General features: G+C 40.9%; 1 protein-coding gene across 2 annotated transcripts; it reads left to right on the top strand.

Moving 5' to 3' along the window:
- Positions 1–33488: 33488 nt before the first annotated feature.
- Positions 33489–69434, top strand: vsnl1a (visinin-like 1a; the record flags this gene model as incomplete). Of its 2 annotated transcripts, XM_079255329.1 has the most annotated exons (3): positions 33489–33650; positions 63262–63477; positions 69237–69434. In XM_079255329.1, the coding sequence occupies 3 exons, from the start codon at positions 33489–33491 to the stop codon at positions 69432–69434; spliced, it is 576 nt and encodes a 191-aa protein (XP_079111455.1). The 2 variants fall into 2 exon arrangements, with proteins under 2 accessions (XP_079111455.1, XP_079111456.1); XM_079255330.1 differs by lacking the exon at positions 63262–63477.
- Positions 69435–72089: the final 2655 nt, after the last annotated feature.

Genomic DNA, 72089 nt, shown 5'->3' with positions numbered 1-72089 from the left:
CAGAGCGGTCATGGCCTATTTATAACGTTCCAGAGTTAGGGTCACTTTGGTCCAACCTATATGCCCAATCCCACCACATCACTGATCCAGAGATAATCGGTTAAACAGCTTCACTCTACAGTTCAGCTCAAAACACATTTCTCAGCCCCGTAACATGTTTTCAAACGTTTCTTAACATCTTGTACTTACACAGATAACTTGTTTCCATGAAAATCTCTGGATTTATTTTATCCTGACTCATTTTAAAATGTTTTAATCATGTAATACGGCACAGATGAAGCTCCTCAAACTTTACCGCTGCCGTCTTTGTGTGTAATCAGTGAGAAATAATAACCTCTCCAAGAAGTGGAGATGGAAATGCGGTCTCATTAAAGACAATGAGTGGAACATGAACTTTTTCAAGACATAGTTATTAATATTTGCGTGGGAAATAAGATGTTAGCAGATGAAGAAAAGTCATTTCCAACGTGGGGAGAGATGTCATATACATTTAGAGCATGAGGCTGGCAACATACCAGCAAACAAAGTGGCCAAATACGGCTCAGACAAGCCCACCACTGACAGCAGATGTAAAAAAAAAATCTAATTCAGCTCCCCAGCCTTCACCGACTGTACCTGATTAAGAGGCAGATTGAATGTGCAGCGTCAGAATCCAATTATTTCTGGAAAGCCATGCCGTAGCATTGTTTCTTTTTGATTTGCACTTGCCTGTCTGCCAGCTGAGGCACCTTGCTCGACAAACAAAATGCTCCTAAAAACCAGTCTTTACTGGCAGAACCATCCTCCCATGTTCACGCCGAGTTGGGGCCAGCGTATGAATTCAGAAGTATCGTAGTAAGGATCACATTACCATGATGAAAAGCAAAAAAAATGACCCCGTTAATGTATAGGAAGATTTGATCTTAATTAAAACAAAAAAACAAAACAGAAACTGACTAATTTAAAGGTTTTCCTCATAAAGGAAAACAACGTCACACATTGTATTTTATGACAGCGATGATATAAAAAAAAGTGCTCTACTTGACTTAATAGGACAGTTTTGTCCTCAAGTGGTTTGAAATCAGATACCACACAAAGACTAATAATGTAAAAAAAACTAATGAGTTGTTTTAATCAAGACAAAGACTAATTTAAAAGTACCTCCTTTTTTAAATAATTTTTCTTTTTTTTATTAAAAAAAACTTGAATAATGTAATCAAACTGGCATTTAAATACTTAAAATGAAGATAATTACTTCACAGTGATAATTTTTTATCTGAAAATGATTTTTTTTATTGTTGTTTTAGAAAACAGAGATTTTTTGTCTCAAATGGCTTCAGATGGAAGTAAAGTTTAAACCTGATAAACAAAAACTAAGCCCAAGCCCCCGCCCCCACCCCCTCTCCTCACACGCACACGCACACACCCCATCCCAATTCAAAAAGTACACTTGGGTTAAAATGAGAGATAGGCTGATACCGATAATAGTGCTGGAAATACTTTTGGGATCGGGATCGGGAAGTGTTTGTGTGTAAACACTAAGAAAATGGCATAACCCACTGACACAAAGTTATGCAATCTTGCATGGCGATTGTTTTGAGTTGGTAGACAAAGAAGCATCAACTCATGAGTCACTGTTATGCTCACATTTAGCATTAGCGCTATGTTAGCAATCCGGCATAATTCCTCATTAGAAAATCCCATCAGCCAACAGTGACACACCTCATATGCAGTGCTGAAGTTTCCAGAAGCGACGCAAATGCGGCCAGATTTATCTCCTGCAAAGTTGCATTTGGATTGTTGTCAGAGTACAAGAAGTTTGTTGTCTTAAAAGGAAAAGTGCAACAAACTCCGACATGTATCGTTTTTTTGTTTTTTGTTTTTTTATTTACAAATATGAGGAATTTGTTAAATAAAGCCAGAAAGCTACCGTAATAAAAGACAAAGTTTTAGAAATGATTGTTCTGGATGATCAACTCCTGTCTGTTGTGGAAAACTTTCACTGCAAGTCCAATTTCAAGATTTATTTCTAATATAAATTCTTTAATTTGAGTGTATTCACTGAATAATCAGTTAACGTTTTCATCTGTTAAACGTGAATTACATATTTCTATATTTTATTTTTAAAGGGTTGTGAAGCTGTAAAATACCTAAACCCCATGAAGTGGAATTGGTATCAGATGGAATAAAATGCCAACAGATCCCTTTATAAAATCCTTTCTTTCTATGTTCAGTACAAACAGTTATTATTCTGCAAAACTTTCCACAGGATTTTTTTACTCAATGACTTAAAAAGCTAAGAAATTATGCTTTAAGAATATGAAAGTAAGCAGCGATAAAAGGGACAGAATAAACACCAATAATTCTACCATCCCTCCATGTTCCAGAGATGCAGTCGGACTCTAGTAAAAACAAACTAACCTGCTTCCCGGTAATGGGTTAGTGAACGCAGGTTAACAAACCTCAACAACACTCTTCATGCTTACATTAAAACCAATACATCAATGCTGTTTCCTACAGCAAACACTGTAAAGGCTAAACCTGATGCATCATGAAACAGTGAAAGATGTGGGATAATGACACATGAAATCAGCTTTTGTGCTCCAGTCACAACAGGAAGTGATTTAACCTTTATCCTGAGTGGAAAACAGGTTTCTGGAAGAACTTCTCCGTCCTCAGACCACATGCCAGAGTCTCCTCTACATGAATCCAAACTGCCTTCCTCACACAGCACAGCTGGATTATCTAAAAAAGGTCATTTTCAGTGACATAAAAGATGGAAAGCACAAATGCAATGTTTCATGAGTACATGTGGACACGACCTAAGAAATGGCGCATGTTGGGTGAACGTGGCGTGTGGTCGACAAGACGAGAACAGTCTATCATAAAAAGAACAGAAACTTTATTAGAAAACAGCTTATGGAGATCAGGATAACATCACTAACAACACTGCAGATCAGTTTTGCAACTAGAAACTTTTATGGCAAAAGAAACTCCAGCAAACCTCCCACTGAACTGTTCAAAGATGAGTCGAATCCACCTGAACCCATTTCCTGCTACAAACTACAGGAAACACAAATAACACTCAACTCATCCATCCTGATGGATAACAGGAACAGCGTACGGCATCGCATCAAGGCAAAACATATGCAGTCATTTTGTCTGCAACAAGCCTAAATTAAATGTTTATTTATCCTTTAATGCAGATTAATGGTAAAAATATAATATAGATAAATATAAATAAGATTTTTTACAGAACAAACTATTCAAAGCACAATTACAGGTCAAATTAAAGTGAATAAATACATGTAAATAAACATATAAATACGTTTAAATATGGGTTAAAATGGTGAAAAATTGAGCATTTTCTCAACTAAAAAGGAAAAAAATGACCACACTGGCAGCAAACTGATGTTATGAGACCTTCAGATGAGGAAATGTTTGATGAAAGTTTACTGAGACCAGCACCGCCTAAAATATTTCTGTCCAAACGCATCAGAACCGCACCAGAACTTTACAACCAGAAACCTCCTGAGAACGCCACTCACTCACACACTCGTCATCACCTGAGGTTTATTTGTAGGGGTGAGAGTGGTGCAGGTGTTTGGTTTTGGCTCTTCTTGAAAGTCCAACCCGGATTGGACGCGTGCATGTCTTCAGAGGCTCCAGTCTCCTGAGCTGTTCCGGTGGTCCTGCACACACAGCACACACTCATTTTTTTTATTTATTTAGTTGAAAATTCTTGGTATTGAACATTTTAAAGAAAATTTAAGCTACAGCTTCCCCGCATCCCTTAATCTGAACAAGCAGTTAAGAAAATGGATGAATGGATGTTGTAAATCCAGAAGACATTCACAGCAGTGATCTGAAAAGTCCTCGTTCAGTCCTTCACTTCAGACAGTCCCAGTCTGCGTTCCCAGTCCGTCCAGCGCGTTGCCAAACTCTGCTGTAAACAGGTCACTCTTAGCACACATTAATCTAATGTTGTATGAGATGATCCGGCTGTTCGTGCAGCTTTTCTTGTGATGTGTTTGAGCCTTAAGCGTAGCATGACATTAACATGTTATTTCTTAATGTGTAAACACAGTAGCTACATGCTGAGACTGTACATAAAGAGATGGACGTGACGTCACCCGTAGGTTTCTGAAGAGCTGAAGTGAAGCTCGGTGGGCGATTCCTACCATCGCCATCTTGGCAGGGGCATGAGTGTCGTTTCCCAAGAAAATACAGATATAGGCAAAGAGGTGGAGCTGAGAGGGGGGCTGTGAGCGTCATGGAGGATGATTGACATCTAGCGAACTCTGAGCTTTCTCTAGCTAAAAGCTAACCGAGCTTTTTTTATTTTATTTCAAACAGATTTCAGATGCTTTAGCAAGAAAGAAAAGCATTTAAAGCAACCACTTTTATTGCAACGTTTCACAAAAGCTACTAAATAATCTGACATTTTAGGCTGTAATAAAATAAAATAAAATAAAATCTGGATGGATTTGCATTCAGTCCATCATAAATATTTTAAGAGTAAAAATCCAATTAAATATTATTGTATTTGTGGGTCCAGTTATTTGTGTGAGAAAACACAAGAGACATGTACCACTTTTATATCATTTCATTTAATCAAGGTACAAGAATAAAACAAACTAATATTGAATAAGTAAAAAATAAACTTAATTATATTATAGATAAAATGGTATATAAGAGTATCAAATATATTATTATTATTATGATTTATTATTATTATTATTATTATTGATAATAATAATAATAATAATAATAATAATAATAATAATAATGCATTAAAGTTCAGTTAAAAGTTATATTTAAACTATTAAATATAATTAATTCTAACCTTAGTTATAATGTTTAAGTCTTGAAGACACACTACAGCTTTTGCCATTTTCCCCGACACGCGCCCAATATCAACTATTTCAGCATCCATCTTGCATCCTACCTGACTTTGCTACAGCCAGCAAAATCTTATGATGACTCTTGTTTTGTCCCTTTTTCTCTTTTAATCATCTTGCGTTCAGCCAGTTCCTTATTATACCGTGAAGCGACATGTCACGCCGCGTCCCGGATGTAGAAGTTGTGAAGTGTCGGTTTGTCAGCCTCAGGACGCTGCTGGGTAGCAGGTACTCTAGAAATGCATGTTATAGATATCATTTTATAATTGAGCAATTCCAGGACGCAGAGTTTTAAGATCAGAAAGTTACGTAATGCGTCTTTAAGACGTTTAATAACAACTAGTCACTAAAACATTTGGAGTTTTTGTTCATTATTAACATGACTACTGTAATTTATTTTACTCTGACATCAGTCAGGACTACTTCGTCACCTCTAAATAATTAAAAATGCTGCAGAGAAACTCATTACTGGGGCAAAAAACTACATCATCTCTCTGCTTTCCTCCCGACACTGGCTTCCTGTTAGATTTTGAAACAAAATGTAATATTTTACTGCTCAGCTCCAAAGCCTTAATTGACCCCAACGTGCATCTTAAATGTATGAACCTGAGACAGATATTGATCTTCTAACCATCCCCAGGTCACAGCTTGGGACAGAGGGAGATCAGGAGTTTTCCATCAGACACACATCTCCTGATTCCTTTAAGTTCTTCTAAAACTTCCTGCTTCCAGAAGCTCTTTCAATGAATATTTTACATGTTCTGTTGCTGCTAATCTGGTGCTTGTCCACACAATACCTTTTTTTTATTGGAAATTTCATTTACTTATTGAAAGGAATTGGAAGGTAGTTTTACTTATACAGCACTTTGTTTCAGCTGTGGTTGTTTTGAAAGCTTATAAATAAAGCTGAGTTGTTTTTGACTCTGCTGCTATGCAAAGTACTCTATTTTAAAAAAATAAACTTTATAAATTACGTTTTATTTTCATTTATAGTCATTAAAAGATCTCTTAGATGAGACCTGCTGGGTCATGAGGGCTCTTAGGATAAAAACAAATCTGAAGAACAGGAAGGACGGAGGCCATTAGGAGTTTTAAAAACTAATAATAAAACTTTGATGTCAATTGTAAATCTTTCAGGCGGCCAGACTGGTTGCTGTTAAAAATATTCCAGCCACTTTCAGCAGACACAAGGTTCATCGTGAAAAGGGAGAGCAAGAGAAAAAGGAATGAAGTTGTAAGACTGGATGAAGGACAGGGTGTCAAATACTTTTAATCTCTGATATTTTAGTTAATGTTGAACAGAAACAAGCAAAGGCTGCTTCTCGACAAAGTCATAACTGTCTGATCTGCCTCGATTCACAGCATAAACACATAAAAGAATTTCACTTTCTCAGATGTATTTATTTATAAAGCAACACTGGGACTCCCACTGCAGGAGAATTAGCATTTTATCAATAACATGCTGAAGGGGGTTTCAAGTCATTTGTCTGTCATTATAAAATTAAACTCACTGTGGCTCAGTTGTTCCAAGAGAGGCAGACACATGAAGGACGGAGACCAAGTTTTCCCTTTCTGCTCCATCTCCCGCGGCTCTGAAAGCAACACATCGACAATCAGGACGGGTTCATTCTGCCTCATTTCTTCTGTTTAGCCTTAAACTGGTTATCGCTTTCATTAAGGTGTTTTACTTCCAGCACACCTTTACATAGCAACATTTGTCAAAGAGAGCTGTGTCAACTAGATCATGGTTTCCCAAATGGGGGTACGCGTATCACTGGGGGTACTTAAAGGCATTCCAGGGGGTACGTGAAAGTTTTTCAAAAAAAATTTTTTTTTAAATGTTTTCTTTAAAACATCCTTAAATAAAATAATGTAAATGTAATATCATATAAATATTTAATATATTCCAATAAATGTAAGTGTACATTCATAAACTGAATTTACATTTAGATTTACACCATTTCTTTCCTCCCAAAAATCCCACATTTTGACGTGAATTGAACCCCACTGTCGCCTTGGCAACAAAAACAATGGAGTCCTGGTTGAAGCAGTAGAGACACAAGTAGAGACACAATTAAAGGCCAAATGCAAATGATAAAATGTTGTATTTCATGTTTTTTCTGAACAAAAAGTACTTTGCACTGGTTAGGGGGTAGTGTGTTGCAAACAGGTTGAGAACCGCTGAACTAGAGCATATGAATCAATAAAATTAATCGTATTTCCTCGCTGAAATAACCAAGCTGACCTTTTCAAGTCTATCACTCGCTACTCTGAGGATACAGTGTTAGCCATACAACACTGAAATCAGCAGGAAAGTCTAATTAAACTGGAAGCTTGTGTTCTTTGGAAAAGTGGAAAAAAACATGGATGAAGAAGTGAACCTTTGTGCCTTCCTGCAGCATCCTTAGACGTCTCCCAGCAGAGGTGTCTGTTAAGGGGCACTTCCTGTTCCCCATCGCCGCTGACGGCGGTAAGAGAGAGTTCACCTCCACATATTTCCATGCGGAGGTCTTCATCAGCTTCATCTACAAATAAGCAGGAAACAATCTGTTCTTACACACTGCAAAAAGATCAACGTTTGGATTTGCTGAGTTAGGAGTCCACGCTGGAGTTTATTAAAGATTTGCTCCGTGGATGATAAAAGATGACTCAGCAATCTTAAATAGCTTTTAAGTAGCCGTGAAAAGCTGCAGATTTCCACAGCTGAGATGGTTGAAGCAGTGACTTACTGTTGACAAATGTTTTGTGCTTATTTACTTGCTGTTGCCATGGAGATGAGTTCCATTATACTCTCCCAACTTTTCACACTGGGGTGTGTTTCACCCATAGGCCGTGTATGAAAGATGGACAGAGCCTCCGGCGGTTAAAAGTGAAGCCTATGTGGAAGTGCATAAAAACCGCAGTTCCCCCTTCATCCACTAGGGGCTCTAAACCAGAGCAAATCCCCATAGACTCCCATGTTAAAAAGACCAACTTCACAGCAGAAATAAACATGTTTACAGCCTGGTTCAAAAATCCATTGTAGGTTTAATAGGTCAGGTTTACCTTCATGACAACTGTGGGGGGAGTGAATTTTTTTCTAACTCGCCCATTTAAAAGTAATTTAATCTCACAGTTCGGCAAATTTAGGGACATGTCCTTTTGATTGACAGGTACCCAATCTCCCGCTTCAAGTAAGAAGAACGTAGAACAACCGCGGTTTTTAGCTGGTTAACAACGTGACTTAGCTTTAGCCTGTTTACCTCCGTTAGCTGGTTAGCGCCTGTTATCTCCAGTTTAGCTTGGTTAGCTTTTAGCTACAGAAAGCTCAGAGTTCGCTCGATGTCAATCATCTACCGTGACGCTCACAGCCCCCCTCTCAGCTCCACCTCTTCGCCCATATTTCTAGTTTCCGGGTGAGACGACACGCATGTCCCTGCCAACATGGCGATGGTAGGAACCGCCCACCGAGCTTCAATTCAGCTCCTCAGAAACTTGCGGGTGACGTCATGGAGGCTCCGCCCATCTCTTTATATACAGTCTATGGTTTCACTACACACAGCAGTTAGCATGTGTTAGCAGTAGCGCCTTGGTCTGAATGTAGACATCAGATCCTCCTGCTAACACCTCGATGATTCAGATAACACACTCATTCATTCATTCATCCTTTCATTCTCCATCTCTTACCCATCCATCCCTTCCCCCACTCCTTTGTTCATTCGTCCATCTCCTTCATCTATTTGTTGATCCAAGCAGTCCTCCCATGCTCCCTAACGCTGCAGTATTCATTCATTCATTCATCCTCTTTTCTTCCTCATCCATCCATACCATCATCCTCCTCCCATTCACCGATTCTTCCGTCCTTTCTAACATCCATATTTCTCTCCATCATCCGTCTCTCTCTTTACCATCCGTCATCCCTCCGTCTCCTCATTCCTTCATTCATTTATCCATCCTTTCCTCCCAACTTCATTCATCCTTTCATCCTTGCTCCCTTTTATACAATCATCCATTCTCCTCTCTCCGTTTCCCATCCTTCCCTTCTTTCATCCATCATCCCTCTCCTTCATTAATTCATCCATCCTCCCACTCTCACACATCCATCCTTTCTTGCTCCATAATTCATTTACTAATTCATTCATCCTCATCCCTTCATCATCCATCGATCATCCACCCTAACCCATTCATCCTTCTCTCCCTTATTGATCCATCCATCCTCCCTCCACCTTCTCATGCATTAATTCATGGATCCATCCTCATCTTCTTCATATATCCATCCATCCTTTCCTCCCTAATTCATTCATACCTTCATCCTTCCTCCCTCTTCTTCTTTCATTTTACTATCCTCCTCTCCCTTACGCATCCTTTCCTCTCTTCTATCCACCCCCCTCACCCAAACTCAGCCTTCTATAACTCACCCTCACTTATTTATCCTTTCAATCGTCTTCTCTTCCTCATCAATCTGCCCATCCTCCCTCCCTCCCTCCAACTCACTCATTCATTTACTCAACATTCAATCCTCCTTTCTCGTCCATCATCATTCCATTCCTTAACCCATTCCGCTCTCACCTTTTAACCATCTTTATTCCTTTAATTAGCCTTCAATCCTCCCTTTGTTTTTCACCCATCCATCCTCCTCATCCATTAATCCCTCCATCCTCCTTTTCCCCTCACTCACTCATCCATCCTTTCTTCCAACTCCATTAACTTATTCATTCATACACCTTCCTCTCTCTATCTGATCATCCATCCTCATCAACCCTCTTTCATCCCTCTCTTTACCATACATCCTTCCCTTTCCTCATCCATTCATCCTCCTTCCCTCTCACCCATCCATCCTTTGTCTTACCCTGTCTCTCCCTTTATTCATCCATCCATTCATCCCTTTTTCTTGACTCATCCATCTACCCATCATCCTGTTTTAACTTGTCATATCCTCTCATCCTTTCACTGAAAGACAGCCAATCAGAGAACTTCCGCCTACACCACCAGTCAAAAGTTTGGACACACTTTCCCACTGAATCTAATGGGAAAGTGTGTCCAAACTTTTGACTGTTAGTGTGTGACTTTCATTAAACCAGTAAACCTAGATAGTGGTGGTGTGTTTTGATGTGTGTTTGATTTAAGTTGTCACAACAACTGGCTGAATTCATGTCAAACGCTGTCAACAGCATTAAGTCGTCCTGATGAGTCATGTGACACAAACATACCTGCTGATGTGTTCCCATGACGTCCCAGTTCGGGGCTCCTCAGTTCATCTGGGCATTTTGATGGGATCCTTTCACAGCTTGGAGGTGTATCACGCCGCTGCTCGGGTGAAAAGCTACAGTCATCTGCAAAATCATTCCTACTGATCTCAAAAAACAAGTTGAGCTCTTTTAAGACCCTGTCAAACTTTTCTTTCATTTCAAACTCAGAGCAGCTCTTTGGATCGGAGGAAGAGTCTTCACTGGGAACAGCAGGAGGCACCAACTGGGGTTTTAAGTCATTGTGTGTGTGTTCAGAGGAATCACAGGCTGATCTACGGTCGGGCTGTGGATCCAGCCAGTCTGCTGCCGGGGTAAAGTTTGGGACTTCATTACAAGTTAAATCGTTGCTGACAAATATATTTGACGTGTTTTCAGTGAGACACTCGAATCTTTCCACATCCTCCTCCTCGCCTGCTTCATCTCCTTCCCCTCCTGGTATCTCCATGTGATCGTCACTCTTTGCCATGGGCGTGTGAAGTTGTTGCTGGGGTGTTTTCAGCAGCTGTCTGTGCAAGCTGGTGGGGGCGGGCATATTGCCCAGGCCAGAGGCTTCATCATCCTCATCCTCTGGTAATAGCTGGATCTTTTCGAAAGTGTCAAACCCCTCCAGCAAACGGCTGCAAAACGTGAAGGCATATGGGGGGAATTTGTCACTAGATTTCGACGCTGTGGGGCTGTGGGGAGCATTTTGGATGAAATCTTGCTGACATGGAACAACTGCATCCCTGATCGAAGGGAAAGCGAAAGCCGAAAGCTGATCTTTGTTTTCAGCCGCGGACGTGTCCGCTTTGTTTTGGTGATCAGAGAAACAGCTGAGACTTTGTTCCTGGTTATCTCCTCTACAGGAGGCCAGTCTACTCTCCTCCGTCCAGTCACCGGGTGACTCCCGACTCGCATCCTCTTTGTGTTTGCTTTCTTTCTGAATATCCTCCTTAGATTTTCCTTCAGCTTTCATTTCCTCTGCAACATTTATGTTCTCTTTTCTTTCCTCCCTCTCAGTTGTGACACACATCTGATCACACAAGCATTCCAGTTTATCTCCTCGCTTAGTAGATTTTTGTGTTTCTTCCTCGCTCTGGTCAACAGCACATGCATCTTCCTCATCTCTTTCATTCTGCGGCTCAGGCTTCTGCTCGTTACTTTCTGTTTTTTCCATAAAAATGAAACCTTTCTCCTTTATCTCAGCTGTCATTTCCACTTTGTCAGTTTCCCTCTGGGAGGATCCAACCACCTGCGTCTTCATGTGGTCAGCACCGTCAGGAAAGCAGCTTGACTGACTCTGCCCTTTCAGCAGGTCTTCCTTAGTACCATGGCTTTCTTGTGTTCCTCCGTCCCCAGCAGGAAGGGGCTTTAAGACACTGGATTTCCACTGACAGCTGCCTTTGTCTCGAGTTATGTCGCAGGTTTCCTCGTTATTTACAGAGTAAGCCTGTAATTCTGCGTATGACTGAGAATGAACCTCATTTTTAGCTCTGCAGGGCTGTGCAAACTGCTTGGTGTGCTCTGGAGAGGAAACCTGTATCATTCCCACATCAGAGCAAAGCGGAAGGCATGTTTCCACCTCGCAGACTTTTTCTTTACCTGCAGCGCCGTCGGAGTTAAAGTTCATCCCCTGAACCTCCTCGTCAGCTTCGCTCCTGATTGCAGGGTCAATTACACCGACTGGGTCTTCATCATTATCTCCTCCTGCAGACTCTTCGTCATCAGCCCCGCTGTGCTTATTAACTTCAAGACCCACTTTTTCAGCTGCAATATTTCCCACTAAAACCATCTCATAAGGAAGAACTGATCCCTCATCACATTCTGCAGCAGAGGGGATGAAGGTTTTGCTCTCATTAACTTGGCCTTTTGTTTCTCCGTCAAAAATAGAGATATTTTCATTCTCACAAATCTGTAGCTCCAATTTATTCGTTTCATTTTTTTCACCTTCTCCCAAGTTCCCAGAGGGGTCCTCTTCAGACTTCGAGTGGAGTGGTTTAAATTCAGCATAATCCCTGGAAGATATGGGACTCTCAGCCTCTGCCTTGCTAAAATCAGGCTCCTCTCTCCTCTGATTAGTCTCCAGAACTTCAGCAAATTGGCTCCGTGTATTACAGAGACCTGTGCCATGCACTGCGTCTTTAGAAGTGCAATCAGACTGACATCTGACCTCCTCATCTTCCTCGTTTCCAGCAGAAAGACTGCAGCTATCAGCAGGCTTGTCCTTGGGAGATTTCCCCAGCTGCTTGCAGTCAGGAAGACCGGGTGTGTTAGCGCTGGCTGGAGGGGGAAACCCACCTGTACCATCTGTCAGATAAAGACTGAGCTGGTCTGCTTTGGTAACTGGGGGCTGCTCATTTCTAATCAGAAGTTCAAGGTGTCTCTCAGTACTGATGAAGCACACCTCAGATGACTCTACAGGTTCTCTGTTACTGTTTGAAGTCGCCATATAAGTAAGAGGAGTGAACTGTGATTGATCAGGAGGCTTTCCATCTTGAAATTTCCCACATCCTGCTGTGGAAGTCAGGCCCTCAATCCCTGGCAAGGTACTTGATAAAGGAAAACTTATTGTTTTCCGAGGTGTCGGAGGCTCTATAGACTCAAAATGGTTGTTTCCGGTGAAGTCATCGGTCACAGCACGATCTGTCCTGGCTCGCTTTGGGGAGAGCGGTGAAGTGAGGTCCCCATTTGTTTGTGGACTTCCATCATCAGGTGGGATTTCATCCATTTTCTTACAGCGACCAAATCTAAAAAAGAAGAAGATTAAAAGTGTAAACACTTTGGAAACATCTGAAAAATGGCTGACAGGAATGTGGTAATAAATAAGGGAGTTACCTGTATCAGAAAAGACTACAGTAGCTCTAATTTCACCGTGCAGAATATCATTATGAGACTGACAAGCACTAACATTTTAACAATGCAAGCTTTGTTTATTGTTCTCACAAGGGACTTTTGTGTCCTCAAACATTTTGACTTGCCACGGCAGGACACCAACTAACACTAATCACATAAAGATAATTTATATAAAATGGTTACATTGTCATCCAGCAGCAACAACAGGACTGTAAAAACAGAGGAATGTATGTACTCTGAGGTACCGGAGGGTCCTGCTGAGCAAAACATCCCTTGGAAGCAGGGTATGGAAACAACCCAGGAAAGAAAACTTCGTAAGTACTCTGAGCAGGCAATGGAGTGCCATAAGGCTGGCTGGAAAGCCAGGGTTTACCCATGGAGGTTAGTTGATATAAGTGGGGGTCAACACCACACTGAAGGCAACTGCAGGGGTTGGCAGGTAGGCATAGCCGGTGTGCCACTGGTCCCCCTAGATGTACTGGTTTATGGGGTGAAATGTCCACAGGGTTGATGTACCTGCGTTTAAAGGAGTGTTTTTTTAACCACTGTGCCGTGAGGGATTATCAGGTGTGCCCTGAGAAATTACCCAATTTAACCTAATTGTTCTAAAAAGCAGCTCTGTCTTAATCCAAACAGGTTCCAGTGAAACACAATAATATTCCTTCTTGTGTTTATCTGATTTCTATTCCAGAGGCTTTGACAAGATAGACTTTATATTATTTATATGGACTTTAATAGAAAAAAAACATTTTGGTTTGTGGTGTGCCTTGTGATTTTTCAGTGAAAGAAAAGTGGCCTTGGATCAAAAAATGTTGAAAAACACTGGTTTAAAAACACTGACGGAGGAGTGGCAGATACCGAGTCTTTTAATTCATGATTTTTTGTTGTTGTTGTTGTTGTTGTTTTTATCTCAAATTAAAAAAGAAAAACAGGATATGTACATTTTTTTCTAAAAAAAAAAAAAAATCTTGGTAATTCAGACAAATACATTTTTCCGTCATAATGACATCAATTCAGAAAGAAGATAAAGATTTTTTGGGTGGGTGGGTGGGGGGTGGCTGTTGTTTCAGAAAAATTGAAAATTTTTAGGGGAAATTACGGAAAAAGAAAATTAGTTGGTTTTGTATCTTTTAAATTTATCATCTTTCAATTTCATGAAAATAGATATTTAAAAAAAGTCATAATTATGTAAAAATAATGGGGAGGAGTATTTGGGGGGAGGGGGCTTTTTAGGTACTACATAATTTTTTTAAAAAAACGAAAAGAATTATTTACTTTTCTGAACTTGTTAATTCAGAAAATCCCTCTTTTAACAAATGATCTTTTCTACCCATTAATTCTACTAGGTATAAAAACTTTAATAAAAAATATCCTTATTAAAGTGAGTTGCATGTAATCATATCCTGATAGCTAGCAAAACAAGTACAAACAATAAAAATGTTGAAAAATGTGCTCATTTATAATGTGAATTGTCTTAGAATTCAGGATATACCAAAGGAGCGACTTAATTTATCTGATAAAAGGTCAATGCTAACATTACCTACAGAAAGCTGGCTAGCTAGCTAGTTTAGCATTCCACCAAACTCTATTAAATTAGTCTTGTTCTAAACCAGACTTTAACATGAGCTTAACTTATTTAACTTCTCTAACTTGCATTTCGTCATTTGTAATGAACGCAATACCCATTTTACTAACCTTATAAATAACCTCCTTTAGCTGACTCGCTAGCCTTCCGCCGTTAGCCGGCTAGCTAATGTCCGTCGCTACTTCCTGCTTGACGATAAATGGCGCGAAAATTCTGTGACGTGAAAAGGCAGCGTGGCGGGAAAATAGCTTGATGTTAAATAAAATAATAATTTAAAAAAAGCATGTAAATTAATGTGCAATCTTATCCTGCTATTAGCCAATTCTTTTTTATATCCATAAATGCAAAGCTACTAAGACTATACCCCATTCACCAGCTTCATCCAAGAAGTAAAACTATATATTGGCACTCTATCTTCGTCCTCCAATAGTAAAGCCCTGAAAACCATGTCACTTTGCTCTAAATTCAATATTTTCTTGTAAATTATGTGCTTCCAAATATTTGTAATTTTCCTGTTGTACTACAAACAACCCCTGGCATCAGCTAAATGTTTCTATTGTATCTCATAAAGCTGTTTATTTGTTATACCATTGCAATGACAAGAATAAAGATTTGTTTAAAAAAAAAAAAAAAAAAAAGCTTTTTTAATGGGGACTTTGACTGAAAAATCGATAACTGCTTTATCTGTTCAATCATAGGGAATGCAAGGTTAACGTAATTTAACACGTGTTAGAAAAGTTCGTATTTTTATTTTATTTCTGTTAATACAGGAATACAGTATTTATCTATTTATTGTCATTTCTTTTTTCTTTTTTCTTTTTTTTTTTTACTCTTTTTTTTTTTTTTTTTTATACCAGTGCTTTTGTTTTCATGGTCACAGTGTACACAGTCACACAAACTGGGAGCGAGTGAGGCTGGAGATGCTCACTGCGCTCCCTCCCAGCGTTTGTCTCCTCCTCCCAGTACATCAGCTGCACTTTGTGTTCAGCAGCATCATCCTACGGACCTGCATCGCTTTACTTTCTGACTTTTCTCCCGCAAACCAAACAAAAACAACATCAGAAATAAAAGCAAGACGCGACGCAAACCCTGACTTTTCCTCGTGGGTTTGACTGAAAGGCATTTCAGACATTTTTCAAGCGCGTGTTTCTTTCCCGTCCTCGCAGGGGTTCGCGTGGCCACTCCAGACACCAGAACCGCCGGACTTCTCTTGTTGACTCCACGCTCCACGCAAGGTAAGGTGGACGCTTTGTGATAACATTGACAGACTCGTCTGAAATGTGTGTTTTTTTCCCTCTGACTGTTGCATGTTTACCTGCATGATGCAACCTGGTGCGTCATCCTTTCCATTTCCAGGGACTGATTCATTGATTTATTGAGCTATTAATTCCGTATTAATGAGGCGCAAATAAATTCCCACACATGCAGTTTTATCAGCTTGCTGATAAAAGGCGGAGATGTTTGCGCTGTTTGCGCGAATCCTGGTGACATTTTGGCGCTTTCGCACGCGCATACACGCCAGTTTGCGCCTCAGCATCTGAAGTGAAGATGTAAGAAGCATAAAGTGACGGCTGGCTGGTGTGATCTCCCCCCCCCCCATCTGTGCAGCAGCGTGGATTTTCTCGGTTATAATTACCACTTGCGTGGGGCGGCTTGGTGATGGCACGACGTGGTGTAGTTAGTTTGTCACTGGTGCTGATGTTGCAATGGTGTGTGTCTGTGTGTGTGTGTGTGTGTGTGTGTGTGTGTGTGTGTGTGTGTGTGTGTGTGTGTTGCAGGAGGTCTGGAGTTGGGGCGACTGTGGTGTGTGCCTCCAACCCATTCTCAGTGAAAAGATACTTTTTTTGCAAATCAATGCAGACATGAGTGAGCACATCTCATCCACCAGCCCCTCCATGACTGATGCACCCCCACCTCTTCTATACACACACACACACACACATACACACACACCTTCTGAGACAACAAGGGCTGCAGGATTAGGGTGAGACCCGTCAGATTTTCCTAAATGAAAACCAGGCACTGCTTTGTTTCATCTGATGTTTTCCTGCTTCGACCAGGACTCTGCCTCCCTCTCAAGGTCAGCCCCTGTTGGCAAACATGGTAAAGGGATGGTGTTATGTAACAACCGATTGCATGCCTCTGGGGCAGCTCTGTTGGCTGTAAAATCCCTCTTCTGACAGTATATCTTCATGTCCGTCTGCACCTGCCGGCCGACGAGTCTGATTCTTTTCTGTCTCTCTCTCTCTCTGACAAGGCTCCAGCGGACCCTGAGATACAGGGCTATGACTCAGTTTTAGAGTCAGCATGGTGCTCTGCTCCGCACCGCACTGCAAAGTGACCCAGTGTGTCTTATCCCAGACTTGCACCCTCCCACCCGTTCATATCTTCCTTGGTACAACAAAACACCGACATCTGCAGATGATGCATTGGCAGTGTGTGTTTTTATCTATTTATTTATTTATTCGTTTGGGTGGATGTGAGGAAGCAGTAGCAGAACATCACAATGCATTAAAACTGAGAGTGAACATGCAGGCTGGGGTGTGTTCACGGTGCATTTGGTCTCACATCGTCGTCAGATCGAACCCAAAACCTGTTTGGTGATCGTTGCGTTTGTGCACAAAGTGGAGAATTCCTCCATAGGAATACAACATATAAAGGCATTTTTCGTTCCAGTCTGCATTTATCGCAGCACAAGGTTTAAAAAAGATAGGGAATGATGAGGCTCGTAGGCAACTTGGAAGAGTGACTCTTAGTGGAGATGCTGATTGAAAACTACTGATGGGAAGCAGATATTTTGGCTGTGATGATCCACTATTTAGTGGGATGTTTTAAAGTCGCTCCATCTTGTACAGATTTTAGAGAAACTGAATGATCCACGGCGGTTGTAACGTTGGGCCAGCAGCTGCATGCCGACAGCACAGACGCAGATTCGGCTGCTTGTTGCTGAATGAATGACAGGAGGCAGCATGGTGAGTAGCGCTGGCATTATGATTCAGTGTGAGCTTCTGATGAGCTTGCTGTGAAAGTGACAAGGGAGGGGGGGTTAGAATGACCACTCGGTGCCTCATTGGAAGTCTTTTATTCCACAGGGGGTTTTGTGATGTTGTGTTGTAATTGTAGGCCTGTGTTTTGCTTGGAGGGCTTTAAAAAATGACACACTTGAGCTAAATCCTGCATGCTGCTTGTTGTCCCAGAATGCAAAGTGCACTTAGACTGGCAATCTCAGTGACGTGGTCTGGTTTTGTTCTGCACAGGAATACGAACCCATGCAACGTATTGTGCAAAAGTCTTAAACGGCTTTCATGTGAAATAAGTGCAGAAATGTATTAAAACGTGTATGATCCAAATGGAAATACAGGATAGACGGTAAAAACAGGGTTTGTACAATTTAATCATTATTAAGTGAATGTTTTTTACAGCAACAAGCTTTGTTAGTTCTTTAAGTCATCTTCATGAACATCTCTTCGGATGTTTCTTCCTTTTTTTTTCGTTCTCCATCCAGATGATCCAACACTTCATCAGTTATGTGGAGGTTTGGGCTCTGGGGAGCAGGGCCAGATTAAAAGTGCACAGGCCCCTGGGCTCAGAGTGTCCCAGGGACCCCCTTCCCCACCGTAACATTGTAAAAAATTGGGAATGATACACTGTGAAATGACATTTCTAACATCTCTCAGCCAATAGTACCAATAGGAATACACCAGACACTGTGGTGTAACTACACTCAAAAATAGAGGTACAAGATAGGGACATTTCTGTACCTATAGGTACATTTTAAAGAAATGTTCTCTCAAAAGTACAATACTGGTCTTTAAGAGACCAGAAGCAAACCTTCAGAGTACGAAAAAAGGGTTCAAAGTGACATAAAGTACAAATTTGTACCATTTTAACCATAAGGCATTGAAAAATGTTTGTCGTGACAAAAACTATTGTTAGCAGCAGTGCTTTAAGTGTGCCGGTATGCAGCGGTACGCAGTACCGACACTTTTAAATTCTATTCTTTTGCGTACCGGGACTATTTTTTACAGTGTATAGTGCATACTGGGACTTTTACCAGCCTTTCTTCAGCAATCAGTATACCCTCCTACGACTTCACCACATATTACAACTGATATTTGATGATTTTATTTAAAAAAAAATTTAAAAAGTCGCTTCAAAAGAAATGTATTGTTAAGACCGGTTTAGACGCACAACACTTGCTGTAGCCCACAATGTCAGTGTTTTGAGTTTTTGAAGATTTTTTTCTAGATTAAAGATAAGACAATATTGCTAAGTGGCATGGACCAGGCCTAATGCTGTGAAAAACATAAAAAACATAACTTGATAAGGTACAAAAATAGACCAGAACTGAAGGGTACAGAAATGTCTCTCAAAAGACTACACCCCCAGCGACAAGCATTTGTACCTTGTTAGGTACAAGCTGGTACCTCTATTTTTGAGTGTGTAGCTGACGTTTATGTACATTTTGTTTTATGTCCAAACTGCTGGTGTTTTCCCTACGTGGACCTCACATGGGCCCCAAGTAGACGCGGGCCCTTTGGCCTGTGCCCGTAATGTCCATTGGATATTCCAGCCTTGCTGGGAAGGATTAATTATTCCATAAAACTCAGTCTTTTCTTGCTGTTTCCCGTCCCTAAGCCTAGAAAGCCCAACATGACTTATTTGATCACTGGATGGTAAAAACTTTGTTCAAAATCCTGCTGAACACACTGATACTTGTCCTCTGCCTCCTAATCAGGAAGCAGAAAACGACACTAAAAGAATTCTGTCATATCACATAGTAATAAATGTTAATACCATTCACCCATTGTTTTTTTTAAATAGATAGAAAATGAGCTTCTTTTTCTAAAGAAGACTTTACTTACCTTTTTTCATGGTTAAATAGGGTTTTAAAGGGTTAAAGAGACACAAAGCAAAATCGTTTCACCACAATATTTGCTGCTGAGCACCGTTGTAAACTACAAATCTGCCTCTTACGCCACTCTCCTCGTCTGCAAACGAACGTGCAAAGTTAAAAAACAATATCAGTACAACGTGGAACATGTGGAGGAGAAGAAGAGCTAGCTCCGAGTCGAACTGCAGCCCCTTCAGCTCCGGCGGTGCTCTCCACTGGAACACAACGCCGATGCTGGTCCCGTTCTGGCCCTTTCTTTATCTGACAACTTCTTCTCCAACAACCGTTGTCTCTTTAGAGGTAATGTCCAGTCCTGGTTGTCTTCTGATGAACATTTTGTTCCGTTCGTTTGCTGTTTTCAGAGGGAGGGAGGGCGGAGGGCTCGGCGAGGAGAGAGGAGGCAGCGTTGACTGGCTGGAGGTCAACACACAGAGACGCTGTGACGTCATGTTGTACTCCAGATTTAGACATTTTTTAATTCCTTCAATCCCAAATTTGGCTTATTGCCCCTTTAAGCATGGCATCTGGACAACCACCTTTCCATGGAGAACATCTCTGATGAGGCTTTAGTGAACAGGAGATGGACAAAGTGAAGGTCTACATGCATCTCTCAGCTCTTTTCGCTAGATTCATTCCTGTTTCTTCAGGTTCAGTATGCAGATTTTTTCTTTTGTTGTGGCCTGAAACATCTTCTTTTGTCCTCAACTTGTTCTGTTTATATGTATTTTTTATTGAGACCATGCTAGAATACGGCACGTTTACAGCTAACTAGGTTATTTTGTGCATTTTTTTCAATGCAGCTGAAGAAATGGGAACAAATTATGCAACTGTGACAGAATACAAGTAACAAAGCGCCTAAACGGAAACGGGTGTCATGTGGAGGTGCAACAATGGTTGATTCTTTGAGTTTGTTCCTGTTTTATTCTTGACTTATTCAGAGGTCACACGTTGTGAATTTACCTTAAAGGTGGAGTATGTAAGATTTTCAGTATTTTCAAAATAAATTAACTAATAAAATAACTACAATCATAATTAGTTTTTTAAACATGTAGGTTCCAGTCTGTCCATATTTGATGTGTTATTAAATTACAAGTTTAATTAATGACAAAGACCCTTCTTAAATGTTTGCCTGCCAGTAAAAAACAAAATGTGCTTTTTGTCATTTGTCATTAATTTAACTTGTAATTTAATAATGCATCAAATATGGACAGACTGGAACCTACATGTTAAAAAAACTGTCTAATTATGATTGTAGTTATTTTATTAGTTAATTTATTTTGAAAATATTGAAAATCTTACATACTCCACCTTTAAACAAACAAAGAGAAAACGTTCCTCTGGAAATGGTCAGGATTGAGATCTGGGCTGAAAATGAGGGAAAAATCAGCCAAGATATGAAGAAAAACCTCCAGAAACCTGGAAAACGACTGATCAAGACCACTTTGGAAGATTATAAGAAAGTTTGGCTTGTTGGACCTAGGATATAAAGATGCAGTACATGCTTACTCACACACACTTGCCCTGCACACACACACACACACACACACACACACGCACGCACACACACACACATGACATAATGGCGACGCTGCAACGCGGCTTCTGTTCACATCTCTCCCAGGACATGTGTCTCTGTCTGCAGCTGCTGTCTTCAGCCTCGGCCCGTCTCGTAAAGGAGAAGTGTTAGCGACTTAATGTCAGGGTGCACTGCATTGTCACTTACCCTGTAGCGCCCGGAGATGTGTTTGTCCGGTGGTACGGATCGTCACACACAACAGAGGGAGGCTAATTTTCACTTTGCGTCAGCGTGGTTTGGCCGACATCCCCGCTGTGATTGCCTTTGTCTTTAGAAAAAAAAGCTGAAACTGTTTTAGCTTTTACTGTTTTATCCCAGTATTTATGATCTACCGGCGATACAACTAGAGATATGATTACATAAATAATGTTTACCTGGCTGCCTGATTGCAGCTTAAGAGTGGAGAGGAATATGTTTGTACTTTTGAGCACAAACAGAAGGAGAAATCATCATTATGTAGACAACACAACACACAAGACGTTTTACCCAGTTTGTGAGAGGGTGAGACAGATATTTTGGGGCAAAAGAAAAAAAAAGTGCAGCGAAATGACCAAATTCACTGCTAAAACCCACGCATCGGTTGAGTTTCCACATCCAAACTGCAGCTGATGGGTTGCAGGGTCACTTATGAGTGAGGAAATTGTACTTCCTTTCCTTTTCATAAGCAACTGAATGCACTTAAGATGCCCAAGGGGTCACATTAACACAAAGACCGTCTTCCTGCTGCTAAAAAGCTCCTATTCAGATGCTTTTTTTTTCTTTTTGTGTATCGTAACACTTTTGTCTGCTTATATTACGTAATTCTGTGCTGTTACTGCGTGATCGAGCGCCTTGTCCTTCCACACAGATGCTAGAGATGATGGTCTTGCTCAAGGACACTTCAGCATATGGTACGGGGCTGCAGTACACCTTTATCCAGCAAACGACCCTCAATTCATAAAATGGCTCACTGTGATTTCTATGATGTAAAAGTCTTAAACTTACGAGTCACTTTATCAGATCCACCTTGTTAGTACCAGGCTGGACCCTCTTTTGCCGCTAGAACTGCCTTAATTCTTGGTGTGATAAATCCAACTTAGAGTTGGAAACATTCCTCAAAGATTTCCTCCATGTTGACATGAAGCATCACACAGTTGCTGCACATCATGATGAGAATCTCCCGTTCCACCACATCCCAAAGCTGCTCTGCTGGACTGAGATCTGGTGACTGTGGAGGCCGTTGGAGGACGGTGAACTCATCGTCATGGTGGAGATGATGTGAGCTTTGTGACATGGTGCGTCATCCTGCTGGAAGTTTCCATCAGAAGATGCTACACTGTGCTCAGAAAGGGATGGACATGGTCAGCAGCAGGACTCAGGTAGGCTGTGCTGGTTAAACCATGACATGTTGGGACTAATGGGACCAAAGTGGGACGAGAAACTATCCCTCACACCATCACCCCGTCACCAACCTGAAACGTTGATCCTGACGGCAGGATGGATCCATGTTGTCATGATGTTTCCAGCAGATTCTGATCCTACCATGTGAATGTGGAGCTGAACTGGAGACTCATCAGACCAGCAACGTTTCTCCATCTTCTATTGTCCAGTTCTGGTGAGTCTGTGTGAATTGTAGCCTCAGTTTCCTGTTCTTACTGACAGGAGGGAACCCGCTGTGGTCTTCTGCTGCTGGAGACCATCTGCTTCCAGGCTGGACGGGTTGTGTGTTCAGAGATGATGTTCTGCATATACTGGTGGGAACCAGTGCTGACTGGCCTTCCTGTTGTCTTTCTATCATCTCCAACCAGTCTATTCATTCTCCTCTGACATCAACACGATGCTGGTCCAGACAACTGCTGCTCGCTGGATATTTTCTCGACTTCAGATCTTCTCTGTAAAGCCTACAGATGGGTGTGTGTGAAAATCCCAGTAAATGCTCAGAGCAACAACCATGCCACGTTCAAAGTCTCTTAAATCTCATTTCTTCCTCGTTCTGATGCTCAAAGTTCTTATGCATGTATAAGAAACTTCTCTCAGCTTATTGCAAAGTCATCTTTCCGTCATACGCATATGTGGATCAGTTTCTGTCCGATTACCCTTCCCTTAAACAGGAGGCTTTTTTTGTTCATAATAATGTATCTTTATTGAATTTAGTTTTTTATAATCTAAAAAACAGCTGTTTTCACTTCAACCTGCAGTAAATTATTTTCTGGTGAATCAGTTTAATTTTTTACTTTGCTCGTTGGAATTACAAGCACAGTGGATGCATAATTAAACTCAAGTTTCAGTTTAAGACATTATCCAACATTCATCTGTGAACTTGGGTCACGTTTAGCTCAGTGGAAAACTCTTAAATTGGATTTCAGGGCAAAGTATATTTATCTTTTGCAGACAAATGGCTGCCAATTTGTGGTTCAAAGAGTCTCTGTGATGCCTGAAAAGGTGCTTGGCAAGGTCTTCTTAACATGATGGATTCTTTCATTTAGTTGTTTTTTCCTCTTTTGCTATAAATAGCCTTTCAGGTCTGATGGGACTCTACATTCTCTTCTTTATCAACAATGGAGAAAACCAGATTGAATTGCACAGCTGAAACACACACAAGCACACACACTTCTGGTTGTATTGCTATGGAGACTGTCGACTGGCATAACTTTAACCACCCTGACTGGATTTCTAACCATAAAACAGGGTCTTGACCTTCACAGATCAGTTTGTACCTATGCAGACAAAATGACTTTCCCTGCATTTCCAGGTAGTCCTCACAAGCTGTTACAGTCAGTGTTTTGGCCCTCATCGTGTAATAATTACACACACAGGCAGTATTCTTTAATTCAATGTTACGCTGATTCCATTCATTTATGGTATCAGGAATCCTATGTGTGTCCGTTAGAGTGACGGATTTAGGTTGTTCAGCCAATACTGCATTTTGCATCAATAAACAAACACGCTTATTTGTATAGCACATTTCATGTTCAAGGTAATTCAAGGTGTTTTACATGTAAGGATGAAACAACAAGGAGCCGTACATTAGACAGTTATAATGCACGACGCAGAGTCTAGAACACCACGACGAGCAACATGGATCCGAGTTGTTTAATCCGCTTATATCATGGTCATTTAAAAATTAGCATTTCTTTTTTACAACACTTGCTAAATATGCTAAAGTATAGGAACTATGTCATGTTGGCCTCGGTGTACTTTTTATGCCAAATAATCGCTGTCAAGCTGCAGCGCGTTTCTCTCATTCACCTGTTAAAAGACAGCTGATCTGAATCAGTAAATTAACATGTTGCTGCAGTGATACCCCGTAATTACAGATAATTACAGTGATTTAACTTGCAGAACTATGTGTGTGTATAAACAAATACAATGCACACCAGTTGTCATTACAATTCTCACTGACCATGGTATAAAAACATGAAATGCATTACAATGGGGTGCAGAAGCGTTACAAAGTATATTGAGAACACACTTTAGAAAGAATTTTTTTGGAACAGAATAAGATTAAACACACTTAATAAAAGTTACAGTGTGAGGAATTAACAGCTGCATTGATAAAAGGCAAAAAAAAGGTTTTTAACCATGATTTAAAACAGCTGACAGTTTAATCAGACCTAAAGTTTTCTGAGAGTTTGTTACATATGAGGAGCATAAAAACTGAAAGTTTTCTCCAAAAACTATTATTTCAGTTGTATCTTCATGTAACAGAAGACAGATTCGGCACATCCAATGTTTGACTTGATCAGTTGGATCAGACAATCAAGTCGTCAAGAGATGGTCATGTAAATTTGTATGTCATCAGCATATTTATTCGGGAAGGTAAAATAAATAGAAAATTGGGATTTTTTTGCTTCACAATTTAAAACAGTTTTTTTTTTTGTTAAAAAAGCTAATGTTTTTCAACTAATATAAATAATCCAGTATTGAATTTTAGTCATTTTTATTGTTTTTATTGATCTTTTTACTTGTCTTCTAGGGCATTATAGAAGCAGAATGATAGTCTGCCTATTGTGTTGTTTTTCCTCATTGAAATCAAGAAAAATTACGAGCAAAAAAAAGTTTTATACATTTTTTTTGTTGTTTTTAATCTACAAAAATCAGCAATATTGAAGAATTGTGAGAATTGCCATTTAAATTGAATTGGCACCCCAAAAAATTGGAATCAAATTGAATCGGGACAAAAGCATATTGTCACAGTCCTAATATTTATGGTAACATTTAGATGTTTTTTCAACATTTGAACGAGTGGGAGCATGTAGATGATGAACAGCAGCGACCCCGATAAGGACCCTTGGGGAAGTCTGCAGCTTAATTGTGTTCATTCAGATTTACCTCTTGACACAAAGTAGTTCCTGTCTCTTAGATAGGACTCAAACCAGTTTTTCAGCTGGTTTGGTAAAATGTCAAATGCAGCTGTAAAGTTCAGCATTGTTGCCCCCATATTTGCTCAAATAGATTCCACTGAAAATCTATAAGAGCAATCTCAGTGCTGCGATATTGCCAAAAACCTGACTGGTTACCACTAAAACAGTTATGTTGTGTCAGGAAATTTTGGAACAACACGGACAACAACAATAATTCATTTGAATTAATATAAAGCTTGCAATGTATTACCATCAGAGATGACTTCATCAGGACAAAGCAATAAAGCAAAGAAAGGTAAAAAACATAAACAATAGCTCAATTGGAAAGTCCTTAAATTTGAACATTTGCACTCCACCACAAAGGTGTTCACAATAAATTCCTGACTTCAATATTACCCAAAGCAAAGCTAAAGGATCGAGCACACCAACACAACCATGAGTTATCAGCATCTCATCCTTCATTCCAGTGTTCCTCATTGCGTGGCTCGTGAGCCGCATGCAGCTCACTGACTCTTGACTTGCGGCTCGTGAAGCAGCCACTGGCTTTCTGAAAATGCGATCTAAACAAGTCATAATGATCCTCAACGGTGCAGTTCTCTCCACAAACAAGAGCTGAAGGCTGCTTGCAGAAACTCAGCTGTCGTAACGGCCCTAACTGGCCCTGTCAGAGTTGCCAGTTTTGGCTGATTTCAGCTGCACCGAACTCCATCAAAGAGCTGCTCTGTCGGTAGCTCTGTATATATATTGAAAAAGAAACACCCACAGTCTCGTAGCATTATTGTACTTTCACCATATAGTGTTGCATAAGAATGCCGTTACTCCGTGCAATATTTAGGATAACGGTTCCTTGCTAAAAAGCTGAATGTTACTGATTAGGGCAATGTAGCAGGATACGTAGCATGAGAACGCTTTTTGGTGGGGGGGTGGCGGCTCTCCTCTTGTCTTAGTGTATTGAGTTCGGCTCTTGTTGAATAAACAGTGAGGATCGCTGTTTTATTCGAATATTTCTCAGACTGCCCCCAAGTGGCAACAACATGCCATTACATGTGGACATGCGTTTATTTGAAAGCACCGATACAGATATCTTGCAGAATTATGGTCAGGCCCTATTCTTAAGTCACACCTCAGCACATCTCAGTCCTAATGCAAGGCAGAACATTTTACCTCATAAGGACCAGGCTTTAGTCCCCGTAAGAACAACGGTCCTTTCAGTTATGTTTTTCAAAGGTCTCACAAATAGCACACACACAGACATAAACAGACCTTATCTTCCATTTCACAACTTTCTAAAATTATTTCAGAGGCTGTATTGTGCCACTCTTTTGGATTCATTTTGCTACAGTGCAGGAACTGCAGCAACTGTCGACTTTGCCTCTGCTGAAGGGTTTTGCTTCAACTTGTGATGTACTGTAGAGCAGGGATCATTCTGGAAGCTTGCCTGGATGTTGTCACTGTGATGTTTATGATAAGCTGACATCCAGGGTGTAATATGTAGCTAAAAAGCATTTCTTAGCTGTCTTGCAACAAAAGCAACTTCCAAAAATGATCAATAAGCTGGTGTAGATACCTAGAAAGCGTGTGTGTGAAGTGATATATACCTCATAGTAACAGATTTGTAGTTGGGCAGCCAGCTTATGAGTTGGAAAGTGCTGTAGATATGGCCGCTGCTCACAATGCCTTGACCTCAAAACAGTTTTATTTAGTGTCATTACTTGTACTATCAAACTACAAAATGATGCGCTGCTCATTTCCCTAATGGATTTTTCCAAGAATGTTTATTATACACCAATAATCAATCATAATGCTTCTGCTTCATCAAACAAGCTTAAGATGAGGCAGTCTTACAGTGCATCACTGCAGCACCTGGTCACTGCTATGTTAGCACCACACCACACACTGCTGGTGTTTTCAAGCTGAAGAGCTCCAAAAAACATCTCGGCAAAGAGTAAGAGTAGCAGCATTTCAAAACTGCAGCCATATTTTTTTTTAAATTATGATAATTAGGGGCTGGTTAATGAGCTAACAAAGGCCATGAAGTGGAAGCATAAGCACCATGCTGAGAGGAATAAAAGCAGCTGTGTGGATACAGCTGCAGTGGGGAAATTAATGGACATTAAACCAAGCATCCTTCAGTTTTTCTGAAAAGTCACAGTGGGCCAACTATTTAAGGATGCAATTAGTACCATTTCTCAAAACCAAAGATGATCATTTTTAGTCTGACAGTCATTGGTTGGAAAGTAAAAAGCTAAGCTAAGCTAATAATTCATTTAATTCAGATGTGTTGGAGAAGGGTTGCGTGTAAAAGCTGCAGGATGGTAGATATCAAGGGCCAGACGTAGGCACCACTGCATTCGCTCATTTTGAATTTGATGGTAGCAACACATCTGTCAAGGATTGGATGCAGGAGACATGGTGGACAAACCCACAGAGATGGATGCGGGTACTGCCAGAATCACTTTATTCACCATGTTCGTACAAACAAACAAGGAATTTGACTCCATTGGCAAGTTGATCTTCTTGTTCTTACAATGAAAAAATAAGCAAAGAAAAATAAAAAATAAAAAAAAGAGAAAAAGTTTCAAATAAATAACTATAAATGCAAAGTAAAATGAAAATAATAAAGGAAAAGTAAAATAATAAGATAAAAATTAAATGAAATTAAAATAAAAGGGAAATAAATTAGTAATATAAGTAAAGAACAACAATACACATAGTTTTCCCTGATTGTTTGGAATAAAGGTTTATCCATCCATCCATCTTCTGCCGCTTATCCGGGGTCGGGTCGCGGGGGCAGCAGCCTAAGCAGGGAAGCCCAGACTTCCCTCTCCCCAGCCACATTTGCCAACTCTGCGGGGGGGATCCCGAGGCGTTCCCAGGCCAGCCGAGAGATGTAATCCCTCCAGCGTGTCCTGGGTCTTCCCCGGGGTCTCCTTCCAGAGGGACGTGCCTGGAACACCTCACCAGGGAGGCGTCCAGGAGGCATCCTGACCAGATGCCCGAGCCACCTCAACTGGTTCCTCTCGATGCGAAGGAGCAGCGGCTCTACTCTGAGCCCCTCCCGGATGACCGAGCTCCTCACCCTATCTCTAAGGGAGAGCCCGGCCACCCTGCGGACGAAACTCATTTCAGCCGCCTGTATACGAGATCTCGTTCTTTCGGTCACGACCCACAGCTCATGACCATAGGTGAGGGTAGGAACGTAGATCGACTGGTAAATCGAGAGCTTCACCTTCTGGCTCAGCTCCTTCTTCACCACGACAGACCGGCGCAGAGTCCGCATTACTGCAGACGCCGCACCGATCCGTCTGTCGATCTCGCGCTCCATCCTTCCCTCACTCGTGAACAAGACCCCGAGATATTTAAACTCCTCCACTTGAGGCAGGACCTGACCCCGTACCCGGAGAGGGCAATCCACCCTATTCCGGCTGAGGACCATGGTCTCAGATTTGGAGGTGCTGATTCTCATCCCAGCCGCTTCACACTCGGCCGCGAATCGCTCAAGCGAGAGCTGGAGATCACGACCAGATGAAGCCAACAGGACCACGTCATCCGCAAAAAGCAGGGACCCAATCCTGAGGCCACCAAGTCGGATCCCCTCAACACCTCGGCTGCGCCTAGAAATTCTGTCCATATAAGTTATGAACAGAATCGGTGATAAAGGGCAGCCTTGGCGGAGTCCAACCCTCACCGGAAACGGATCCGACTTACTACCGGCAATGCGGACCAAGCTCTAACACCTGTCGTACAGGGACCGGACAGCTCGTACAAGGGGGTCCGGTACCCCATACTCCCGGAGTACCCCCCACAGGAGCCCCCGGGGGACACGGTCGAATGCCTTCTCCAGGTCCACAAAGCACATGTAGACTGGTTGGGCAAACTCCCATGCCCCCCCCAGGACCCCAGAGAGGGTATAGAGCTGGTCCACTGTTCCGCGACCAGGACGAAAACCACACTGCTCCTCCTCAATGCGGGATTCGACTATCCGGCGGACCCTCCTCTCCAGGACCCCTGAATAGACCTTACCAGGGAGGCTGAGGAGTGTGATTCCCCTGTAATTGGAACACACCCTCCGGTCCCCCTTCTTAAAAAGGGGGACCACCACCCCAGTCTGCCAATCCAGCGGTACTGCCCCCGATGTCCACGCGATGCTGCAGAGGCGTGTTAGCCAGGACAGCCCCACAGCATCCAGAGCCTTAAGGAACTCCGGGCGGATCTCATCCACCCCCGGGGCCTTGCCGCCAAGGAGCTTTTTGACCACCTCAGCGACTTCAGCCCCAGAGATAGGAGAGTCCACCCCTGAGTCCACCAGCTCTGCTCCCTCATGGTAAGACGTGTTGGTAGGATTGAGGAGGTCTTCGAAGTATTCCCTCCACCGACCCACAACGTCCCGAGTTGAGGTCAGCAGCTCCCCACCTCCACTGTACACAGTATTGATGGAGCACTGCTTCCCCCTCCTGAGCCGCCGGATGGTGGACCAGAATCTCCTCGAAGCCGTCCGGAAGTCTTTCTCCATGGCCTCGCCGAACTCCTCCCATGCCCGAATTTTTGCCTCGGCAACAGCCGAAGCCGCATGCCGCTTAGCCCGCCGGTACCCATCAGCTGCCTCCAGAGTCCCACAGGCCAAGAAGGCCCGATAGGACTCCTTCTTCAGCTTGACGGCATCCCTCACTGCTGGTGTCCACCAACGAGTCCTGGGATTACCGCCACGACAGGCACCAACTACCTTACAGCCACAGCTCCGGCCGGCCACCTCAGCAATAGAAGCACGGAACACAGCCCATTCGGACTCAATGTCCCCCGCCTCTCTCGGGACATGTTCGAAGCTCTGCTGAAGGTGGGAGTTGAAGCTCGCTCTGACAGGGGACTCAGCCAGACGTTCCCAGCAGACCCTCACAACACGTTTGGGCCTGCCAGCTCTGACCGGCTTCCTCCCCCACCATCTGAGCCAACTCACCACCAGGTGGTGATCAGTTGACAGCTCCGCCCCCCTCTTCACCCGAGTGTCCAAGGCATGTGGCCGCAGGTCCGACGATACGACTACAAAGTCGATCATTGAACTGCGGCCCAGGGAATCCTGATGCCAGGTGTACATATGGACACTCTTATGCTGGAAAATGGTGTTCGTTATAGACAATCCATGACGAGCACAGAAGTCCAATAACAAAACACCATTTGGGTTCAGAGGGGGGGGACCATGCCTCCCAATCACTCCCCTCCAGGTCTCACTGTCATTGCCCACGTGAGCATTGAAGTCCCCCAGCAGAACAATGGAGTCCCCAGAAGGAGCACCCTCCAGCACTCCCCCCAAGGACTCCAGAAAGGGTGGGTACTCTGAACTGCTGTTCGGTGCATAAGCACAGACAACAGTCAGGACCCGTCCCCCCACCCGGAGGCGGAGGGAAACTACCCTTTCATCCACCGGGGTAATCCCCAACGTGCAGGCACCAAGCTGGGGGCTGATGAGAATGCCCACACCTGCTCGGCGCCTCTCACCATGAGCAACTCCAGAGTGGAAGAAGGTCCAGCCCCTCTCGAGGGTACTGGTTCCAGAGCCCAAGCCATGCATCGAGGTGAGTCCAACTATATCTAGTCGGAACCGCTCAACCTCGCGCGCAAGCTCAGGCTCCTTCCCCACCAGAGAGGTGACGTTCCACGTCCCTAGAGCCAGCTTCTGCAGCCGGGGATCGGACCGCCAGGGTCCCCGCCCCTTGCTGCCGCCCAGCTCACATTGCACCCGACCCCTATGGCTCCTCCCGCAGATGGTGAGCCCACGGGAGGTGGGGCCCATGTAACCCTTTCGGGCTGAGCCCGACCGGGCCCCATGGGCGAAGGCCCGGCCACCAGACGCTCGCTCTCGTACCCCGCCTCCAGGCCTGGCTCCAGAGGGGGGTCCCGGTAACCCGCGTCCGGGCAAGGGAACATTCATGCCCAGGTTAGTCGTCATCATAGGGGTCTATGAGCCGTGCTTGGTCTGGTCCCTCCCCTAGACACCTGTTTGCCATGGGTGACCCTACCAGGGGCATAAAGCCCCCGACAACATAGCTGCTAGGATCTTCGGGACGCACAAACCCCTCCACCACGATAAGGTGACGGCTCTCCCTGAGCCGTCACCTTATCAGATTTTCTGTTTAATTAAACAGAAAACACTGCAGGAGTTGGAACACTGTGAAAAGACCAAACTGTGAAAACTGGAACGCTGGGACTGGAAGAACAAAGACTACAGAACAGACTGGACTAACACACACTCTGAACCAGCAATGAATAAAGGAAAACCTGGAGCATATAAACAGAGAGGCTGGTTGCAGATGTGACAACTAAAAACCAAAAGCTGGGAATAGGAAGTAAAGCTGGCAGAATACGCAAGCGGAAACAGTTCTACAAAATAAAAATGGAAACAAACAAAAACTCAAAAATGACAAAAGATTATAAAACTAAACAGATGGCAACATAATAACAACAGCAACAACCCACAGACCATCCCACCCACATGACAACATCTAAAATAGTTAGAAAAAAGGCAACAAAAGGCAGGAAAGAGAGGCTGAAATCGCAAACAACTGGAGAAGCATTCGACCACTGATTAGGTTAACTAGCAACAGGTCAGAAACAAAACTGAGTTTAAAATGAATTATTCTTGATAGAAATTAGGAATAAATAAGCAAATTCCGACCGATGATGATTATTTTCAGAAGCGCAATAATTAGTAGGGGTGAGAAAATCGAATCAAAACATTGAAAATCTGGATTTTTTGCTTCACCACTTTAAATTTATTTATTTTTTTGTAAAAAATCTTTTTTTTTTTTTTTTTTTCAAATAAATAAAAATAATCCACGATAAAACTGTTGTCATTTTTTTATTGTTTTTATTAATCTTTTTGCTTGTCTTCTTGGGCATTATAGCAGCAGAATGATGGTCTGACTACTGCTGTTTTTTCCTTGTTGAAATCAAGAAAAATGACGAACAAAAAAAAACGTTTTATACATTTTTTTTTGCTTGTTTTTAATCTACATAAATCAGCAATATGGAAGAATTGTGAGAATCACAATTTAAATTGAATCTGCACCCAAAAAATCGGAATCAAATCGAATCGGGACGAAAGCATATCATCACAGCTCTAATAATTAGCTAGTTTATTCAACCAGCCGATAAATGGTTCGGGTCCGATTAGCTAGCATGCTACATCAAAATACAGTGAACCTTTGGGAACCAGCCTTGCACATTTCTGCACTGTGAAGGTGAAACTCCGGTGGGAGAAAAAAGCAGCTTTGGACTTTTGAATTGTATATTTTCAAAATGTATCTTCTTTTGAGCATTTTTGCAGGATTTCCTTCCCTGACTTGAAATATGCAATGGACAAACAGCTGTGTTAGCCGTCCATTATTTTTCCTACAGCGTTTACATTTATCTATTTTAAAGATCAAGAAATCAAGGATCTTATTATATTTCCTCACCACTATTGCATTTACAAATAAAAAATTACAATAGGCCTTTGCACCGCCAAGGTGCTCGGGCCTAATAATGTAAAGTATAAACTATTGCTTTTAAGTTGGAATTGAATCACCCTGTTGCTGAATTGAGCAATACATATAAACTTGCGTTGCCCAAAGTAAATACAAGTAAAATGATTGAAGGATTTTACTTTGAGTACAGACTTTATGTGAAAATGTTCTTTATTTACATTTTACACAACATCTCAACCTTTTTGGGATGGACTTGTAAAAAAAAAAAGCATTTTTACATAATTTCATCTGATTATAAAGTTATTTACATTGCACACAATTAAGCTCATGTTTCATTAATACATGAAATTCCGAAGTTTGCATGAGAAGGAATTCAACAAAATGAAGATACATAGCTGCTCAAAGACAGAAAAAGAAAGTAATGTGTCTAAAACAGACTGAATCTTATTAGACATAATGGACCAATATACAATATGTGACACCGTGCCAATGATGCCTCACTTTACAGCTGATCTGTTAAAGCTTAGTTTTATAGTTATGTGGAAATCCAACTTTAAGTACCAATGAATCACTCCCCAAAGACGACGCCCAACACGTTTCCTGCTGCTCTTTGTCTTCTGCCAGATTGGAAAGATGTCTAGCGTCATTAATGTGAGTGTGCTTGGCATGTCATTTCTTCTGGCAGGAAAAATGGGGAAACAGAACAGCAAGCTGACCCCTGAAGTGATGGAGGATCTGGTGAAGAACACAGAGTTTAACGAGCATGAGCTGAAGCAGTGGTACAAGGGATTCCTGAAGGACTGCCCCACCGGCCGGCTCAACCTGGAAGAGTTCCAGCAGCTCTATGTCAAGGTACCGCTCTGCTGACTCACTTTCACTCGATGGATTACACGCATGTTGTGCACTGCAATACTACACTGATGCTCATTTTTATGTGCTTAGCTTAACACGGTGCACTAACTCGGCTTGTAGAGGATCCAGAACCCAGTTCGACAAAGCAGGAACTGTACGGTTTGGTAGGAGGTGTAAAAATAGTCAAACAAGAGAAGAACAAAAGTCGAGAATTCAATAGAGCAAAGTAAAGGTTGCTAAAGAATAAAGTGACAGCGCTGTGCTGAGCACACTGTGGCTGTTATTAATATGTCTGTAATTGATATTGTGTAGGTTGATCATAATTTTATTTGATATGCATGTAAGAAAATGGTTTATTCATTAAGTAATACAACTGTATGATAAAGGAAAAAAACTGGAAAATATACATGTTATGGGATAGCAGGAGATTGCTATAAAACATCTTGGACTTGGATACTCCAAGTGGTCACTCGTGAGCTAGCATCCTGTAGGTTTCAGTGTTTCCCTGCTGCAACACACCTAAACCAAATCAATCACTCATTACCAGGCAGGTGTAGAAAATAACAAGTTGTTGGAAAACCTTTTCATTTGAATATATTAATTATTCTATTTGTAAGTGACTGAGAAAAGTTATTCTCATCTCATGTTATTCTGCTCCTCACTCTGCAAACTTTGGTTGAGTAGTCAGCTGCCAAAACTTGGTCATATTAGTTAAATCTGGAGGATGATCACCATAAAGCACTGCAGACCAAGGCAGGAGAGACTGGCTTAAACAGAAAGTCACTCAAATTTATTCAAAAGGTTGCTTCATGTTTCTGTCTGGATGTTTAAAAGGAAAGTATTAAGAAGGTTTGAAAAGGTTGCTAAATCTTCTAGGTGAGCCGTAAACGCACTGCTTCCATGCCTAATAGTGTATTTGTTGGTGTAATACATGTGTGTAGAGGTTTTTTCAGGGTAACCTGCCCAGGTATTTGACTAGAAGTACCAGAGTTCTGATGAAGCCACTGGCATAATGACAATAGCATGCACACAGTGTATTGTAAAGCAGAAGTCAGGATGGTCAGAGGGCTTTCTATCCGGGTTCGGGGAGATGTGGGGACCCAAATTCAGGATGGAGAGGCAGAAGGCAGATGGAATAGGACAAATATTGGTTTAATCCAACAGAACGAACTGGAACACAAGGCTGGAAAAACATGATAATGATCTGACAAAAGAAACTGAGAACCCAGGACATATATATTTATGATATATAAATACACTGAGGGACTAACAGGCAAAGTAAATGATATATATTTATGATATATAAATACACTGAGGGACTAACAGGTGTAGTAAATGATATATATTTATGATATATAAATACACTGAGGGACTAACAGGTGTAGTAAATGATATGTATTTATGATATATAAATACACTGAGGGACTAACAGGTGTAGTAAATGATATATATTTATGATATATAAATACACTGAGGGACTAACAAGTGTAGTAAATGATATATATTTATGATATATAAATACACTGAGGGACTAACAAGTGTAGTAAATGATATATATTTATAATATATAAATACACTGAGGGACTAAGGCAAAGTAAATGATATATATTTATGATATATAAATACACTGAGGGACTAACAAGTGTAGTAAATGATATATATTTATAATATATAAATACACTGAGGGACTAACAGGCAAAGTAAATGATATATATGTATGAAATATAAATACACTGAGGGACTAACAGGTGAAGAAAATGAGGAAATCAAACCAGGTGAGCTCATAGACATGAAGCAAAACAGGAAAAACTACCAAATAAAACAGAAAATAAGAACTAAAGACTCCATGAAAAACCCACACCATGACGATTTCTTAGCTGTGATTGGTCAGCTCAAGCGGCCTGATCAGGCTCCTCCCTCTTTCTGCATCCACTCTGCTTAAATTCAAAATTTAAAAGAAGTATCTCAGCTAAAGATGGGTGATACCACCACTTTGCTTGATGATACAATACCATGACTTTATGGTACTTTTCCCATCAATATTCAATACTGATATCTATATTCCTGCCCCTTAAAGGAAAATCATAATTATATGGTGTGCTTTAATTACACACTGTTTAATCGATTTATTGTGAGAGCAATATGGACTATAAATAAAATTAAAAAGCATTAAAAATGAATAGAAATCCTTTAAAAATAATAGATTATACAGATCAGTAAATCAAATGAAAATAAGATTAAATAAATCTCTTTAAAATGATCAAATAATGAAACTACAGATGAATGTCAAATTATTTGCATTTATGAAATAGAAAATTACAAATATATGAAAAAATGATATGATAAATATGATAATTTGCAATAACCTCCATGAAACCAGTAAAATATATTGGAAAAAAAACTCATCACCAACACTAGTAGCATCATGATGTCATGACATCATGATGTCATGATGTCATGACATCATGACGTCATTAAATCATGATGTCATGACATCATGACATCTGATAGGCCGTCACAGCTATGTGGCACAGAAGGAATACACTGTGACGGGGCTTAATTTCAGTTTTATTTTCTTAAACTAACATAAATGAAAACAAATTATTTTGTATCAGCACAGTGGTTTCTCAATACTCAAAAAAAGTATTGAATCTGATATTTTTACTGGCAGATATCTACATATCGACTCCAGAGTATCGTTACGTCCATCCCTTATGGGATCAAAAACCTCCAAATCTAAAATTAATCAATGTTTTTACATTATTTTTACTTGAAAAGTCAAAGTACGAAATAAAATAAGGTAAATTGGTTTTTTAATAAGGTTTTTAAATACTTACAAACTTTTTTTCTCAATATTAGGTCAAATCCTGAAACTAAACATTTTACTTCATGAAGGCTTTAAAGACATCCAGAGAAAGCTTTAGTAATTATTTGTGCAGCTTTAAAAGTATACATATTTTAACATAGAGATATTTAATATTATCAGCATGCCAATATTATCAGTCGATATCGACATTAAAACACAATATCAAAAATTATTGGTATCGGTTTTTACGCTTTAAACTTTTACACAACATGCACGTATTATATATTAAACTTTTCAGCCAAGTGTCCTTTAACTCAAAATGACAAAATATAGGAGATTTCATGTATAGTTTTACTTATATTTTTGTTTGTTTGGCACAATTTGCTCTGGTCGATATCAGTATCGGACAAAATCTGTATATATGATAATGATGAAAGGGCCAATATCCAACCAGATAAACCAGTTAAAAAAAAAAATCAGCCTATAAGACTGCTTCAGACTGAAAATGTCAATTATGAGTTCCTATAACATCACAATCAGGTCTATTGATAATGCAAATGCTATAAGTATAAACAGTGTTGAAGTGGAACCACTGCTATGCGAGTCATAGTGTTGCTTCACAATCAATTATTAGCTATTTGCTTATTTAAATAAAACTAACCGGATACAGTTTGTATTGGAAGTTTTTGTCTGGGTGACATGAATACTACGATTTACCACAAGAACCTCTGAAATCACATTGCCCTCATGCTGGCTGTCAGTTGGCGCGCAGCCATGCTCACCATCTCCTGTATCTGGGCAGAAAATGAACCGAGAACCTGAAATCAGAGGAAGATTATCTTCTCATGCTAATGTGCATCCTACCGTATCTTATTACCTCTGATGGAGCAGTGTGAATTTATTCCATGATTTATTCATTTATCCTCATCAAAGAGAGACGAACGCATTCGCAGAAACGGCGCTGATCTAAGAATGAAACTAATATTGTGACAAGACAGCGCATGTCCAAATATAGACTTGAACTGGGGTTTGTTGTTACTATATTTGCTCCTGCTGTGTTTTGCTGCTGATTATGAAACTTTTATTTATTTATTTTTTTTATCTATTTGGTTAAAAATGATGTTGCATCTGTGACCTGGTGAGCAATAATCATTTGCAGGACTTGTGCGCTTAAAGGAAGCTTAAAGAGATGGTAAATGGGAATCCAATATTGTCGCAAGTGTGGTTTCTGAGCGATTTTATGCACACAAAATTCTCACACGACACAGCGTGTGGTATAAATGGAGACAGAGATAGTTTTCCTCCAGTCATGCTCCTACGTCAGGCTTATCTCAGCCTCTTGTGCTGCACGTTTTCACTTCCTGAAGAGGCCTCATTGAAGAAAGCACTCTGAGTGGTGTAAGAATGCACGTTAATCTTTTATCGGCAGTGCCGGGAAATGCTTTATGACCAGAGGGGGCAGTCATTACATAAGACATGTTTAGGCATTTAGGTCATGGGTGCGCTTCCTCTAAATGCCATCGGAGCTCACGCGTCCGCTGAGACCAGTTTAGAAGAAAAGAAAATACTAAAAAATCTTGACTTTCATAAATAAGCAGAAGTATTTTGGACATAAGGGAAAAAAATCATATGTAGCATCATTGATTTTTTATTTTTTTTTATTTTAACCAATTATGATATTAAAAACACAAAAATCTTATCAGCCAATCACATGGCAGCAACTCAATGCATTTAGTCACGTAGACATGGTGAAGACGACTTGCTGAAGTTCAGACTGAGCATCAGAATGAGGAAGAAAGGAGATTTAAGTGACTGAACGTAGTGTGGTTGTTGGTCGAAACTGATGATCACACAACCATCTCTGGGCTTTAGATAAAAAATCTGAAAAAGAGAAAATATTCAGCAGTTGTCTGGACTAAAAGGTCTTGTTGACGTCAGAGGAGACTGGTCAGACTAGTTGGAGATGATAGAAAGACAACAGGAAGTCAAACAAGCACTGGTTCCAACCAAGATATGCAGAACATCATCTCTAAACACAACCTGTCCAGCCTGGAAGCAGATGGTCTCCAGCAGCAGAAGACCACAGCGGGTTCCCTCCTGTCAGTAAGAACAGGAAACTGAGGCTACAATTCACACAGACTCACCAGAACTGGACAATAGAGGATAGAGAAACGTTGCTGGTCTGATGAGTCTCCAGTTCAGCTCCACATTCACATGGTAGGATCAGAATCTGCTGGAAACATCATGACAACATGAATCCATCCTGCCGTCAGGATCAACGATTCATGCTGTTGGTGGTGTAATGGTGTGGGGGATAGTTTCTCGTCCCACTTTGGTCCCATTAGTCCCAACATGACCTGGTTTAACCTCCACAGCCTACCTGAGTCCTGCTGCTGACCATGTCCATCCCTTTCTGAGCACAGTGTAGCATCTTCTGATGGAAACTTCCAGCAGGATGATGCACCATGTCACAAAGCTCACATCATCTCCACCATGACGATGAGTTCACTGTCCTCTAACGGCCTCCACAGTCACCAGATCTCAGTCCAGCAGAGCAGCGTTGGGATGTGGTGGAACGGGAGATTCTCATCATGATGTGCAGCAACTGTGTGATGCTTCATGTGGAGAAAATCTCTGAGTGTGTTCCCAACACCTAGATGAATCTATGACAGTGGTGTAACGTGGTGGTTGTAAGATGGTCTAAATACAGTAGCTCAGAAGTTTGAAATCTCTACACATACATAAAAAAAGTGGCTGAAGTCACTAAAAATGGTACCATTGCTCACATCTTGTCTGCTTGGGGTTAAAACCTATTATCAATGCATGCTTTTGTGTTTCTAGGCAACAGTGTATCAGTGACAGAGCTTTATTTAAATCCAGAGGGCTGATAAATGGAAAAATGGTCTCCTGCGACCTCACATTAGTGGGACAGATTGTTCCTGTGAAGAGTGACTGCCTGTGTGTTTCTGATAGTGAATGTTTGAGTGGGGCTGGGATGGATGGGGGGGGGGGGATGTTTAGTAGGAGGGTGAGGGAGACAGAATAGCATGTTTGCGTTGGAAGTGAGAAACAGAAAGGGCCAGAGGTGGGAAAAGTAGAAAAAGTGTTTACATTATTTATTAGTCATTAGAGTTATTAGAGTCCTTCAGCAGACTGATAGCAAATGCATGTGTGTTTGTGTGGTTAGGAGGCTGCATGCATGAGATGGGAAGCGCATGAGCTTTACTTTTCAACACTCCCACGCTTGTGCCCACACCTCTGCACAGATCTACACCTGTGACACTTGTTCACAAGCCGGTCCTGCCGAGGTGGTACGTGCAGCGTTACCGCCACGCTGCTGCCTGCCTGGAGTTAACCTCACCGTTACAGCTGAACACAGACATGCTGTTTGTTCTCTCTGTTTTTTTTCTCTTTAGTCTCTCACTCCTTTAGTAAGATGTTAGGAGCGGAATAGAAAGCAGGTGCAGCATGCCGGGTGGAAATAATAGCGTTGCATCCGAAGGGCATCTCTGATGCTGAGTTAGAAAGCAGGGCTGCAGCGTTTCCTCATACAGTCATGTGGAAAAGGAATTAATGGAGATGTGAAAACACATTTATGCAAACTGAAAACATCAATCATTTCATGCCGTCATCAAGATGTTTGGAAGATGTTTCTGAGAAGTAACATGTGGAGTTGTTTCTGTTTGCTTTGTCCTAACAAATGAGTTAACTTACTATAAATTGATGAGTAAAAATGCTGGTTTTCATAGATGTGTGTAACTACGATAAATTCAGACTGGATTGTGTTGTTGTTATGAAAAAGTTAAGGTGTGGACCCAAATGCAGAGATGAGGGAAACAGGGAGGCAGATTCCAGACTAATTTAATTAAATGGAGGCACTCAGGGGACTTACACAAACAACAAAGCACAACAAAATGATCCAGCAACAAAGACCTAAAACTGAGGGGTATAAATACACTGGGGAACCAAACAAGAAACAGGTGTACGGAATGAACTAAAACAAGAACAGGTGAACTCAATGAGCAGGCAATCAATAAAGCTAAACAACAAACAAGAGAACCAAACAGGGAAAACTACAAAATAAAACAGGAAACCTGAAACTAAGGCACAGCACAAACCACATCATTACAATTTCATCCGAATAATTCAATTCGCACAGCGAGAATTTTTTATCAAATCAATGCCAAGTCAACGAGAACGTTCACATCAGCGATGAAACTCAATCTATCAGTTTTGCATATTTTATTTTTTCAAACTGCGGTTGATTTCTGACAGCGTCAGCAGAGCCAGTCGCGAGTTACGCAAGTGTCACTTTATCACTTCTACGCTATTCAAACTTTATGTCACCGAGTTCTCACGCCTTTATTATTTTATCTGGTTCTTCAAGCTCGGCATTAGCTGCAGAAGCAGATCCCCAAATTGTCCCACGAACATCCTAAAATACATCCTGAAGTAGCTTCAGCTCCTCAATGTAGCTGTTAAACAGAGTAGACTACGAACAGACAAATGTAGCTACTGTCTCATATTGATCACTGCATCCTAAAATTAATAGAATTTCTAATCATCTCTTGTCAAGCTCAATCTTGCGATTTACTCCACCAAGAAATAACTCATATTTTTAGGGTTTTATGTATCAGGTCAAAAGATGTGGTCCTGTTCAGATCGCAGCACCGTGTTTTGGTGAAAACCAAAAACAGAATATCATCACCTCATGTCAACTGTCAAGAACGGTGGTGGAAGCATCATGGTTTGGGCTTGTTCTGCAGCCTGAACACCTTGCAGTCATTGAGCAAAAACCATGAACTCCTCTTTATTCCAAAGTATTAAACAGTCAGATGTGAGACCATCTGTCAGACAGCTGGAGTTTGGTTTAAATTGGATTATGAAACAGGGCAAAAAATCCCTTACACAGCAGCTAATCCACAGCAGAATGGCTTTGGGGACCATAAATAGATCTACTTTTTTGTTCTCCTCTGAGATCACTAGATCATTTGAGTAGAAGAGTTGACTGGAAAGCTGACAAAAAAAACAAAAAAACAAAAAGTGAGTAAAATCAATCACCTCTGCCAAGAGCTTTGAAGTAATGATGCCTTGTTTGTCTCGTTTTTCTCACAGCGGCGTCAGCTCTCATAAATCCTCGCCAAACTGCCCAAGATCATTAAAGTGACCTGTCACAGCTTTTGTTTCCCAGTGGATTCTCGCATTTAGCGGCCCCGCCGCTGCCAGACAGCGATTTTAAAAATGGAAGAGAGCCTTCTGTGCCAATTCACACTGAAGCGCTTGCATGCCGCGGTGTGTGAAATTTCTCATCCCTGACACCGACACAGGCCGCTCTGTGGGCCATTTGTAACAAGATAACTGCGCTCCCTGAAACGCCACGGTGATTGATGCTATTGCTGAATATACTTTTTGGTCTTGTGTTTGATGCACACGCTTGCATTTATGAGTGATCCAAACAGATGCAACTTGAACCTTTGCATGTGTGTTGTACGTCAATGTGTTTGTTGTCTCAGTCGGCATCAGTCGTGTCGGGTTTTCTGCCAGTTTAGTGTTTAGAAAATGCATTTTAAAGATTAAGATTCCACTTTTAGTGTCGTTGCAGTCTAGATAGGAGAGTACATTTCTGCTGGTTGTTGGAAGGAAGACTGGAAGTTCCCACTGTGGATTGAAAGGGTTGTTGTGAGCCTGGCCCACACTGAAACACAGCCGCTGACCTGAATATAGACGTTTGGATGGATTCCGCTCTGCTGCCTCTCGCTTGAATAGCCTCAAGCCTTTCGTTGTTGACGGGTGTGGTGCGAGTGCATGTGCCTACATCTATGCGTGTCCGCCGCTGACCAGGAGACTCCCCGTGGCTTCCTCAGGCAGACAGACTGACATATAGACAGACAAAGATCACAAGGCTGAGTGAAAGGAAGGTAAATGGAGCGACAGAGGGACACTGACATCATCTGGATAACAGCCCGTTTCTGGGAGGAAACATATGGCGCCTAATCACAGGAGACAAAAGACAGACAGAAAAGATGGAGGTTCTGCATCAGGCTGACGTGGAACATTAACTGTGAAAGCCTGCTGTTTTCCAGGAGGGCTTATTTGGAAACTCTTTGTTTATTATTTAGACAGATGTGACACATGGTGCAGCTCGCCCTCAGGTGACAGTGTGCTCACATGAATGGAGATCTTACTTCTTTTATTTCATCGCTACGTGTCACACACCAACAGTGATATGGATGAATGATATCCATGAGGCAGTATGGTTTTATTTCAGAGAAGAGACTCCCAAACAGGAATTATTATTTATTCATATTTTCAGTATATTTATATTACTTGTGTAAAATGTTTCTAGAAGTGATTGTTCTATACAAACAATCTCCCATGATGTTATTTTTATGCAAGCTCCTCCCTCAAATCCCACCAGCAGGACTAGTATGTATTTTTCCCTTTAAACTTGTGTTTTCTATGGAAGCCTATTAATACTGTGTTACAACACTTATATTATACTTTATAATAAGATATTATAACGATACTTATCACATTGTACTTTTTTAACAGCAGAATCTCACCTATATTCAATTCTTTATGCCTTTATTGGTTTATATTTAAATACTTTTTGGTTCTTTATCATTTTCCAGCCAATGTTGTTCATACCTTCAATGTTCTGGATTTTAAAATAGGAAAAATTCTCTGGCAACCGCCAAGAGGGTTTGCTGTGGTAGAAAAAGAGGTGTCGTCACCGGTTCCTGTCCTCCGGTCGATTGTCTGTGTTATATGGTTGCCGCATGTTTATTCTACTCAGGGGTGGGGGGGTTTGTCTCTTCATGTCAGTTTATTTTGTGCCTGTATCATAATTTGGGAGATTACTGGGAAAATAACAAAGGCGTGAGAAAGACGGGTAAAACAAACAGGACACTTGACAGGTATAATGTTAAGATCCATTGTTGGAGCTCCAAAAAGGAACAGGTACGGAGCTGAAAGTTGCAGAGCCCTGAGGTAGCAGAATAAGCGAAATTGTTTGTACTTAGTAGAAGTAGTAGTCCTAACAGGAAATAATATTTCAGAAGAAAAACCAACAACAGCGGGGGGCATCCACAGGATTAAACTGCAGCAATTGGACTCTTCTCTGGGAATGAATAATGAATCAGTGTGTAAGTTTCCAGTCAGTCACATGAGTTTATTACTGTGGCCCTAAAATGCTAACCACGACTATCAATCAGCAAACAAGACAAATTTATAAAACACATTACCCATCAAAAAACACATAGTACCGTTTTGTTATCCTGTAGGTTAATGCAGTTGTGTTTTTCAATTTGTCATGTGTTTTTACATTTGTAGTTGTGGTTTGCACTTCAGGGCCACTGTAGTTTATTGTTACCAGTTAACACTGGAAACAACTAATACGTCACACCAGTTTTACCTTCACTATTTCTGGCAGAATTGGGAAAGTTGTACCCGCTCTACATGATGTGCATCAGGCTTTTTAAAGCAACCAAAAGCCACATCAAGTGAGCATTAACAATAGTGACTATTTATATATCCATTTCATCCATTTTCTTAACCACTTAGTCTAATTCACAGAAGGCAGGCGCCTATCCCAGCAATCACTGGGCAAGAGGCAGTTCCATCTGCTTTTCTTGTCCACATGATTATAATAAATTAATAAAAACAGCAATGGAAACCCTGTTTAACTTCATTCAGATTGTACTGTACTATAAAAAAAAGACAGATGACCACGGGAATTCCCCAGGAAACAACAGATGTCATGTGTCGGTACAGTGATGGACAGACTCTCCCAAAAATGAATTATTATTAAAGATGAATGAATGAGTGGTTTTCTTTTTGGTATAAAAGATGAGGTGCTCCAGGAGGGTTTTGTAGGGATTTGTTTCCACCATGTAGACACTTATGGCCTTTACACACCAGGACTGATGCAAATAAACAGCATGAAATTGCATCTATTTCAGAGGTGAAATATCCACGTTTATGTCTGCGATTCTAAATTGAAAAAAATGATGAGTTTGTAGGTGGCATAAACAAACATGAATTCCACATCAAGCGACAAAGATGCAAAAGGAAAGGGAAAAAACGCACTGGGTACGTCCTACTTTAGAAAAGACAAAAACTTGGGGAGTTTAATCATTTAGACCAGGAGCAGACGCTGGACGACGGCCGCTTCAGGACCGACTTTAGGATCTCCGTGAGTCAATTTAAGGATCTACTTCAGCAGCTCGTAGCTTGAAGAAGTAGCGTAAAATTAATCAAGAACATGGTGATACAAAGTGTGAATGAAGTAGCGGTGACAAAGCGAAACTAGCATAGCTTGGGATCGGTTCTGGTGACGCTGTCATCACGCCTTCTCTGATTGGTCTGTTGATCTGTTGGGTAAAAATCTTAAAGAGGCTCTATTATGCTCTTTTTAGTTCTCTGAGCTTTCTACAGTGTTAGTGTTAAATACTCATCAGACATATGAGCGGCGCCCTTTTTTCATCACCTAAACGCATGTTTGAGTTTTCCAGCACTCTCCATGTTCAGTTTCCATGGTGACGGAAAGATTAGTTTAAGAGTTTTTTTTACTTTGAAATTTTAAAGACACACAGGGAGGAGGGACTCAGTGATTGGTCATCTTCTCAAGGTTGTGCACGTTCACGAGAAGAAAGCTACGCCCACTTTCACTGCTCAGTATAACTACTCCTAGCAGTTGACCAATCAGACGCAGGACAGAGGGCGGAGCTTTCTTTGTCCGCTTGTTTCTGGCAGAAGCTGATCTGAGAGGATCAATTGAAAACGAATGAAGGGGTTTGTGAAAAATGCTTGATTATTTCTTCACCTTCTGGACTTACATATTAAAATAAAATAAAAGAGCCACTTAAAGAAAAAAAAAAAGCAAAATAACTGAATGGACTTTCATTACTGGCGTGAACATTCCCATTGATCTGACACACATTCAATAAAAAGTATTGCCGTGCAAATTATTCAGAAGAAATATTCAGAGTAGGTGAGTGGCCTGTAGAAGGTGAAATAGCAGCAAAGGAAAACGCTAAATAAAAAAGCAATACAGAACATATTCTTAGAGAAACTCTGGGGCCAAATGTCTGACTGTTTAAAGAGCCTCAATTACAAGTTGTTTTTTATCATAACATTCAGTATATTTTAACACAAATCCACTAAAACAGAGTAGAAAAAAACAAGCTTGTTCATCTCGATTGTTGTCTTAAAATAAGATCACTATAATATGTCTTGCTTTTCTTCCTCCTTTTCTTCTCTCTTCCTCTAACCCTGAATACAGATTTTCTTTGCCAAATCCCTCCCTCACCTTCTTTCCTCCCTGTCCAAGTAGGCTTGTGCCTGCCACGCTCTAAAAATAGCTTTTGTCATCTCAGAAGCTCCGATGCCATTCTCCTTCGTTGCCACAACACAATCTCCTCACACACAACATTTTGCATCGACTTGCACAAGAAAAGAGGGGGAAAAACTATTGATGAGGTGCACCAGGCACAAATATAGAAGCAACTCCGGCAAATGAAGGCGATAAACTGCGGTCTAAATGATTCACTTATTAGGATGGAAAGGAGCGAGGAGGTTTGATGTTTCGAAAGGCCACAGGGAGGAGAATCTGACACTGAATCAGCAGACTGCAATTTTCACAAAGACAAACAGTAGTTTCTCTGTCATGAATATTCTCCAGTCTTTCCGAATGGAAAATTGGTGTTAATTGCTGTAAGTGTCTGTGTCAGTGTTTGCAGACAGGGTTAGGCATCCAAAATGAGCTATAATAGCTAATATGGACATAAATGCGATCAGAAAGGCAGGAAGAAAGAGGAAACACAGAAACAGAAGATGGGCAGATGGCTGGATTTATAAAAATGAATTGCTTTTGACCTCTCTGCTGCTCCCTGGCCTCTTTACAATACCTCCCTCCAGACTGTGAACATGTAATTGAATTATTCTGTGAATTTCAGGATCTCACCTCTGCTGTGGAGGTGTGAGAGCAGGAGAGAAGTTGGAGAGTGACTGTGGATGCATGGAGTTAGATAATAGGGTCTGTTCTGGGGGGAAATCGTAGACAAACTGAGCCTCTGTGTATTACCATTCAGCAGATCTTCTGTCGTAGCCGAGCAGCAAACCCGCCCGTCAGCCTCACAGCGCACATCTTTTAATCCCGTGGTGCAGTGGAGTGGTAATGGAAGTGACTTTTAACTGGTTAACCAGACCTCCAGCCACCGTGTCAGCGAGCACCCGCCCAAGAGAGAGACACTGAATCCTTTGTTTGACCTTTGACACTCACGTGGATACATGTGAGCAATGGGTGGTATATAAGAGCAGTTTCTTCACGATTATTTATTAATAGAATCATTACTCAAGTAACTGAAGAAGGTTTAGAAGATTCTCATTAAAATCTTCATCCTTTGTGTCATTTTTTCATTTCTTCATCATAACGATTCTTCATATAGACACATAATTTGATGCAGGATATTAAAGTTCCATTTAAACGATATAATGATAACCTTAAACCGTTTCTATGCCTCGGAGGAATAGCCTCTAACGTTCTTATATTTGGAAGGTTTCTATCACTCCACACTCCAGGGTCTCAGCCAGCTTTCTCCACTGGTGGAGCTGAGTGGGAGAATTACGAATGAAAGTGGAACAAAAGGAAAACACTGGTTGTGTCAAAGCTACAGTCATCAGCTACGATGACGATACCTGACTTTATATGTGTTGTAATTAGTTCTGTCCGATCAATCAGCTGTATAGCTGTAGATTCATTATGATTAATCAGTATTCCTAAATATGAGTGAAAAATTAAAATTGTATCTATGAATTGTTGTTTGAACAGAAAGAATAATGATTGTGGGTAACATTTTAGATTTAAGGTATAATTTTTGGGATAATCAGCTGCTTTTGAATACTTTTGATTTTACTTTAATATTTAACATTAAAAGTAACATTTACTTTTCCATGATTAGTATCATTCTTTTCAGCAAAACCTTACATTTGTGAATATTAAAGTGGAACTATTATGTGCATTTCAGGCTAATTTATTTTTATTTCTGAGACCAGAAGGGCTGGGATTGATCGAGTTATTGTCACAAATGGCTTCATTTACTTCAGACCGACCCTCTCCGTAGGCTGTCAGATCAGCCTGCGGGCAAAACGAGTGGATTGAGACTCTTCCGCATTAAGCCCCGCCTCCTGCCACTGCACTACATCGGGAGTGCGCACCGCACCTGCTTTCACCGTCATTGTAACATCTCATAAACAGAAGGATTAGGCTGATATGAACTCAATAAAAAAAACAAAATACAATGTCAACACATAGCATACAGCCCTACATGTTGGAACCTGAATCAGAGCCTGAAAACGAAGTGGAAAACAGCAACCCACAGCAACAAATGCAGCAGGATGTCTCTCTTTGGTAAACTCACCAGACATCGTTGGAAATAACTTTATCCCACGTTTTCCACCCGCCTGATGTATTTGTACATGCCCTTGTTAACCAGTAGAAGGTAACCAATCAGCGAACCTTATCCCCCGGGACGTCACAAGGATTTCCAAGTAGAAAAAACTCTCTAAAACGATGTGTTTTTCGTCGCCGTGGAAACCGAACAGAGAGCGTGCTGGAACTCCAACTCAAAACGCAGACATGCATTTAGGTGATAAAAAACAGTGTCGTTCACATGTCTGATGAAGATTCAACACTGTAACACTGTAGAAAGCTCAGAAAACTCCAAATACCATAATAGCACCCCTTTAAGCAATTTTTTTCATTTTGATAAACTGGATTGACCCTAAGACGCCCATCGTGACATATTTTATAGAGTTTCTGAGACTTTTTAAGAAGTTTATGGTATTTTATTTTACTTCTGTTATGTTCTGTATGTTGTTTATCTTGGGATTGTGTACAGCGCTTTGGTCAACTGTGTTGTTTTAAAGCGCTCTATACATAAAATTGGAATTGGAATTGGAAATGTAAGATACTGTTAAAAAAACTGTTGAGCACACTCTGGTACCTCTCTTCTGCCCCGTAATGGATACCACATACCCCCTCCCCATGGTTACATTGTGTTAAAGTGGATGCAATACCTTTTGGTGTGTAGCAACAAAAACATTATTAAAATGAGAAAGTAATGTGCTTGCTATATAGTACTTGCTTGCTATGATTTTCTTTATGCCTTTTCAATGCAAAATCATTCTTCTATGGCATCGATCTTAGTAGCTGTTTAGCTTCCATGACAGAATAGTTGGTTCTCTGCACGGAGAGCACTCTGAAAGCTGTCTGCTGCAGGTACTGCGGCACTTTAAAAGAACTCAAATAGCTCAAGTCCTGAGTTAATGACAGCACAGCTGGATTTATGGTTCCCATTACTGAATCCCATTAGCATCAGAGCTGTGATCTCACCGACCCACTTGTCCAGTTAGAATAAGTTAACATGACTACTGGACAGAGTAGGAGTATTCTGTGAGCTGAAGGAAAAGAGAACAGGACGCTTCTGGAAGAGGAGCCGTTAGAGTGATTACAGCCAAAGGCTTTGTTCTGCCACAAAATGATTATAACAACATTACAGCTCATGTCACACATGAGATTGTGGCATAATTGCATCTATAAGATCTGAGCAGTTGAGAAACACATTAGTTAAGTTGTGCAAATTCATTTGTGGTTTTGTCGAGTGGTCCTTAATCAGCAACATCTGAATTTCATTCCCCATGGGTGCACGCTGTCAGATAATGTAGCCGCCAGATTCTCAGAGCGAAGTTAAACACGGAGCTTCTTTTTCTGGCTGGAGTTGATCAAAAAACATTTAATTATGGAGACTAATCTGAACACAATGAAATAGCTGCAACAACTGAGATAACTGGTTTAGACTACCCGTAGAAACTTGCAGCATTAGCTCGAAGCTAGTTTATGATCTACCCGTGCTCTTCCTGTACCCAAGACTTTACCTGTTTCAACAGGCAAAATCTTCCTTTGTAGCATCGGGCATACTACAAGGGTAAGGTTTCTACTGTTTTAAATGTTTCGTGCTCCAACACACTTTAAATTAATGAGCCGCTGTGCAGAATTGAATTGTCTGTTGGGTACATTTTATGTTTCCTTGCTTCATTACAGCAGATTAAAATTATATAAATAATAAGGAAAACCTCTGGTTAGGAATGGGCGATACCATGAGTTTATAGTACTTTTTCTTCTGCAGTGATACAGATATCGATACTTCTTGCTCCTTAAAGGAAAATCTTTACGATTGCGCTGTACAATCAATTTATTTCAAGAGCAATATGAAATAAAAATAAAAGTTAAGAGCCTAAATGATTGAAAGAAATGCTTTTAAAATTATAATAAATTACACAAAAGAGTAAATTAAATGTTTAGTCTGTGGGTGGAGACCAGTTTGCCCACAGAATAAACTTTATAAATATTTTTCTTTTCTATAGTCGCTTAGCAGACACTTCTCTCCAAAGTGAATTATGTCTGAGAGTGGGAATAACCCAAACAATAAATCAAACAGAAGTGACAGAAGCAGTACAATTTTTTTTTTTTTCGTTTTGTTTTAGCTCTCTTCACATCCTTTCCCAATTTCAGCACACAATATGGTTTCGGGCATAAGTGCACACAGCTTCTTTAGTGCTGAGTTGTGTCAAAGCCTTTTAAGTCACTCTGGCGAGCAGAAGAGGTAAGCTAAGTGAAGAAATGTTCCTTGAACAGCTGAGTTTTCAGCTTGTTAAAGTAGTCAAAAGATCATTCCACCACTGGGGAACAACAGAAGAAAAGGGTCTCGCCCATAGACTGCATATAAAGACATAGATGGAACCTCCGTGATGTCACCCGTAGGTTTCCGAAGAGCTGAACTGAAGCTCGGTGGGCGGTTCCTACCTACGAGTGAACTCCGAGCTTTTTGTAGCTAAGACCTAACCGAGCTAACCTGGAGATAACGGGAGATAACCAGCTAACGGAGGTAATCGGGCTAAAGCTAAGTCACGTTGTTAACCGGCTAAAAACCATGGTTGTTCTACGTTCTTCTGACTTGAAACGGGAGATCGGATACCTGTCAATCAAAAGAACACGCCCCTAAATATACCGAATTTTAAGATTAAATTACTTTTAAACGGGCGAATTCGAAAAAAAATTCGCTCCCCCCACAGTTGTCATGAAGGTAAACCTGACCTATTAAACTGAAAATGGATTTTTGAACCAGGCTGTAAACATGTTTATTTCTGCTGTGAAGTTGGTCTTTTTAACATGGGAGTCTATGGGGATTTGCTCTGTTTTAGAGCCCCGAGTGGATGAAGGGAGAACTGCAGTTTTATGCACTTCCTCATAGGCTTCACTTTTAACCGCCAGAGGCTCCGTCCATCTTTCATATACGGCCTATGGTCTCACCACTGATTTTGTGCAGTGTTGTGGTGGTATCACTGGGCGTCTTTCACTGGTGGAGCGTAACTGTCTGGATTTAGGAGTGAAGGTAGACAGGAGCCATTTGGGTTATTGTCATGTAAGCCAGAGGCAGAGCTTAGGATTTGATGGGCGCTGCAACTGGAAGCCAGTGAAGCGCTATTAGCAGCGGTAATAGTATGGATGTATATTTGTGTGTTTTTGTGTGACCCAGGCCCAACAGTGGTCTGTTGCAGTTGATTCTTTGTTCGTCATGCTTCAAGCCATCTACATGCCCAGAATGAGAAAATGACACAAAATATCAGCTTTTCTCGTCTTCATATATTTTTTTCTTTCAAAGACAAACATGCTTTACTTTGCTTTTCACTCGGCTGATTGAAAACAGCAAACCAATAAACTGTTGGGGCGATCATCCACTGATGTTAAAATGGGTCACAGACTTGTCAGGTTACTGTTTGGTCTCCACATGATGGGAATGCAGCTTGCTCTGTGTTTGCATGCAGCTCAGAGTCAGAATGCACAGTAAAATCAGAGCCTTTTAGACAAAAACTCACACATGGGGGCAAAGACGTAAGCCTTTTAGACGTCTCGTTAGCGGTTTTAGCTGGGAGTGAGATGGAAATAACTTAGCAGGGAGTGCGAACACGTGAACGTTTGCATGCGGAAGCTGAGACGGGACCTTTCCTGTGCATGCACAGACGCAGACATGATTGAGCCGTCATGAATAATGAATTCATGCCCGGAGAGGAAAAGTCAAAGAGGTTTGATGAGTCATGTGAAATGGAAGCACAATGAGGGTAATGAAGCATACCGTCGACATCCTGAGAAACCCAAAGACAGGTCGCGTGCTGTGTTCTGTCATTTGGTATTTCCTCACCATCTCCTTTCTTCACCCTCTTACTTCTCACTGCTACCTCATCGCCTTCGCCTGCCTTTTTGGTTTTTTCTTCTTTTTCTCTCCTCTCTTTTCCCTCTACAGCTCTGCTGCTCTCTTTTTGGCCCTGGCTGAGCTGGAGATGCTGGCAGGCCAAATGCGAGCTTCTTTAAAAGGCGGCTTGAAAATGCACAAGCTGCTGCGGCTTTATCTGCCAAGCGCTTAAAGAGAAGAGACACACCACTGGCGAGGAAAGATAAGCGAGCGGGTCCTCCTTTTTTCTCTCTGTTGTTCTTCCTGCCTTTGAATTGCGTCACATGAAGCGGAGGGTAGCCCTCCGGTCTACCTGCCGAAGCCGGCAATGAATCACCTCCTGCTTTTTGCAATCCTTGAAATGGAAAGCGCCACCAGAGGAGCGCAACAAGGTCATTTTACACTCTAATTTGTTGATAAAAACATTTTTTTAGCTCTATGTCCGTCTCTGAGTGAGCAGTTCTGATTTAAATTATTGATTTGGGAAATTTGCAGCGGACTGAAGCCTCCTTCGCTCAATCTCCTGCTGCTTTTACTGCATATGAAATATGTTTGCACGCTCAACAGTGCCATCTGCTGTTGTGCTGTCACTGAGGACTAAGCGCTACCAGATGGGTGTTTTGTAACCACAGATAACCGGGGTCAGAGACAGATCTGGTCAAATTCCTCTTAAATCACACAGCAAGTTGCTGGAAATGTTTGAGAAATCAGCTGTGTCAGTTCGACTTGTTATGTAGGAGTTCTTTCTAGGAAGCGATCTGTTCTTTTTAAAACCCTTTTAAGCTGAAAACGTCTAGATTAAAGCAGTTTGCCATGTACACTGTTCGGCCACTTTATTAGATACTCTTCAGTTGCTTGACAACGCAACAAGGTAATCAGCCAATCACAAGGCAGAAAGCAAAACTGAGCATCAGAATGATAAACAGAGCAGAGTATAGGTTGGGTCCAGTTGTCTGGACCAGAACGTCTTGTTGACGTCAGAGGAGAACGGACAGAACACACAACACGTCCAGTTTTGAAGCTGATGGTCTCCAGCAGCAGAAGACCACAGCGGGTTCCCTCCTGTCAGTAAGAACAGGAAACTGAGGCTACAATTCACACAAACTCACCAGAACTGGACAATAGAAGATGGAGAAACGTTGCTGGTCTGATGAGTCTCCAGTTCAGCTCCACATTCACATGGTAGGATCAGAATCTGCTGGAAACATCATGACAACATGGATCCATCCTGCCGTCAGGATCATCGGCTGCTGCTGGTGGTGTGGTGGTGTTTTCTTGGCCCACTTTGGTCTCCTTAGTACCAGATCAACTTGTTTGTACGCCACAAGAAGCCGGAGTATTTTCACAGTGATGATATGGTTAAAAGGTTTTTTGCTTAGTTTTCTTGTATTTGTAAGCACATATTTGGATGTTTGTCCAACATAAGCCAGTGACTTTGTAAGGCTGAAACCATGCCACTCATTTAGACGTTTCATTGGCCGGGTTTGTAATGAGAGCAGAAATGGTTGGCCTCCTCATCAAATGCAATGTCAAATAGTGCTAGTTCGTGCCAGTTTAACTCAGACTTAGAAGCTAAAACGCCTTTTTTCTGATGTTTTGCTTTCAGATAAAAAAGCAAGAAAATCTGTTAGATTTATCTCACATATAAAAACTATTCATGCTTCACTCGTTCATTCATTCATTCATTCATTTTCTGAACCGCTTAATCCACTTCAGGGTCACGGGGAAGCTGGAGCCTATCCCAGCTGGCTTTGGGCGACAGGCAGGGTACACCCTGGACAGCTCACCAGTCCATCGCAGGGCCACACAGAGATGAACAACCACTCACACTCATCCTCATTCCTATGGGCAATTTAGAGTAACCAGTTAACCTAACATCATGTCTTTGGATGGTGGGAGGAAGTCGGAGAACCCGGAGAGAACCCACGCATACACGGGGAGAACATGCAAACTCCACACAGAAAGGCCACTGACTAGTGCTTCACTCGCATTATTTTTAAAATTTTATATCCTGACAAGACATATTACTTACCATATTATTTTCTCTTGTCAACGTTTAAGCAGCCGGTAAAAATGAAGGTTCATAGCAGGATAACGACTGACGGCTTATATAAAATCCTATGATTCACAATAAGAAGTGTGTTCTGCATGGTGATGTAGCAGTCACCATGGTAACCAGAGGTTCTTATCAGGTACATGGTATGTAGTTTTCATGTTCTCCTGGTGGATGCATCAGTTCTCTCCAGGTTTTCTGGCTTCCTTACATTTATGTAAAGTTAACTGGTCTCTAACTTCTCCCCAGGAATGCATGTGAGGGTGAGCGGTTGTTTGTTTCTCTGTTTTGGCCTTGTAATGGACTGGCAATGTGACCAGGATGTACTCTGCCTCTCTCCTGCTAATGGCTGGGACGGGTTCCAGCGCCGCGCGACTCTGAACTGGAGCTACCAGTACAGTAACTGACTCTGGTCAGACAAAGCGATGAAAATCAGTAGTAAAACACTTCTCTACTGAGTCTGTTTGCCGTGTGCTAGCAGGAGACTTACTTTTTTAATATGATGCTTGTTACGTCTATGGTATCAACGTTAATGAGTCGATGTCTTAAGTTTATCTTTTGAAGCGCCATAAATGTCAGAGAGCCAAACAGAGCACCATGAAAAATAAATAAATAAATAAAAATAAAATAAATAAAAGTAAAAATAAATAGTAAAAAATAAATGTAGTGACACTTTGTTTCTCTTCTTTACCACCACTTTGAAGTCAGTCTAGCAACTTTGTATTTGTAACGCGAGTAGACCAGTTCTTCTTTTTCTTAGTTTTTAATAAGAACAAAACAGGATCACACGGTCAAAAAACTATGTTGCTCCTAACGTCTCTGGCTTCAATCTGACAAATCAGCAACTTCCCAGTGACGTATGACTTAAGAAACATAAAATTATGCATTTTAGCAAATATAAACTTTCAGAGCTCAAAATCCTTTTGGATATTTTTATCTTTCCTTGAAATTCAATGATAATATGTGAAATAATGAATTTCACATATTATTAGAATGAACAATAAATAATAAAAAATAAAATGAAGTAAAAAAGGACAAATAACCTTACTAAAACATAAAAAGGCGATCTCTGATCGAACTACCAGAACTTCTACATAAACAGTGTAAAAATGACCCACAAGGTAGAAGACAAAAAAAGCCGTGGCCAATCAGGAAACTAAGGAGAATAAAAATAAACACAGCTTCTTAAATAAGTAGTAACATACACTACCAGTCCAAAGTTTGGACACACTTTACCATTACATTCAGTGGGAAAGTGTCTCCAAACTTTTGACTGGTAGTGTACAACAAACCCAAGCAGATAGACACAACTCAGGGTCACAACAGAAGTGTAACGGCAAAATTGACCGAAAGATCCAGACTATAGATGTGACATTCATGAGCGAATTGATTCTTTTGAATGGCTCTTTTGATCTATTGATTGATTAAAAAATGTATTTGAACATTTTGAATGCAAAACAGAAATACAAACTAAAACAAAACTGAAAATTAACAACGAGACCTGATTTGCATTTGTGAGTCATTCTTATAAAGGCTAAATTATTCTCGACACAGCTGACATATAGAATACGTAGAACTTTATTTATCATTTATATAGATTTATAAAAACCTGAGAAAATTGTTGAAAAAAGCAAATTCTCTCTTTTAATGTTTAACTCGTTTCAATAAAACACGGTTAACATAAAGTAATCAGTCACATCATAAACATCCGCTTATTGCTAAAAACAAAAGTTTTTATCCTCTTTCAAATGAAAATCCTTTAAAAAAAAGCAGCCCTGCTTGATTTGGCAGCTCCTGCGATTACCATGGTAACAGCAAGCGTGGGTTAATAATACATCAAACACGACTTGAGCAGCTTTTGTCAGACACGCAGCAGCAGAGCAACTGTTGTAAATGTTTACAGCGAGGCCAAACTCCTGTTGTTTCCCAGAGGAAAGTCGGTTGACGCTAACTGCAGCTTCTGCGCCGTCTGATTACACCCTGCAGTGAAGAGTAAACATGGAGGCTGGTCCTGATGAGAGAAAATGATGGTTATAGGATATCGCACTCATGCATCACACATTAACAAGCACTCCTGCTTAAGAAGGATGAATCTTCTTTTTCAATATAAAAAAAACCCGTCATTTTAATGATTTAAATCAACATTTTATTCTTATTTATATTAGTTTATTAGCGGCTTCAGGCGCCAATGTTGCTAATATTTCCATAGACAAAGATCTGCTTACTTTTGTAGATTTAGTGACAGTAATATCGCAGCAAACTCCCATCTGAGAGGATGATTAAAAGCGTATTTTGCAGAGCAAAGGGACTGTGTGTATGTGTGTAAAAGTGTGTGTGCTCTATCTGGACAGAGCCTGCAGGTTTGGAAGCAGGAACAGCTACAGATTTGCGCTGGCTCTGTTTCTGCAGCTTCCTGGCATGTCATTGCAGTTTTATGTAAGAGCACATGCAGACATGCGCATGCAAAACCAGAAACACACACACGTTTTTCCTCCCTTTCTTCTTTTGAAAACCTTCTGTCCTGCTGCGCGAAGCGATGTAAACAGCCATGTGCAGAGACGACCAGGCCTGTCAAGCCGAGGTCCAGCAAGCCCGCCTCTCCAAACAGGCCGTGCTGCATCTGACATTATTAGTATAGAGATGTGTGAAATATGACACGTTATTTACACAGCAGAATTATTGATACTATAATCATAACCTGTGTTTTCATGCTGGAGCGATGACAAGATAAAATCACATTGACATGGTTTACTGTGGGATCTTTCAGCAAAATCCTTATTGGAAACTAATCCTGCAGGCCGTAGTTACCTTTATCCACGAGGCAAAGCAGCTTTGACCCATCCATACAGTTTAGACAGAGAGACTCCAAGCTTAATAAATATGAGGAATGTGTTGTTTGCATGCATGTCTGCAGTCAGTGGTTTCAACTTGCGTCTCTGGATATGAAAGCAGCAGGTGGAACGATATGTGCACGGACAGAGTCTATAAGAGAAACACTGAACATGGCATTGACCTGGCAGCAGTCCAAATCAGGCATTATGGGACAGCGAACAAATGGATGATCAGATATAAGGTCATCTTCTGCGAGTGTGTATATATATATACATATATATATATATATATATATATATATACATATATATATATATATATATATATATATATATATATATATATATCCATATGCACGAGTCTATTTAGGGTTAAAATTGAAAAGTTCAGGAAGGGATTTAAGATACAGTCACTGGTTACTCCAACAAGCTGTTGGAAACGTTCCTCAGAGATTTCCTCCATGTTGACATGAAGCATCACAGTTGCTGCACATCATGATGAGAATCTCCCGTTCCACCACATCCCAAAGCTGCTCTGCTGGATGTAGATCTGGTGACTGTGGAGGCCGTTGGAGGACGGTGAACTCATCGTCATGGTGGAGATGATGTCAGCTTTGTGACATGGTGCATCATCCTGCTGGAAGTTTCCATCAGAAGATGCTACACTGTGCTCAGAAAGGGATGGACATGGTCAGCAGCAGGACTCAGGTAGGCTGTGCTGGTTAAACCATGACATACTGGTACTAATGGGACCAAAGTGGGATGAGAAACTATCCCTCACACCATTACACCACCAGCGGCCTGAGGCATTGATACAAAGCAGGATGGATCCATGTTGTCATGATGTTTCCAGCAGATTCTGATCCTACCATGTGAATGTGGAGCTGAACTGGAGACTCATCAGACCAGCAACGTTTCTCCATCTTCTATTGTCCAGTTCTGGTGAGTCTGTGTGAATTGTAGCCTCAGTTTCCTGTTCTTACTGACAGGAGGGAACCCGCTGTGGTCTTTTGCTGCTGGAGAGATGGTATTTGCATACTTTGGTTTTAATCCATAGTTTTTTAAATAGTTCTTACCTCTGTACATTCCTCTTTTTGGACTACAAGGATTTAAAGGAGATTTCTGGAAATTTTCTTTTAAATTTCTTCTTTTTTGTACTTTTTTCTTCAGTTATTGAGTTTTTTCTGAGTTTGTTTTCTATTATGACAGAAAAAAAACTTTATAAACAAATTAAAAACTTAAATCTCCCATTCCTGCTCAGTATCAACCTCAGCAATTCATTATCACAATTCCTACACGACTAAATGTACTGAGCTGCTGACATTTAATTGGCTGATTGGCTATTTCTACCTAATAAAGTTTACTCCTGTATGATTCCCAAACACTTTCACTTCTAAATGATTAAAATAAGACAGACATTTGTGGCTCTTAGATTACAGCCATCCAGTTAATGCAGCAAAATATTTGTGCTGTAAATATTTCTTTGAATTTAAATCACCTCTCACCACTTCACTGCTATGTGGAGATCTGGTAACGCAGCTACGGACGAGCGGATCTGAAATGGCCTTTCATCGTAGCTACCGAGTGACGTAATTTGTCACCCCGTTTAGATGAACCCAGTCGAAAAACCTCCTTTCACATTGTTGGAGCTGGAATATTCCTTTGTCTGGTTAACTTGCAATCAGTCACCCGTCTGCAGGTGTGAAGCGGCCTTCAGCTATGTGTGACCAGTGAAGTCTCTTTCTCCTCTCCACTGCCATTTTTCTCTCCCACACAAGTCCTGTTTCACTCCGCCTCTCCTTTCCCCACCCTTCTCTGGCTGTTCCACTCCCAGCTCTTGGACCAACACCAGCGCCAGCTTGCAGGCTGATTATAAAGGCTTTAATGTTCCATTTAACAGCCGCTTGTTTTCAGGTTATGTGTGTGTGTGTGTGTGTGTGTGTGTGTGTGTGTGTGTGTGTGTGTGTGTAGAGGCAGAGTAGCTGTTTAACCGAATATGTCTTGCAACACTCACTGTCACACATAAACATGGTGACATTAGCCATTATTAAGCCCCCTTGTGCCTGTGCGTTTGCCACTCCCTGCGCGGACAGAAGCATCCTGGCTCTCGCTCTGTCTTTTGATGGCCGACTGGAAACAAGCAGATCAAGCAGAGAAGAAGTGTTGCTGGAAACGTTAACAGCCTAACAAACATCCATGGCTGTAAAAGCCCGACTCACTGTTTAATGGAAACTCTCTGCCATCTAGTGAGCGTTTCCTTCCCCTCCTTTTGTTCTTCTTTTGTTTTTTACATAAAGTGTTTCATAACTTGGCAGATTGTTGACATGCTACAGAAGCTTTTTCTCAGCTCCTTCCATCCCTTAAACATCACTTTTCTTTGTATCTTTTCTCCTTATTCTTCCCACTTAACCTTTCCACGTCTGTCCATGTGCATCCCGGTACTCCTCCAGAGCTGGCCAGATGAGATGTCACGAGGCCATACTGGGGCGAGGGGGGGCAGCGCTCATGGGAAGGAAGCCACATCACATTTATGCAGAAAGCGTCCTGTTCATCCTGGCAGCTTCCCGCTGGTCGTCCCTCTGCCGAGGGGGGCTTATTAGATCTTTTTAGCTTTGTTTTTGTGGACCAGACGGGTCAAATAGAACCCGGATCAGAGGTCTGGGCTGATACTTTCTCTGACATCCTAAATTCAGTTTGGTGTTTCCATTTTTACCCCTCTCTCTCCTGTCTGACATGACTTCTCTTAAGTTCTCGCTGCAGTCTAATCTGTTTGCTGCTGCAGCAGAATTTACATGGATAACTCACCCATCTGCAGTGGGCGGGATCTCATTGCAGTTATTCAGGTTTGCAGCCAGAATTGACAGTTTTGACGCCCTTTCGTCCTTGTCCCCCCACCTTTGTCTTTATTTCCATCTGTTTTGTTTGTGTCCAATCTGCGGCCCTCTATATTTCCAGGATGACAGGAACATACACGCAAAATTCCAGAGATTTGCTGTTCATGTTTCTAGTTTGAGTAGAGGGGAGGGGAGCATCTTCTTTTTTTTTCTGTATGTGGTGAGACTGTCTGCTCCACGCAGGGGCTCGGACACAATGTAGACCAGTCATACCTGCACATGTCTGTTCTCCACAAGCTGCAGCAGAGTATTATTAGTAGTAGTCGTAGTATTGAAATAGTGCAAAAGTTTCTGCTTGTTTGTTGAAGATTAAATTTGCTTTGACTTTTTTTCTTTTTTTTGTTTACAATTTCACATGTTGAAACTGACATTTTACTGCTTCATGCAAGGAAAATTTGTACTCATTTTCAGTTTGATGGCAGCAATACTTGTAAAAAGTATTTCCAAGGGATGTTTAGCATTGTGTAGCATCCTCTCTTCTTTTAACGTCTGTCGGTAAACATTTGGTAGAGGAATGTTTTCCCTTTCTGGTCTGATGCAGGATTTTATCTGTTTAACAGTTCTGGACCTTTGTTCCTGGATTTATGCTTTCACAATGCTTTAGATGTTTTGTATTGGTGAGAGGTCTGAACTGCAGGCAAACCAGTTTACCAGCTGGACTCTTCTCTTGTGAGGCTGCTGTGATGGATGCAGGATGTGGTTCAGCATTGTCTTGCTGAAATCTGAAAGGTCTTCCCTGAAAGAGACGTTGTCCGGATGGGATTAGCTGGTGCTTTAAAACCTACATGAACTTTTCAGCACTGATGGAAGCAACACATCTTTTAAGTTGGAACAGGGAAACAAAATTGGCACAAATGAAAAACTGGAGGAGCACTTGACAACTAATCAGGGTAACTGGCAACAGGTGACTGGGTATAAAAGGAGCATTTCAGAGAGGCAGAGTCTTTATGCAAACTACATCTAAAAATTATGGAACAACTTCAGGAAAATATTCTTGTATTGTCTAAAATGTATTAAGACTTTATGGATACCAGAAACTACAGTATATTCTATCATAAGATCCACAGAATCAGGGGAAATCTGCATAAAGGAACAAGGACAAAGGTCAAAACGGGTTGCTTGTGATCTTCTGGTCTGCTGGGAAGTGTCACATTAAAAACACTGCATGGGCTCAAGAACACTTCCAGAAATGACTGTCCATGTTCTATTGGGAATAAAATCAAGTCATATTGTAAACGTGCAGTGAATTAAATATCTGCATTTGATTTGAACATGGTTGCAAATACTGAATAAGCAAACCAGTAATAGCACTTTCTATAATATACATTGTTTTGCCTATTCATTTGTATTTCCAGCCCAGACACATCTATCATAATTTATGCCCACATCTTTTCTCCACATTATCTATATTGCAGGGAAAACTTGTTTGAAAACCCAATTGTATATGCTGATAACTGACACATTATTAGTAAATGGCTGGAAAAGTAGACTGAAAAAGCAGCTATTTACCAACACATTTTGGTTCTTTTTAATTATTGCAGACAAAAAAACAAACAAAAAAACTATAAAGGAGATTAAAACTGCCCTCAGATTCAACAGGTGTAAATGAAAACTAGCTTAATTAATGTTTTTTGCTAATACATTAGTTATCTCAACTTTAAAAGAATTAATGTGTGAAATTTCTGCTTCAGTCAAGTCTTTAGCAAGTTCAGCAAGATAAGCATCAGTGACGTTATGCTGTTTTCTACCTGCTTAGCACTAACAGGAAGTCTTTAAAAGTTAGCAACCAAAGACCTTGGTAGCTAGAAAGTTAGCTTAAAAACCTCAGGTATTTATTACAAAAAGTTAGCCAAAATAAAATGGTGACAAGTTTATGCTTCAGACAACTGTTTAACTGGTTCAACAAAAAGCGCATTAGTGACATTATGCTATTTTCAACCTACTTAGCACTAATAGGAAGTAATTAAAGCTAGTAACCAAATAATGCTGGTAGCTACAAAATTAGCTTAAAAACCCAAACATTAAGCCACTATGCAGGTCACAAGAGGTGTTGTGATATTAAGACATTATTAGTTTCAGTCACAATTTTTCCTTTGTTCTGTTGACAGTGTTTAAATTAAACTACTTTTTTTTAGTAGATCTGTGTAATTGCAGTTGAAAAAAAGACCCAAAGAATAAACTTTAGCCATTTTCAGTGTTTTTGTGTGCTTCTAAATCAGGCGCTGGGATCAAGTACTTTGCAATGACCTGTTGGAGATTTTCAACCAGAGCAAAATCATATGTATACCCTACATCTCCATAGCCCACAATTTCACTTCAAACCGTTTAAATGTCAGGGTTGTAATTACAGCAAGTTTCCACAAAAAAATGAATTAGTAGATGAGCTTTTGCCATTTTTTCTGAATCAGAGGCCAGTGATTCAGCTAAGCCACTTCTCATTTAGCCCTGAAAATGTCAGCTCAAACAGGATATCCTGGCATTTGTACAATGATGATAAAGGCTCCTAAATTACTTGGTTCAACTTTGCATAACAAACTTGCTCTCACAACCATCACTGAATATGATGAATCAATACTACTTCATTTAGCATAAAATCAGCTACTAACTATAAAGTTGTGAAACAATTAGTCTCTGTATTATTTCTTCTAATTAGTTCAGTTGCCTTGATAAGATCCAAAACACCCTGCCCTCATGTGCTTGCTCGCACAAGTCTTCAGAGACCAACCTCATTCAGCTGTGATTACCCATCAGCTCTAACAGTTTTTACATTGGAGGTCAAGTGGAAGGTTGTAACTAATGAATTCCTTGGCTTCTCATGTCCCCCAACCCACCCTCACATGCTTGTGGTTTACAGTAGAGCTGAAGTGGGACTCAGGAATAGTCTTTCGGTCAATGCATTAACTACTGACCTCATGCTTATACAACATGCAGTGATGGCATGGACAGCTTGGACTGTCAGCAAACAAAGGGGAAGTTTAAGCTGTAGAAAATACTGATTCATGTTTTTTATTATCTTCTTCTTTTTTTTTCATTTGATATATTCAGTTTGAAGGTAATGCCACCCTGTGCAATACATTTTTGTAGTTAATCTGAATGGATTTACTTTCACACATATGTAATAAATTGGAAAACACTTAATCCTTTTTTTTAAGTCATATTTATTGGTTATCAGGGTTGCAAACAGGTACAGCCAGGAAGTGCTGCAGTGTGAAGCTGTTAAAGGTCAATTGTGTATGTGCTTGTGTGCTTAAGAGCCTAGCTTCAATCTCTCTGAGTAGAGGCTAACAAGAAAAGACTCCCAGAGATGAATAAATACTGATATTTAATTGTTGATACCTATTTTAGAACTAGAATTCTCATTTATCTCCATGCATAGACTGACAGCAGGTTGATTCAGATTTTTCTTAGGTGAACTGCTCTGATTCAGCGGCTTCACAGCGAACAAAAGCAGTTGCATTTACTCAGGTTTTCTCTCCTGTGCCCCTACAGTTCAGACAGGTAGAGACAGAAATACTGGCTCAAAGAAAATGAAGCTAAGATGATTACTTAGGTTAGTCAATATATTCTGTTTATAAATACACATTATCCTTTGTCAAAATGTACTGAAGCAATACCATCTGTTTTAATTTTTTTGACTCATCCAAGATACATTAAGTTGTTTTCAGAAGCTGTAACCAGGATAACATTGCACTTTTCTGCCAATACCAATTGCAGTATACCTTTCTGTTTCTCACCAGTTTTTCCCTTATGGCGATGCATCTAAGTTTGCCCAACACGCCTTCAGGACCTTTGACAAGAACAGCGATGGCACCATTGACTTCAGAGAGTTCATCTGTGCTCTGTCCATCACATCACGAGGCAGCTTCGAGCAGAAACTCAACTGGGCCTTCAACATGTACGACCTGGACGGAGACGGCAAGATCACACGGGTTGAGATGCTGGAGATCATTGAGGTATCACAGCTAAGATGTAGGGATTTGGTCACCCATTCATTCATTCATCCACAATACCTTGTGTCAAGTTGAGAGCTGATAAAACACAAATCAGTCATCACTGGAAATGAAGAGAGACCCTTTAGTTGGTGGCCTACATTTATTGCATGTTTATCAGTTTACCTTTGTTTGGATTTAGAGAGGCTAGAGTTTCCTAGCCTGTTAGCTTAATGAAGCTAACCTTCTGCAGTCTGTAGCTTTAGATTTCCCAGCAAACATGGCAATGAGATCAAGATGGTTATTTAGTCCTCACCTACAGTGTGCATTCACCTTGTTTCCATTATAACTTGCTTAGTCACAAGGATTTAGCAGGATTAGCAACGTTAAAGGTTATAGCACAAATGGTTCAGTCCATTAGCATGTGGAGCAGGTCCATCGGGAAATTGGGAATTTAACACACAATCATGTTAACTAGCTCATTTAATAATCCTTCCTCCACACCTGGATTTGTTGTTGTAAAAGTACTGCAGTAATGAATGTGTTTCAGCTTGTAACAAGTTATTTAACCCTGTCTGATACAGAGGTTTCCATTCCTTTAACAACCATGCAGGAGACATCCTGCAGTCATGGAAAAGATGTTACAGTTTCACAAGTGTCTAATTATCGTTCCGCAAGATGCATTCAAAACAAGTAAATAGATGGCTGAAGCTACTAAAATTGGGTTAAGACCTCTCCATCAGTAAAACCTCGTAAAGAAGTGGAAAACCATAATCTCTGAGGAAAGTATGCGGTCAACAAAACCTCTAAAGGGAACATGATCAGAGATTACTTAAATCTGGTGATCAAGGGTTTCTTAAGATGTCAAGTCAAGGTTCAGTAATGTTACACACCCAAAAATTAGGTCATACATGTAGTCCGTGATCTGGTTGTCCAAGCACTGACAGAATTTATGGGATTTAATACCGAAAGACTGACCAAGAAGGGTTATGTGCTGGAGGAGTTAAAGTTTTGAGTGTGTGTGAGGGTGTGTGGGGGGTAGGGTTGTGTGCGTGAGTATAGTGGATATAGGGTCGGGCTACACAAGTTTACACTTCTGCATACTCCTTTTCAGACATGAAATGTGAAGATGTAAATGTTGTAAATACTATAACTGAAAGATCATGTTTGAAATAAACATTGAAATTTAATTAATGAAAAACTAAAACACAAATTTTCGTTATCTGAAAGAATTATTTTTAACATGGATCGCCGGCAACTCCTGGAATTCAGTGGACTTAAATGAGAAAGGTTGCATATACCTTTATAAGCTCTTACAGTTGATGTTGTGCATCAGAATGAAAAGCAAGGAACAGTAGGAAAACGTTCACTATAACATAGAGGCATTTTTGTTTTAGTTTTTTCTACAAAAGAACACAAAAACATTTCTCTAGAACTTATTTTTCCCAAAACTTATCAGGCCTGATTATTCTGAATTGGTAAGATTTAGAAACACCAACAGCATGGTCAAAGATTTAATTAAGGATGTCGGATCTTCGTCAGACAAAGAACTAACAAGCCAAATGTTGCTTCAAGTCAGATTCAAAGAGCCTTCATGGATAACCAAACACAAGATATACATTAGTGAAAATGCATATGACAAGCTGCTGGGAATTTGCCAAACACAAGATCATTAGCACAAGCATCATGCTAGCAGATGCTTATTTTTTTTATTTTTTTTTTGTCTTGTCCAGCATTTAAGCAAGCAGACTGATGTTCTGGACGCTGTGTTCTGCTGAGCAAATTTATTTTGCCAAGGGGAACTTTTGTAGATGTAATGATCCCCTTGTATTTCTTGATTCTTATTTTATTTTTCAATTTGTTTTGGATAATAGCTTGTATTACAGAGTTTATGCTGCTGGATCCGACCGGAAAGGACAGGAAAGGGGCAGAAAGAGAACAGAAAAGAGAACATAAAAAAACAAAAGAAAGAGATCAATGCATACATGTATATGCACATACACACCCACCTACATATATATGTATATACACTCGCACATACATTATATATATACATATATACATACATACATACATATACACATACATACACATGCATACACACACATGTACACATACAAAAGATAGATATACATACATACATATACACATACATACACACACAAACACATACATATACATACATACACATACACTCACACATATGCATACATATATACATATGCATACACATACATACATACACATACACATACACATAAGTACACACACATACCCACCCACACACATAAATATATACACCCACACAAGCCAACTCTAGATTCGTGGAGAACAAAACCGTTGACAATCATGAGGACCAGAAACTAGCAAGTTAAGTCAAAAAGACAGAAAGAGAGGTACCTGCTGTTAGTGAATAAACTTGCTGGATGACTCAGTGACTGTGACACATGCAGAACATTCATGCAGAACATTCAGAGTGGAACGTGTTTAGAGAAGAGTGATCATGCCAATGTGACCCCGCCCGCCTACAGCTAGAGGAAGGCCAGGAGAACCCAGAGACCCGGGTAACCGACAGTCACCCCCAGGTACAGATCCCAACCCCCCCACTCCAGAGCCAGCCATGCATCTGCCCAGGAGGTGGCGAAGGAGGTGCCCAACCAGAGTCCCCCGCAGTCAGGGGGAACAGGCCCCAGCAGGCCCAGGCCGGCAAGGGCCGATCCCGCCGGGCACCGGCCACCTAGGGCAGACAGAGCGCAGGCCCCAGGGCCCCAAGAGCCCATGAGCAGCCCCCCGCCCCCGCAGGCAGAGGGCACAGCCCACACCGACAGAGGACCAGGATCCCCAGACCGCCACCCAGCGGCAGCCAGGTCGCACCCCAGCGCACCAGCTGGCAGATGCTAGCAGATGCTTATATGCAATGGAGACGTGATGCTCAGGCATAGACAAGCATCCAGGCAAGGGTGATGCCTTAAAATGAAAGATGGATGCCAAAAAAAAAAAAAAAAAATCCGAAGCAAGCCTAGGTGAAAGTCTTTTCTCTCTCTCTTTTTTTTTTTTTTTTTAAAGAGTGCCAAGGCTTTCCAGTTGTGTTAGTGGTTCACAGTTTAGTGACCCACACAGAAACCAGACCTGACCCTAACCGTGCATCATCTTTAAATAGCTGTGCAATAATGCTCCTCATCAAAAATTTTGGGTTTCCATAGTGACATGACATGTGGCACAACAGACTTGCATTGCATGGATTTCCTTTCAGTAGATGGTCTATCTAAGGGCACATTCACATCAGCCTTTTTGATCCGAATCTTAGTCCGTTTTCTCAGAAAGTCTGCTTCATTTGGGGAGCTGTGAATGCGCTATACAAATTTTGATTCGGATCAAAGAAGCGGACTCAGTCTGCCTACAAATGCAGGTCTCAGTCTGGATCGAACGGACTAAATACAGGAAGCAGACTACAAAAAAAATCACCTCCTGTATTTGGCATAGTTTTGCATTGTGGGATAGCGTTAAGGGTTCTCTGCCTCATCTGTTGCTCATACTGCGCCCATTGTTGCAGTGTGTTTCTGCAGTATACTTCCATAAGACAAAATAAAAAACCCAAAACAGCAATAATTTCGTTTCCATGTTTAGCTTGCAAGAAGAGGAAACAAAGTTTTCTTTTTGACTCAGGTCTTGTCCTTTATTGCGCAAAATACAAGTGAAGCACGACCTTTGGTGAGAACTGGGATATATTATTCTATTGGTTTGGCTCATTTAACCAAAGTGAAAAGTGAACGCAGGTTCGGTCTGCATGGATACACCCCCCTACAACTGAGCCGAGTCCCCAATCGGACCCAGTCAAACGGACTATCCTGATGTGAATGCACCGTAAGACTGAGTTGGCCCCTTTCTTACCACCAAAGTGGCTTAGACCAGGTAGTTAGTGAAGAAGAATATTTGAGGATGTGCTAGAATGTCTAGTATTTGGACTTTAGCAAGGGTCTTCTCCCTACAAGCAAACACACTGGTCAGCACAAATGCTTTGGAGCGAGCCGTGACCCATATACCCCCTAGAGACCAGTACATTCACTAGAGAGGAGAACAGACTTCAGAGTTCGGTAAGAAACATTGCGACAAATATTTCAGCCATTAAATACACTGCAGCTTCGTTTACTTTTTTGTTCCTTCTACCAGTCACATGTTAGCAACACGGCACAACACTTCCCCTGGTTTCTTGCTCTGTTAGCTGTGCTTCTAAGCTCTCTTGAAACAGACTAAAATATGCATGTAACATCCACTTTAAAGCCAGGATGCAGTTTCCCAGCAGAACACTCACTGCAACAAGATCAGCAGAATTACTGCCTTCAAGCCTGAATACGCTAAATATGCTTATAAATGTGCCTTTTTTTGTCTTCTGCATCCTTTATGTGCATATTTTGGTCAATTTTTAGAATACTTGCAGATGCGTAGCAGATGTAGCAAACAAAACAGTAGAACTTGGGGGAGAAGTCTAAATAATACACTACCCTCTAGTGGAATTATTGCTTAACAACCATACCAACATAAAGTATTCATGGAAATTGGATTAACGTTTGACTTAAGACCCTTTTACGCTCTATTCTGTATGTAAATTTGGGACGTCTGTTTCAAACATTTTTATATGTCACCATTCTCATACTTCCATGCATCTTTTACATTATCATGGTTGTTAAGTCGGGACATCCACTAGTGGGTAATATTGAGTTTGGATTTTACTTTTTTACGGACGGTAGTGGTCATTTAGTGCTATACAGTCATTTACAACTGTCCAAAAAACACTAGAAGGGGTAGAAGAATAAAACCACTGGGTTTTTTGCTGTTCTCAACATCTTTTTCTGGTCTGTTTTCAGCTTCATATTATTCGCTCTCCTTTTCTTCTTCTCTGGTTTGTTCCTTTCACCAGTTGTGTGTTAGCTATACAACTGAACACTGCCCCTGCCGTTTCCAGCGGTATTGCACCGTTTCCTGCGTCAAGTGACAAATATTGAATACCCTTGAAAACAGATCAAATTACGCGCACAACCAACGCAGGACAAACTGTTTCTGTGTACCCATTTATGACAGTTTATGACTAAATGGGCCTTTAGTCATAACTATTTATGTATTTAAAGGGAGCATAAATGAGGCTTTACCCAAGCGGTCACCTCCAGTGCTTAAAGGTGTAGCCTACACCAAAACTTATGTTCACCCCTCATCCACTTGGGGCTCCAAAACAGAGCAAATCCCCACAGACTCCCACGTTAAAAAGCCCAACTTCACTGCAGAAATAATCACGTTTACAGCCTGGAGAAAAAACATAAACATTTTAGGTTTAATAGGTCAGGTTTACTTTCATGACAAGTGTGGGAGGAGTGAATTTTCTTCATAACTCGACCATTTAGAAATAATTTAATCTTGAAGTTTAGCATAATTAGGGGCATCTCCTTTTGATATCCAGCTGCAAGAAGGTAGAATGTAGAACAATCATGGTTTTTAGTCTGCTAACAGTGGTTTAGCTTTAGCCCGCTTACCTTCGTAAGCTGGTTAGCTAACATTATCTCCCATTAGCTCGGTTAGCTCTTAGCTAGTTTGATAGATGTCAGTCATCCATCCTCATGCTCATAGCCCCCCTCTCAGCTGTACCTCTTTGCCCATTTTTGTATTTTCCAGACGAGACGGTGCCACTGCCAAGATGGCTATAGTCGAAACCACCCTAGGAGTGCTAGTAGGGCAGATAGGTGTAAGTGGGTTTAGTATCTTAAAATCTACAACTCTTTCTCCCCCTGCAGGCAATCTATAAGATGGTTGGCACAGTGATCATGATGAAAATGAACGAGGATGGCCTGACGCCCGAACAAAGGGTGGACAAGATCTTCTCCAAGATGGATAAGAACAACGACGACCAGATCTCGCTGGAAGAGTTCAAAGAGGCGGCTAAGAGCGACCCGTCTATCGTATTACTGCTGCAGTGTGACCTCCAGAAATAGGCTGGAGTGTGAGCTGAGCACTCCACCAGCCGCCACGGACTGCACAGAAAGAATTTCATGTTCCATTCAGTTTGCAGCTATTTCCACTGAAAAAAAAATGCTTGGGCTACCTTTCAATGGATCTGCTTCTTGTGTTTGAAACACTTGTGTGCATGAGAATGTTATTTGCTATAAAAAAAAGATCTACACAAAACATACAACATATTGCGGGTGCACACTGACACCATAAACACACTTACAATGCATACAAACATAGACACACACATCTCTCACACCATACAAACAACTCGCACAAATAATATATATATAGATATATAAATATGAATATATTTAAATTATTTAAAGATCAACTGCCAAAATGTGAAGTGTGCAAACTATTTTCCATACAGTCTCATTCTACTGGAGCTTGCGCATCAGCGATGTGTTACGTTGAATTTGCCGCTACTCTATTTATTATTCCGAGTTTACCAATGCTAGCTGTATGTGTTTCATAATACTAAGTAACGTCAACTGAACCAAATTCCTATAATAATGTACTTGACTCCGATAAAACACTATCCATCTTCTCCAATATTAGCTTTAGCAGAGGTGGATTAGCGTTTGTCCAACTTTTCCTTCTGAAACATGCTCGTACTGTCAGTAAATACTGTAAATGTAGTTAATTTGCATGCCTTTAGGTTCTGCCTTAAAAATCTCATTTTCATCTGGTGATTGAAGACAGAAAGCCTTATCAACGCAGTGCAGTGATTCACGGGGAAGCCGTGAGAGAAGATTTTTACTGACAGGGAGAAGAAAAAAAAAAGAATCACACTACAGTAGGTCCTTCTACAAGTTATCGTCGTACGGGATGTAAATTTTTGTGATCCATTGAGACATTTTTCTTTTGACTGCTTTAATTGTGGGGGCATGTGTCCTTGTAGATTAGCTGTGCTATATGTTGCTAAGAATTCAGTCCCTGGCCCGTGTGCATTTGAACACACTATCTCATTACAAATTAAATTAGCTGATCTTGTATGTGAAGGACTGCTCCCTACAAAAAAGCATAAAAGGAGATAAATTAGGTTGTATGGGGAAAAAAAATGGATGGAGACCAGTGAGAGCAAACGATTACATTAAGATTCCATAAAGGCTGATAAAGTTGGAGTTTGATTAGATCAGAAAGAAGAAAAAGGTGTGCATTAACAGCTAGGAAGCCTTTTTTCATGTTAATATCACATCCACTTTTTCCCAGGTAGCTCATAGGTTGCATATCATTACAACAAATACAGAGGGAGCTTCTTCTTTGAGTCTGGGAGGGTTGCAGAAAAGCAGAGATTAGACCCTTGCGAAGCTTCAGTGGAAGTAAATGAGTACTAAGGTAAATGAGAGAAGCAGCGAGTGTGTTTCAGAGCAGTCCTTAGTATAAAACCTTTGTGTTTCGTAGGTTGGACAATTTGCCCGCCTCAGTTCTCCAAATTACTTCTCTTTAACCAACCAGTCAGTCTTTTTGTACTTTTTTACTCCCCTCACACATTGTACACGTACTAATGCAAATTTAATTTAGAGAAGTTCAGTGAAGTGTGGTACCTCCTAAGAATGTCCTGGAAACAGCCACTTGTATCTTTAAAGAACTTTGCCTGGGCCAACTCATTACAAACTGCATCACGATTAATGTTTCACAAGCTAATAGAGGATGAAAAAGTTGTGATATGTCATAGTTTAACATACAGTACCGCAATAAAGAAATGTCACACCAGTCCATCATCATCCCCTCAGCAGTTTGGATTGTTCTTGTCAAGTTTCTAATCTGAACTTCTTTACATGAACATCTTTGGCCAGATAACGTTTCAGATTACAACTTTGTTGTAAGTATTACTGCTATCGAGATACCAAATGTAAGCAATGGCAACCGTGTACAAGGATTCTTTTGTAGCATGTATTGTGTCCCTGACAACATGGCTGCACTACTCCCTGTGTTGTGATTTAATCTAATAAAAGGAACTATATGGGCAGTTGTCTGGTCTGATAATTTAACCATCTTTAAAAACCCCACTTTGCTGTCTGATTAGTTCAAAGATCTCTTCAAGTGTCTTATGACAGCTTAAGGCAGATGTTGTCATCTAAGACATTCCTAATGTTATCTTAAACCAGATTATAGCAATAAACTACGACATTCCTAATAATCTTATCAAATCAAATTTTATTTATATAGCACCTTTCATACATGAAGCAGCGCAAAGTGCTTTAGATATATTAAAAACAACAAAGAATACAAATATATGGATATGTGAACGTTCACACACATACAGACACACTCCTGAATCCCATGTTGCACAGCATAACTCTAGAAGCATATCTTCTGTCTGCTTAACCAACAAATAGATGAAAAAAAATGAAAAGAAAATCTGGCTAGAAACCATGAAGAAATGATATCCTAGGGATTCTTTCACACCAGGGGCCAGTCAACCCATATTCGCTAAGTGTGTCACTTCTGGAACGGCCACAACTCAGGGTAGCTCCTGATACACTCCACAGCCAAAAACCTGGAATGCAAGGGCCACCCAGTCAAAAAAAATCCCCAAGGCATCAGCGTGGAGGATCCCCAAGAGGAAAACACTGAAATTTTACAAAGCTTTAAAAACATTTAACAAAACAAAGAACAATAAATAACAGCTA

This window comes from Telmatherina bonti, assembly GCF_933228915.1.
Source record: "Telmatherina bonti genome assembly, chromosome: 16".
NCBI classification, from domain to species: domain Eukaryota; kingdom Metazoa; phylum Chordata; class Actinopteri; order Atheriniformes; family Telmatherinidae; genus Telmatherina; species Telmatherina bonti.
This window is presented reverse-complemented; position numbering and strand designations above follow the sequence as displayed.